Source organism: Pinus tabuliformis, chromosome 6 (genome assembly GCF_031772625.1).
Source record: "Pinus tabuliformis cultivar Carrire ecotype Pingquan chromosome 6, CPIR1, whole genome shotgun sequence".
NCBI classification, from domain to species: domain Eukaryota; kingdom Viridiplantae; phylum Streptophyta; class Pinopsida; order Pinales; family Pinaceae; genus Pinus; species Pinus tabuliformis.
Genome location: NC_142292.1, coordinates 1,908,239,717 through 1,908,311,805, shown reverse-complemented (window position 1 = coordinate 1,908,311,805; position 72,089 = coordinate 1,908,239,717).

Here is a 72,089-nt window from a genome sequence, read left to right as displayed (position 1 = left end):
TGTTAGTTGGCAAAAGAACACAGTTAGAATATAGGACTCTATACACCATTGCCTATTCTGAGTAGAGCGTGGGACTAAGACAGCTTGGACTTTCTCTTGGGTCTACCAAGAATGCAGCGAGGTTACGATTCTGTGATGGTGGTAGTAGACCAATTCTCAAAAATGTCACATTTAATCCCTTGTAAGAAGATGAGTGATGCCACTCATGTAGCACACTTGTTTTCCACAGAGGTAGTCATGCTGCATGGCCTACCTAAGTCTATTGCTTCCGACAGGGACGTGAAATTTAGAAGACAATTCTAGTGCACCTTGTGGAAGGAGTTGGACACAAAGTTGTGTTTCAGCTCTGCTTATCACCCAAAAACCAATGGGAAAATGGAGGTGGTAAACAGGACCTTGGGAAGCCTACTATGAAGCTTGATCAGAGAAAATTCATAGATGTTGGATCGTGTACTTTCCTAACCAGAGTTCACTTACAATGATTCACCAAATCGCAGCACCGATACAGTCCATTTGAGATCTTGTATGGCATGCATCCTCGTGGAGTGCGTAAGCTACGGGATCTAGGACAGTTGGAAAGATGGATTGTTGATGGGGAAGATTTTCCCACAGCATTGAATGACCTACACAAGTAGGTAAAGTCGAAATTGCAGGATGGCATTCAAAAGTATAAGTAGTGGGCAGATCTGAAATGGCGAGAGGTACAACTTAATGTGAGGGATGAAGTCCTCAGACATTTGTGCAGAGAACAGTTCCCTAAGGGTGAATACAACAAACTGAAGTATAAAAAGATTACATCTTGCAAAATTCTACGAAAATTCTCTGCCAATTCTTATGAATTACAACTGCCTCCAAGGATAGGTATATCACTGATTTTCAACGTGGCAGACTTGTTTCCATAAACTGCAAGTCCTGAAGACGATAGTTCGGCAAGGCAAAAAAGCGACACACAGGAGGGAAGTAACACATGGATGAGGAAAATGGCTTCAACTCAGCCCCTTAAGATCGAGAGTATCCTCAATACTTATGTGGTCTGGTGGACTTGAAGGAAAGAGTACCTACAATATCTTGTCAAGTGGAAGAACCAACCCATCGAGGACAGTTTCTGGCTTGACACAGGACAAATAGAGTGTGCAGGGTATTCACTCGAGGAGCTCATCGACTGGAGCCATGAATTTTTATTACCGCGGGAGCCTGATGCAGGAGCATCCAACAGAGGATATCATGGCTAGGGTATTTGGTCTCAGCTAAGAAGGACAGGTTCACATTAATCATTAAGTTTTCATTTCCATCCATTAGTTAAACAACATTTAGGGACTTGCATTTTTCACTTATTAGTCAAATGGAATCTAGGAACATTATGGTTACCTGAAGGCTGTTACAGCCACCTTTTGTTTCTTTTATTTTATTTAACAAGTTGTCTTTCGTAAAATTCCAATAGAGTAAGAAAAAAAAGAACAGTTATCATAACCATATAACTACATATGTAAGTGCGAGCAATTGTGAGAAACTGTCTCAAAATAGTGTTAGGCCCCTATACTACTAGTGTAACCCCTTATTGTTATTAGTACAACCCCCTTGTTATATTGTTGTACCCATGTAGTCCCCATATTGTTACTATTGTGCCCCATAGAAGCCCACTATTGTTATTATTGTGCCCTCACATTATTATTGTTATGTCGGCTCTCATTACATTATGACCCCTTAGACCTCTATATATAGAAAGAGGTATTTTCATTTGTATCATCCAAGAATTATTAATTTATGTAATGTAAAGGAGGTTTCCCCATCAAAGAGGCTGAATTCTAAGGTGTTGATCTATCTTTTCTATCTTTTTGTGAGTTGGTTTCATAACATTTGGTATCAGAGCTTTGGATTCTAGGGTTTCACTGCTCCAAATAGGTCTTTGTTGAATTTTCTCTATAGCTTTTCTTTGCGATGTTTCAAAAGCGAAAAGAAAAATCCATTTGAGCAAAAATCACACTGAACCTCGGGTCTGAATTTCAGAGCTTTTCACACTATATTTGCCGAGATACGATCTAAGGAAGTTGGTCTTTTCGCGGACTCCTGAATTACATTCCAAACAGGTGACCTGGGGAAATCATCATAACTTTCTCTCTGAGCATCAGATTGAAATTTCGTAAGAAGCTACAGGAAGAGGAATGACTGTAGTTTGTTGTATACATTTTTTAGAGCCAAAGGTCGAAACAATGGCATGTGGCACGTCGTAAAAGTACATTCTACTGAACTAGTCTATAATCAGGTCATTGTGGGAGATTTGGCACAACTCTTCCTTCGAGAATCCAATTTGGATCAAAATAGTGGAATTGGAAAGATGATTCAAAGGGTTACTGTAGATCATGATTTCAGAACTGAAAGATCCAAAATTACAAAGTTACAGCCATTTCAAGATCGAGCTCCTAAAATCAAGAAAAAGCGAGATGAGGAAGTTTGATGGCAAGGATCCGGTAAATTGGTTACTATAGATGGAGAAATATTTTGATCTACATGGCGTACCACTGTTACAAAAGATATGTATTGCATCTAATTATTTAGAACTAAATCAATTTTTATGGTATAAAGGGCTTTGTTCTCGTAAACCACTTGTCATGTGGTCAATCTTCATGGAGTAAATGATACCACATTATGAGGATAGAAAGAGAAACTCCTTCTTTAGCCAATTGATAAATCTCAAAGAAAAGGCTTCAATGGAAGAGCACAATGAAGACTTTCAATAATTTAATAGAAGGGTAATTTATATTCAAGAGAAGCAAAGGGTTGATGTATTCATAGAGACTTTAAAGGATAACGTTCAACATGAGGTTCGTTTTTGGGAACGTAATTCATTGGAGGAGGCATTCGAGTTGGCAAGAAAAATTGAAAGTGAAATTATGAAAACAAGGAATCCCGCCACTCATGACTATAGTTATGGATGTGTTTCTTCTCCTAGTCTTCCACGACCTACAAGGCTTACACCACAACAATTGGAAGAAAAAGAGAAAAAGGGCTTCGTTATAATTGTGATAGAAAATGCACTAAAGGTCATAAGTGTGTTGAGAAGAAATTATTTTACATAGTGTATGAAGAGGAGGAAGAAAAGGATCAAGAAACATCAAAAGAATAGGATATATGCCAGGACCCAACTCCAGAGAAAAAAGAAGTTAATCCAACCATATCTTGTAAAGCATTGGCAAAAATTACCACTCAAACACTCAAGATAGAAGGACATATGAAGAAGAAAAAGGTTCAAGAAGTGAAAGATCACATTGGGAAAGAAGAAATGAATCCAACCATATCTTGTAATGCATTGGCCAGAATTACCACTCCTCAAACTATCAAGATAGAAGGACATATCAAGAAGAAAAATGTTGAAGAAGTGAAAGATCACATCGAGCATCAACAAATGAATCTGACCATATCTTGTAAAGCATTGGAAGAAATTACCACTCCCCAAACTCTCAAGATAGAAGTACATGTCAAGAAGAAGAAGGTTCAAACAGTGAAATATCAGGAAGAAAAGTATCAAGAAACATCAAAAGAAAAGGATACTTCCCAAGAACCAACCCTAGAGAAACAAGAAATGAATCTGACCATATCATGTAATGCATTCGTCAAAATTTCCACTCCTCAAATGATAAAGACAGAAGGACATATCAAGAAGAAAAAGGTAATAGTGTTGATTGATCTGAGTAGCACCCATAATTTTATTAATTGTAAGATATCCAAGGACTTGAATTGCTTCCTAGATCCAAAATCGGAGTGTAAAGTGACGGTTGTAAGTGGCGGAACCATAAATTGCTCTCGAAAGTGCCATAATATCCAGTTATCCATGGGAGAATATGTATCGAATAGCACAATATTTTACGTTCCAATAGGCGGTGTTGATGTTGTACTAGGAGTCCAATGGCTACAATCCTTGGGTACAATAGCTTTTAATATTGTTAGCCTCTCTCATAAAACAATAATAAATCCAAAAATAAATTAATTAATTAAAAATTCCAAGTTGGGAATTTGTGCCTAACTCTTGGGTTGTTCCTCTAAGATAGGAGTTAGTTTAGTTAACTCCTATATTGGTGTGTGTCTGGTGAGAAATTATCTCAATCAAAGGAGAAATTATCTCAACCAAAAGTGTCTAAGATAGCACGCACTATCTTGAGAACAATATCTCTCATCTATTTATTTGTAACACTATATTCAATTATTTTAAATAATGAATGAATGATAAAATGAGAAGAATACAGTGAGAGTGAGGCCTTTTCCGCCATTTCTATGTTTCTGGTTTTTTATGTGTGATTTATATATTTTTCTGAGTTAATTTCTTTTTTCAATATGTGGTATCAAAGCATAGGAGTTGAGATTGGGTTGTGGTCTAATCTATTGAGTGTTTAAGTGTTGTTGGGAGTGGTGCATAGGCTTGGTTGATTGTTGTTCTGCAGTGTGTGGAGGTCTGATTTATCAACAGGAAAGTCGATCGCTGTGTGAAGATCGTGGTCTGTGTAGTGTCCAATGAAGTCGAGATCGTGTGGACTGTAACTAAGCATGTGAGACTGTCATCCTTCTTTGTGTTTACCGTGCCTGCTTAGCGGAACCGTGTTGCATCTGGAGAGTTGAGAACTGTTACAGTAGAGACAGGATCTACATTGTGCGGTATTGAGGCTCAAGATAAAAAGAAGTCATTGAGGAGTTGTCTGTGGAGAAGTGAACGCATCCACTGTGAAGGGTAGGAGCCGCTTCCAATCAGAGTTAAGGGTAACAGTGTGGCCTGACGCTGTGTTTGGTGCATGCTGTAGGGTGTCTACCTCTGTGTCCACATTGGAGATGGCATGTGCTGACTATGTCTGCGGTGTATGGACCTGTTTGACTGAGGAGTTCGATGTGATAGAGCTTTGGAAAGTTAGCATGTAATCCTCCTCATTCCAAGATAGGATCGAAGTGAAGCTCTTTGGAATGTGCGCGCTGCCAAGGGCCATTCGATAAGGGAGGGTCCGCCTTCTTTTCGGTAGCAGTGAAGCTTGTTGGTGCGGTAGACCTCTGAGGAGAATTGAATCAGGTATGGCAGAACTCTGAGGAGAATTGAACCAATACCTTTAGTCATCTGAAGTGAGATTATTTGTAACTAACTCCAAGCGACGAAGAAGTTACCAGCGTACATAACAGCTTGGTGAAATGCGAGACTGCCAGTTCAACTCTGTCATCAGGGCCAAGGCATTTATTGGGCTCGTTAAAAGTGTTGTGAATGTATGGAGCTACTTTTGTGATCATTGCCTGGATGGAACTTATGGTTTTTGAAGCTCGAAGATATCTTCATTATTTTTTAAAAAAATCTACAAGTCACGATTCTCTACAAGACCTTTATGCATACAAGCTATAGTCTGTGCTTTTCAATTCTGTTCTAGAATTTTCTACATGTTTCAATCATCATTTTTTCTGGGTGTCTGAACTTGTGGAGGTTTTGCCCTCTGTTTCATGGGCATGGGCATCTAAATTTGTGGAGTGTTGATAAATCCAAGTTGAAAATTCATTTTTAATGGAGTTTGGACGCTGGGTAGCTACAGGAGTCTTGGTATCAAATGGCATGGACCGGCGTGTGAAATAAAATTTTCATTACATTTGCGGTTAATAAGAATATATTGTGATATTTTTTTTTGGAAGCAGAAGTCGCTGGAAATCTGAAGTTTTCGCAGTCCGATTTCGCCTGTTGGTGCAAGGGTTCCAGGATTTTCAAAATCATTCATTATTGCAGAAGCCTCTTCAGGCTTCAGCTGAGGAAAGGAATCACTGTAAGCTCAAGGGGTGCCATCGTGGCCATAGATTGCAGCCGAAGAGAGGCGACTGCCATTGGACAGATCGCACAACAAATGCTCGTCAACGTAAGTTTGCCATGACATGATGATATTGTTCGATAAAACTGTGTTATTTCGTTTTTTCTCGCAATTCTCACACTCAGATCGATTCAAAGAAGCAAGCACACAGCTGCTGCTATAATTGCAGCTGAAATTTTTCTACATACATGAAATTTTTTTAAAAAATGCGATTTGACTTTCTTAAAGGAGATCTTTCATTTTTAAAGTGAATCCATAAAGTTCACTTTTTAATTCACTTCATTCAAAAAGGAACTTCATGAAATTCTTTTAAGGGATGTTTTCGTAATAGAGTGATAAGGTGTGACTTTAAATTTGTAAAACCTTTTTGGAGTGATAAGTTGTGGATAATTTTGGGAGATATAAGGAGTGAATAGCAAAGAGGATTATTGCATAAGGCTACTTTAATTTTTGAAATCTTTGAAGTGAAAGATTTTTCAAAGCAGAGCTCATTGATATAGGAGGTTGAGTCAGGTTTTTGAACGCATTTTCTTCGAAATTTGTGAGTGTCAAATTCTCATTTTTTGAGAAAGCTTTCATGGCAATGTTGTAAAAGATGAAAGGTTGATGATCTCAATACTCAATAAAGACATATTATTTGTGGTGATTGTGTCCTAGATCCGTCGGAAATTGAATAAGGGGATCTAAGGTACACTGTGTGTGTTTGATGGCACATGTGTTTTATGGCTTCATGTTTTTGCTTTTTGATTTGTGTCAAGTTTTTGACACATAAATGATCTCATTTAACACACAAAGTTCAATGCAAGCAAGCACAACACCTGTAATGAAATAGCTGCAAGGAAGGATAATTTGCGTCACTACAACAAATAATCAAAGTTTTCAACATCGGCATTCTACCTCAACGAACAATTTCACTCAATACAATCAAGTTAATGAATCTGTAAACTTCAACGTTTGAAAGCATAGTCTACATCAACATTGTTGAACTTGTAATCAAACTCAAATTACATTGAATTGTAAGGGTGCATTCTCGGTTGAAACCGACACCCAAGTCTTCCATCGAGTCAAATTGAATTCATTGTAGTGAGTCATTGAAATCATTGAAAGCTTTTTGGGTGCATTTTCGACAGTGTTCGACACTCAAGTGAGTCCATGAATTTTAACTCTAAAGCGAACAAGCAACAATTTCACATCTCCTGCAAGCGAGCGTGAGTATTCATTTAAGCAATTTGCGTCAAAACAATGCAAATTTCAAACCTTCAAGTGAGCCAAAGTGAAGTTCATTGCAACAACCATCAAAGCAACCAAGCAAGTTCCACTCTAACACCAATCAAGCAAGTTGAGATCGACATCAAGCGAGCGTGGCTATTCATTCAAGTGAGCGTGAAGTCATCAAGTAAGGCAAGTGAGCGTTCACACAAACGCGATCGTCATCAAGCGAGCATGAATTCCAGAGTTTAAGCAAGAAAGTTCTACAACTGTAGCAAGTGTTCTCAGCAAGTACAATAAGCAACAAATCAAGCGAGCGTGCCATTCAAGTCCCATAGCAAGTGAGCCTGTCATTTAAGTAACAAAATCAAGTGAAACAGTTCAAAGCACGACATCTACGACAAGCGAGCCTAATTTCAAGTGAGAAAGTTCAGATGGCGCAACATATTCAGTGGTTAAACATTCTTCATAGTTTGATCATCTCCAGTGATGAAGACATGGTGCACATCAGCAAAGAAACTCTTGCTGATCTTTCACGACATCTACAACAAACACATGAAACCATTGAGTTTATTCAACTAGGGTCGCAACTACAAAGAGATGAGCTGCAACAAAAGAATGCTTCTTCCAAGTCATTCAACCATACAGATGAAGATAAAGATGTTGATTCCAAATCACTCATCCAAACAACTTCAAGTGTCGAAGTTGTTCATGATCAAATTTAAATTTCTTCCAAACCGATCATCAAGCCCTGGGAAGAGATTCAAAATAACAAGAATCGACGAGGCTTAGGATATATCACTGATGACACCAACTTACATATCCCAGATCATTCCAAGCCAATTAAGTTTGTGAGTGTAGGATTTCTTGCACAACTCACCTCAGTAGGTTCTAAGAAAATTGCAGACAAACAGAATTGCATGCAACCTGAAGTTAATGTCCAACCGAAATGTTCTCATTGTAAAAGAACTGGTCATATGGAAGATCAGTGTTTTGATCTCCATCCGTGTTGCCATTGTGGCAAGCCCAATCATTCCTCAAAAAAATGTAGCAACCAACAAAAATCAGCCAGATTGAAGATACATTATGAATGGATCGATCCTTGGGAATGGTCATCCAAAGTCAAACGCTTGTCTCAGTTCTACAACCGACTACAATCACACATAGTGCAGCCAACAATGAACAGATGATGGTACTCTCATGCAGTTGAATGAGGGAGTACAACAGTGAAACTCTCCTACACCTGAAGGGGGGGAGTTCAAATATATTTTGGAGAAGATTGTCTCTCCTTTCAGCTGACAAAGGGGGAAATGTCAATGAAATTGACAAGTGGTTGTCATACTGAAAGTCTCGACAATATCAGCGAAGCAGCCAGAGGGCATCTTCATTAGCCAGTGGGCATCTTCATCAGCAAGTGGGCATTTGTCATCAGCAATGAGCATCAGCAAATTCGCCAGTGGGCGATTGATAGCCAAAGCAGCAGTGAGTAGCTTTCATCATAGCAAAAGCAACATTGAGTTGTTTTTTGACATCTTCAGCCAGTGGGCGATCATCATCAGCAAATACGCCAGTGGGCGTTCATCAAAATTGTGTCAGTGGACACCGGATGCTGTTTTCTAACAAAGGACAGTTGGATCCTTTTGCGGCTTGGCATGTGATGGAGTTGTCAAGCGACATTCAGAGATGAATCAAGCATGCAACTGATTCATGTTCTCTTCATATTTGACTTTCTTCAGCATCCAGATGTCGCGGTTTTTTCAAGCAATGTTTTTGAGGATCAACATGAGAACTTGGAAGATGGTTCCTCGTTCTTATTTTGGATTTATCATTGAAGGGGGTAATGTTAGCCTCTCTCATAAAACAATAATAAATCCAAAAATAAATTAATTAATTAAAAATTCCAAGTTGGGAATTTGTGCCTAACTCTTGGGTTGTTCCTCTAAGATAGGAGTTAGTTTAGGTAACTCCTATATTGGTGTGTGTCTGGTGAGAAATTATCTCAATCAAAGGAGAAATTATCTCAACCAAAAGTGTCTAAGATAGCACGCACTATCTTGAGAACACTATCTCTCATCTATTTATTTGTAACACTATATTCAATTATTTTAAATAATGAATGAATGAAAATGAGAGAAAATACTTGAGGAAGCATGAAGCTTCAGCCTTTTTCTGCCAATATTTTGTGTCTGGTTTTTATGTGTGCTTTCCTATAATCTGTTTGAGTTAATTTCATTTTCAATAAATTTTCAAGAACCTTTTATGAAATTTTCTTCGGAAGGAAAAGGAAGTTGAATTAAAGGGTATCAAAGGGAAACCATGAAAGATAATCAACTCTGACGAAATGACAAAGCTTATAAAAAAAGAACAATGACGCGTAATTGCACAATTATATTCGCTAACTGTTCGCACATCGAAATCATGTATTTCTCCAGATCTCCAAAAATACTTGGACAATCATTCCAAGGCATTTGAGACTCCCAAAGGTCTGCCATGTATTCGTGATCATGATCATGTTATTCATTTTATTCTAGGATGTGTTCATCCAAAAACCAAGCCTTATAGCTATCCATATGCCCAAAGGAGTGAATTTGAACATATGGTTGCAGAAATGGTAGAGGTTGGTACAATTATCTAACCAAATTTTATAAAATAAGGAAGGTATGAATGGAAGAATGGAGAAGTAGGGAGAGAACTCATTCATGAGTTGTTGAATATCCCAGTTCCAACAATATTGCCAAAACTTGACGAGGAAGGGAAATGCATATTAGAACATGGAGCAGTCACAAAAACAAGAACCTGATAGCTACGGAATCTGTCAATTTCAGAGCATCTCATCAAGTGGAATAACTTACCCACTGGAGATTCCACATCAAAGGACAAGAATTTTATACAGAAGCATCAAGAACTACTCAAGCGTTGAGGACAAAACTTTTTGAAGGAGAGGGGCATTTTGGGCCCCTATACTATTAGTGTAACCCCTTATTGTTATTATTACAACCCCCTTATTATATTGTTGTAACCATGTAGTCCCCATATTACTACAATTGTGACCCATAGAATCCCACCATTGTTATTATTGCACCCTTACATTATTATTGTTATGTCGGCTCTGATTACATTATGACCCATTAAACTCCTATATATAGAAAGGAGGTATTTTTATTTGTATCATCCAAGAATTGTTCATATACGTAATGTAAAGGAGGTTTCCCCCACAAAGAGGGTGAATTCTAAGGCGTTGATCTATCTTTTCTATCTTTTTGTGAGTTGGTTTCATAACAAATAGTTTAGAAGAAAATATACCACAATTGTAACAGGTTGATTTACATGAGATAGAATAGAAGGAAGAAAGAGAATTTCTATTCAAAACATCTGAATCCATTTGTAGCTAGCTATTATTCGCTTTCCATTAAATTACTGTGTGCATTGACAAACGAGAATAGTGCATTTTTCTTTCCAAAACATTTATTTCTTAGCAGTCATCTAGCAACAGACTGTCTCAAGGATAGTTCTAGGAGCAGTGGAAGACATCATAATAAAATAAAGAGAATTCAAAGTTCTAGTTAGAGACAAGTATCAAGCATACGAAGAGCAGACAGACATTATCGAGAAACCCTCGAAAGATTAACAGCCTCAGCATTAAATAATAACATTTCATACACACGTAACTCACAAGAATATAAAGCTTCTTTTCCTTTTCTAGGTAACAATCTTTGCATAAAATAAGTTACAGAATATTAGACCGGCAACTATTAAGGTGGGACGAGCCCTTACATAGACAACCGACAGTAGACCCAGGATTTGTAAACCATAGCTATTGCAAATAATAAATATTACGGAAGGGTTGAATCCAGAAGGTGACCCAATAGAAAACGAGGAATAAAGGAGCCAAGGATTTCTAGCAAAGTACCAAACAACTAAAACGCTGGAGCCATAACAGAAAAAAAAAAGAACGAAACATATATTAGTATCGAGGAGCAACCCTACCGGGTTCACCAAGCAGCAACCAGACATGGAAGCAAGCGTCCAGAGCCACAACCCATGTGCATACATAACCAATAGATGAGGTGTTAGAGGTCTCATTACTGAGACTAAATCAAAGGAGCATGCAGCAGAAAAGGTGAGGGTTTGAAGACTTACCAAAGGAATGGACAGCACCGGAGAGAAGAACCCATAACCAGGTCGCAGCCACAAGAGGGAGTCCATGCTCACGAGGAGTGACTACCGTTAGTAAAGAAGAAAAATACGATAAGGAACTATAACATGGATGAGAGGACTTTCTTTTTCCCTGTGATGAGGAAAGTTGAAGACCCAGTCCCTTGTGACTGTAACCTACAAAACATACAAACATAGCAACGAGTTAACAAGAGAAACGACTAAGCGAGCCACCAAATATTTAAACAACAAATGCACACAGAGAAAGCAGAGACAATAGTAATAAGAACAAGACCCATGAGAGGGTAAGCAACACAAACTAAAGGATGAAGGAAACCATCCACAATAATCAACGGAACAACCAGCATAGTTCCTAGGTGTGACCAAACAGTCAGCAGCTAAGGAGTTGTTGACAGAGACACCAGAGTTCCACGCAGAAGGACTAGTGGCCAAGTGCAGGTCGAGCAAAATTACAATGATGATAACAAGCCCAGAATAACAATGATAAACCCTCACAGCAAACAAGTAGAAGACAAAATTTCAAAATACCAAAGAGAACGAGGGTTTAGGTTGCAAGCGAAGTGCAGAAGAGTAGAGTTCGAGGCAGGGATAGGTGTCCCGTCACACCAACAACCGTACTCACCAATTTAATGTGCAATCAAAACCAAAATATCTATGTAAACTTTATTCTTAAGTTAATCATATCTTTAATTATTCATTAACTGCGAGGTTAAGAAGGTTGGTACCATCAGGGTTGATACCCCCTTCTAGATGAATTAGCTTAACTAGATTTTAGCCTTAGAATGATACATGGGAGCCATATTCTATCTAAGTTCAAATGAATGTTAACTTCATAACTATCATGCAATAGTTTTGGGTGTGATGGCATAAGGTTCGGTTGATATGAGTGGCATCCAAATTGGCTTATTTTCAACACTTTGTAGTAAAATGTTTGATATCGTTCTTGCACTTTTCATCACTTCTTTATTCTCTTTTCATATACTATCATGTCATTCTTGATTTAGGTATGAATAATCTATTTTTTGATATTTTTTATACTTACCCTTATGCACTATGTTGTGAAATTTTCATTGTTCATACTAATGTTTTTAGAAATAATCAAAAGGGATGTTGTTGCAACTCCTCCATTTCCTACAACTCCTCCATGTTGCTACAACTCTAGCTGTAACTCGACAATATTTATTGAAACTTTGCAAGACACAATAGGTATAGTGTTTCAACACTCTTCAATTGTAACACTGTAAATTATCTACAAAATTATTCGTGGAGATGGATATTTGTAGCTACTTGCCTATTTCACTAGCTCATGACATGATTTTCTTGTTTTGGCAGTTTTTCGACGGTTTTTAGGTCTTGAAAGTTAAGAGCTATATAAAGTTCATAAACAACATTTCTTGGGGAAATGGGTTGACCATAGTAGTATTTTTGTTGGCATTTGGAAATTGTACTCCTTGGATATAAGTTAAGACCTGGTAAAGTTGACATTCCAACTCCCAAGTCTTTGGAGCTTCATCTTGGAGGCTTAGTTTTCTAGATTTTTATGGTTTCCCATTTATTTTTTATCTTAATAAGGCCTTCAAGCCTCATTGCAACATAGTTCTACAATATGCATAGCCCTTATATCTCTTCTCAAAGATACGTTATAGTCATTCTAGATAGATTGCTTTCCTTATGCATGTGTATAGTTTCAATTTTTTCCATTCATTAATTAAAGTAAAATTTCATTATGTTTATGCGTTTTGGGTAAAAATATGTATTTCATTTCTTTCCATAAATAAATTTATAAATTTAGATCTAGTACAACTTTGATATTATCGCTAAAAGGAACATTGCAACTTTCCTTGGGATCAATAAAACTGTTGCCACTCATAAGTGCCTTATATTTCCATTTTTGCAACTACTATTATTTAAACTAATTGCTGCAACTTCTGTTGCTATAACTCTAACTTATTATGACAAATTGAACCCAAATTCTTTATTTGTATTACCAACATGTGTTTCCCATGATGGAAGGGAACTAAGGCAAGTGGGTGACCAATTGAAAAGTAAAACTCAATTGCTAACAACCAACTAATCTAAGTCAACCTTTCTTCACATAGTACAAAATTATAAATGTACGAGTGTAACATGATGAGCCACCTAATTAGATCAAGCTAGTCATGAAACTTATCACTCACTCTAGACATTTAAACTTTTGTATGCATTCCCAACTTCTTTCGATACCTAGAGGAAGGAGAAGAAAGAAGAAATTATTGTTGACTATTGAATGAATTGTTGCTTATTGTATTATAAATCTTCCTCTGTTCTGTTCCATTCTCTGGATGCCTATATTTTTATAATGTAATTGAAGGTTTTATAGTACCTCCTCTAACTAGGTAGGACCCTGCCATTAGCTTATTATTATGAGGTAGTGTTAGAACTTATCTTAGTCCTTACCAGTGGTTTACATTGATATTATTCCTTTGATTTATGTTATTCCTTTCATTTATGTTATGTGCAAATTCCATGAATTTCATTTTTTTACAACTAGTAGTTTCAGTTTGTTGCAAAAAAAAAAATTCCTTCAGGTGCAATTTTGATATTTTTTAATGTTGTAATCACAAAGCTTACTTGCTACTGCAACTCTAGATTATTTATTTCTAGGAAGTAATCCCAGGGTTAAAAATTAGTTGATGAATTTGTGTGTTTCTTTGGACAATATGGCTATTGATGCAAATTATTTTATTGAAACTAAGTTGTAACTGACTTTTACTATGTTTTTAGCAATAACATAGGATATAAAATTGTGTCTTGATTGAATGTTATTTATTGGTTGTTTTCTTACTCTACATTGAATCCTTGGAACTTTCCATGCATCTTTGCCAAAAAAAAGAATATCACTATATTAGAACAAGTAACTCTTAGTAATTAGTTGATTTACATTTCATGCCAGGGTGGTGTGTTTGGCTAGACCAATGACTTGTGAAAGCATTTATATCCTGAATTTTGATAAGCATTATATTTATATTACTACAACTTCTTGGAATTTTATAGGTACTGACATAGATTGTTCACTTCAGTTTGTAGGTTGTAAACAAATCTCATACTCTATAAATAGTAATAAAAGTAGGATTGCATCATTCTTATTAATTTGTAAATTCAATATTCTTTTTTATTTTGTTATTGAGGTAGGTCCCCTTTTCCTATAAAATGACTTTTTGATGATGTATTAAATATCTCTTCAAAATCACATATAAGAATGTTGTTATGTTTATTGTATCTGAGGCCTTTCTAGACCTTTTGCATACTCTTTGTTCCCTTCATATTCACCAGATCATGTGTATCATTCTAAGCAAAAATTATGATCTTTTACAGAATATGCATGAAACCAACATTTTCTCCACCTTCCAAACCATACTGATTTTACTTTGGCATCTTAGCATTTTTACTTCATTGTGTTTTCTACTATAATATTCTACTAGACTTTACTACATTTACCTTTGTTTTACTCTTCTAGAGCCCTACTACTTGTGGCCATCCTCCAGCATCCATTGTGTAACCTAAGCAAGCAGTCATTGATCTTATAGAGCATAACCAAATCATCATTAATTATTTATAGGTAGTATACTAGATATTTTATTTTCGATGAATCCACTGTTTGTTACTACTTATGAATTAGAATTCACCTAATTATTTCATTTATTAAATTATTGGCCTATAGAGTTCACATAAATGTGATAGTTGAAATTATTACATGTGTTATTTGGATAACACAAACTAGTAAATATGCCATTTCATAGAAGACCATGACCAACTAGGTGCACTTTTAATTTCCAAAAGAAACTATTTAATGCATGGTAGAGGATGTGTGGCACACTTAAATTCTTAAGCCATTCAACCTTAATTTTTTCAAAGGTATATTACTTATGAAGACATGTTCCATATGTTAGAGCCTAGATTTGTCTCAGCCTGAAAATACAAGGTTCTAGGTCCACATCAAACCATGCTCAGCCTCCTAGCTAGCCCTACGAGGAAGGGAGAGGGCTCTCTGTGGGTCAATCTTGGCAAAAGGTAATCAATGAGGCTCAATATGACTAAGTTTGCAACTGATATTAGGCTAGGTATTAAGTGCAAGGATTTGATTTGGTTTTTTGACGGTTTTGTTGTAAAAATGGGAAAGGCGAATTTGGGCTCGGGGATGAAGCACAGTTTATGCAGAGGTCTGATTGGGGCAAGGAAGGCAATCATTTTGATGCTTTAAAGCAAGTGATATGGGTAGATCAGACAGGTGAGGAGCTAATGTGAGAAAGAGGGTCTCAAGGATTCTCCTTAAACTGAAGAAAACATGAAAATTTAAACAAATTCAAAGGCAAAGCATAACAATTATCGATTCCACCTTAATCACTCATTTGTTTCAAATTCAGAAGCAGAAGCAAGAAAATAATGCACATAACACTAGATAAACTTACAATTACTCATAGAAGCACTCCATCAAAACATAAAACCACATGGATCCCAAACAGTGCTACAAAACCCTGGTCTTTCCTTTGCCAAAAATGCAGAGATACAATGTACAATAGAGTGCCAAGCTTTTCCCAAGAGTCCAACCCTGAAAATAACTTAGAAATTACATAATATAGACAAGCCAACCTCTTCCCTTACCTCTAGGGGTCGAGCTCATCCTTCTAGGAGCTGTTTCAACCAATTCTAAATAAAGCACTAAAATCTAGGCAGTCAAAACCAATTGCCTCTATAAGGTAGGAAACTGATTCATTCATTAAATTTTCACTCTTTCGTGAATGAATCTTCTAGAACAAGTAAATAAGTGTCAAAATTACATCATGTTCACTGAATTACATCAAGATAAGTCAAAAATTACATCACAAAGCAAAACTAGTCAAACTGGCCGAATTTCTGAGCTAGAAGATGAAAAATTGGGCAATAAACCTATGTGCGCCACGCCAATTTCTATATGCGCCGCGCTAATTTGGTGCTGATTTTGAGGCACTTGCTGAAGTCCAAATTGAGCCCAAGTGTACTTGTTGGAAATCCCTACCTGTCTACTTTCCAACCCAAGTGCAATTTCTGAATTTGGTGCCCATTTTCCCCTCCAAAACCTCACTCTCCCAAGACTGCTTCCTGTGTGTGAAATTAGGGGCAGAGAGGTCATTTTTAGGGTGTTTTTGACCTCCTAGGGACTCAAAAATTACCAAAACTTCTTGTCCATGCACTAGCAGGCATGATTTTTCATGTTGAATCCAAAAATGCAAACCATTTGAGATTTGGAGCTCCCAATCCTAAGCGCCACGCCGCACAGGGAGAAAAACCTATGTTGTGCCCAAAAACTTGTCATCCTTCGATGATGGTAGTGAAACTCAGTGCTGTTATGATATCTGCCACCAAGGGGAACAATGTAAAAAGGCAGTGTTAGGAAGGGGAATAATATGATGGGAATAGGGGTTATGGGAGAAATTTTGTTCAAGGATATGTAGGAGGGTTTGGGGATTTTATAACGTAGGTTTTTGGGGTTTTATAGTTGACAAATATGTGGAGGGATAGGGAATAGGGGTTTATTAATGTTTTAGGTTAGGGAAAATAGGGAAAAATGGGATAGGGGGAAGGGAACAATGGAAAGGAGTGAAAAAATGAGAGGTGAAAGAGGTGCCTTACCATCTACACCACAATTTTGCAACCCTAGAGCAATGGATTTAATGTTTTCAAGTGGTAGGGTTTAGGTGATTTCTTTTTCTTGAAATTATAAATGGCCATACACCATCATCACATTCATAAAAGCACATGAGCCATCAAGATATAGACCCTACCTGTCGATTTGAAGGGTTTCAAAGTGATTTGATGTAAATTTGGCACAATTTCAGGCCTTGGTGGGTGTGCACCACACAGCAAACCCTGTGCGTCGCGCTTGGTATATGCACCACGCCTGTGTTAATTTAACACTCTAGGATAGCACTGTGTGCACCGCGCTCTGTATGTGCACCGCACCCCTCTGTGTGTGCGCCGCGCTTTGGAAAACGCCTCCAATCTCACTCCAAACACGCACTAGCTTCTCACAATGACTTTTCAATGCTTCTCTATAACCTTGAGTTGCACAATGACTTTGTTTGCTTGTGAAAATATTTTATAAAGACATTGGGAGTCATGGGTTAAATTTTTGCTTCTTCAAAAACCCACTTCATAATGTTTTTGACTATGGCACTTTGTCTTTTAATGAAACTCTGTCTTTTGGCTGTCTTAATGATTTTCTAAGTTTTGAGCTGATGAACTTGGTTTTTTTTTTACAGGGATGTTGGCGTTGACGTTTGGCAAAAGAAAACCAGAGCCTGCTTTGAAAACTCCATGGCGAAAAAATACATGATTATTACAAAAAATGAATTCGACAATTTCTTATTCAAAACAGAGTTTTGAACAAGAAATGTCCTCAAATGTGTTTGATGATGAGCTTCTGAACTAGGAAGCTCTTCGAAAACCATCCTCATGGCCTGCGGGCATTATTCGACATGTTTGAAGACCAACCACTAGACCTAGACTCTTAAAATAACTCTTTTGACCAAAATAGCATAATTACTATGAATGACTGAAATGAACTTTGATGAACATAGAGAAATTTTGACTAGCCCAGGCAGGTGCAAGCATGAGGGAAGCAAGAACACCAAACCCTTCCTTCAGAAAATGGCATGCCCCTAGCGAAATGCAACTGATTGAAAGCGATGGGACACCTAAACATGAAATACAAAAAGAGTTTTGATCTCTGTCGGAGGGATGACTAGACCGACTCTAACTCCATAAATATTAAATAAATAATAATCATTATAAATATTGTTCTACCAATATTTTTTCTCACCCCATCTTCATCTTCAAAGTAAATATTATTTTCATTATATCCTCCCACCTCTACGATATTATTATTTCTTTATCACTTTAAAGCCATTAACTGCAACCCTGTAAAGATTCCTTTATTTCTATTTCATATAACCCAAACATATTCCACATAACTTAATGAAAAATTAGAAATTCTACTTATAATTTCTTCTCATGATTTCATAAAACTTGTTATTTTTAATTTCTAAAAAAAAAAAATCTTAAAGTGTACATATTTCCTTGCATTGTCCTCCAGTTAATGAAGAAGAATGGGAAAAACATATTGTTAAGTGTGAAGCCAAATTCATGAAGGATTCTAGATCAGATCTTTCTAGATCTATAGGATTCTAGATCCTCCTACACCGCCAGTGGTTTCTAGGTCATCCCAGATCTCCATCTGAATCACATACAGGATTCTAGATCCTTCTTCTACCTCTATAATTTGTCATTTCTCTGGCCAAGGAAAGCGAGCCAAGGCCCAACCCTATTATGTAATGCAAAGTGATTTCTATTCTCCAGTGATTGTTTTATCTATTCCACTGTTTCTGACCGAGTAATATTGTCGTTTCTCCATTTGTCTATCTCTGTGAATTATTCTTTGCTATTGTCATCTATGTCTCTGAGTATAAATCCACTGTGTGTTATGTATGCTCTGGTCTAACAAGTGGTATAAGAGCCAAGTTCGAATAGCGACTGTGCAAGCCGCTTGGTGCCATCTCCTTGCTTTGGCAGCGTTCGTTAAAATGTTGGCTGTTACTCCAGAAGCTATTGAAGGATCTATCTAGGAAATAGCTGAGGAACACTGGAACCAAAAGACAGTTGCTGCAAGAAAAACAAGGTCATGGATCTATGTTGAAACGTGTTGCTGGAGGTTGAAACGTGGAGATCTGTGAAATTTGGAGTTCAAATGTGGTGTTCGTAAGTTTTTTTTTACATCAAGCTTGCACATATACGTCAAGTTTTTTTTCTCAAACCAACATATATATGTGTGAATTGTGAAAAGGTTAAAACATTATATATGTTTTTATATTTATTATGAAACATATATAATTATATGTTGGAATTTTGAAAAGTATATTTTAAAAAGGAGCATGAATTTTGAAAAGGGTATTTTAAGAAGAGGAAGGTCATTATTACTAAATTTTAAAGAGTAATAATAAAAGTTTTATTTTTGAGTGGAGTTTTTTTTATGTTTTGGGGCATGAATTTGATTGAAAAATGGAGACAACAATTACAGATATGGAGAAGTTGAGCGGGGCTAATTTTGCCCTATGGAAATCACAGATGGAGGATATACTGATTTTTAAGGATTAGTATTTGTCGTTTGAGGGCATAACAAAGAAACCCTCATCGATGACGAATGAAGTTTGGAATAAGCTAGATAGAAAGGTGAATGCAACAATCTGCCAACATTCAGAAAAGAATGTTTATTTCAATGTGTCCAGAGAAAAGATGACTAAAGGATTATGGAAGAAGCTCCATGATCTATATGAGAAGAACAAAGCATCAAACAAAGTTTTCTTGATGAAGAAGCTTTATAATCTCAAAATGAAGGAGGGTGGTTCAGTTGCTGACCACTTGAATGCGTTTGATATGATTACTAATCATCTTGCCTCTGTTAAAATCATTTTAGGTGATGAAATTAGAGCTATTTTGCTAATTTGTTTTATGCCAGATAGCTAGGAAAATTTAATTGTAGATATGAGAACTTCAACAACTACAGGGACCCTAAAGTTTGATGATGTCAGCAGTAGTTTAACGAATGAGGAGCTGCGATGCATGTCAATTGCAGAAAACCAGGGAGGAGAGGCTCTAGCTATAGTTGATCATGGTAAGAGAATGGGTCGAGGTCAGTAGGGGAGATCAAGATCGAGAGGCCAATCAAAATTAAGGAGAGGAAGGATTGTTATGAAACCAGCTCAAGAAAAGATAGAAAAGATAGATCAACACCTTAGAATTCAGCCTCTTCGAGGGGGCAACCTCCCTTACATTACATAAATTAACAATTCTTGGATGATACAAATGAAAAGCCCTACTTTCTATATATAAGAGTCTAAGGGGTCATAACATAATCAGAGCCGACATAACAATAATAATTTAAGGACACAATAATAACAATAGTGGGCTTCTATGGGGCACAATAGTAACAATATGGGCACTACATGGGTACATCAATATAATAAGTGGGTTGTACTAATAACTATAAGGGGTTACACTAGCAGTATAGGGGCCTAACATGACCCTCTCCTTCAAAAAGCGTTGTCCTCAACGCTTGAGTATTTCTTGATGATTTTGTATAAAATTCTTGTCCTCCCATGTGGAATCTTCAACGGGTAAGTTCTTCCACTTGATGAGATACTCTGAAATTGATCGATTTTGTAGTTGTCAGGTTCTTGTTTCTGTGACTGCTCCAGGTTCCAATATGGTTTTTCCTTCCTCTTCAATTTCTAACAATATTGTTTGAATTAGGATCCTTTGCAACTTTTCAATAAGTGGCCATACTTCTTTGTCCTTCTTCCATTCATCCCTTGCTTTGTTTATCTAATCTAGCTGGATAATAGAAATAGCACAAAACAATGCTTCCACATCCTCATCCTTGAAGAGCCTTCCCATTCGGTAAGGTCGCCATTTTTAAGTGCATGTAGTATTGCCAATATTTCCTTCTCATAAATAGCTTGCTTGAGATGTAGCAGTAAAAATACCCAATCACCTACATCAAAAGATTTTTCACTACGATGTTGATCTACCTGTCGTTTCGTTTGATTTTGCACCAAAGTGGCGTTATCCTTTAAAAGTTGCAGAACTTGTTGTTGATGCTCAATGTGATGTTTCACTGCTTGAACCTTTTTCTTCTTAATATGTCCTTCTATCTCTAGAGTTTTAGTAGTGGTAATTTCTTCCAATCGTTTACAAGATATGGTCGGATTCATTTCTTGATGCTTGATGTGATCTTTCACTTCTTGAACATTTTTCTTCTTGATATGTCCTTCTATCTTGATAGTTTGAGGAGTGGTAATTTCAACCAATGAATTACAAGATATGGTTGGATTCATTTCTTCTTTCTCGATGTGATCTTTCACTTTTTTCACCTTTTTCTTCTTGATATGTCCTTCTATCTTGAGAGTTTGAGGAGTGGTAATTCTTGCCAATGCTTTACAAGATATGGTCTGATTCATTTCTTCTTTCTCTGGGGCGGGGTCCTGGTGTATATCCTCTTCTTTTGATGTTTCTTGATCCTTTTCTTCCTCCTCTTCATATTCTATGTAACATAATTTCTTCTCAGCACACTTATGACCTTTAGTGCATTTGCTATCACAATTGTAACAAAGCCATTTTTCTCTTTTTTCTTCCAATTGTTGTGGTGTAACCCCTGTAGGTTGTGGAACGCTAGGAGAAGCAACACTTCCATATTTATAGTTGTGAGGGGTATGCTTCTTGGTTTCCATAATTTTTCTTTCCACTATGTCACAAATCCCTTTTACTCTTTCCTCCGTGAAAATTGACCATGTAACAAGTTGTTTACGAGAACAAAGCCCTTCATAACATAAAAATTGATCCGGTTCTAAATATGAAGATGCAATACATACCTTTTTTAACAGTGGTACACTATGTAGATCAAAATATTGCTCCATCTGAAGTATCCAATTTACGAGATCCTTGCCATCAAACTTCCTCATCTTGCTTTTCCTTGATTTTAGTAGCTCGATCTTGAACGGACTGTAACTCTGTAATTTTGGATCTTTAAGTTCTGAAATTGTGACCTATAGTAGCCCTCTATTTCCTCTGTCTAATTCCATCAGCCTTATCCAAATTGGATTCTCCAAGGAGGAGTTATGTGAAATCTACCATAGTGACCTGATTATAGACTAGTTCAGTAGAGCGAACTTGTACGATGTGCCACGATTCACTGTTTTAACCTCTGGCTGTAAAAAATATATGTAGGAAACTACAGTTTGTCCTATTTCTGTAACTTCTGACGAAATTTCAATCCGATCCTCAGAGAGAAAGTTATTATGATTTTCCCCAAGTCACCTGTTTGGAATGTAATTCAAGAGTCTGCAAAAAGACCAACTTCCTCAAATCATATCTCCGAAATATAGCGTGAAAATCATTGAAATTCGGACCTGAGATTTAGCGCGATGTCTTCTCAAATGGTTTTTTTTTAGCTTCTGAAATGTCACAGAAAAAAAGTTATAGCGAAAATGCCACGATGACCTGTTTGGAGCAACGAAACCCTAGAATCCAAAGCTCTCATACCAAATGTTATGAAACTAGCTCAAGAAAAGATAGAAAAGATAGATCAACACCTTAGAATTCAGCTTCTTTGAGGGGGAAACCTACCTTACATTACATAAATTAATAATTCTTTGATGATACAAATGAAAATACCTCCTTTCTATATATAAGAGTCTAAGGGGTCATAACATAATCAGAGCCGACATAACAATAATAATGTAAGGGAACAATAATAACAATAGTGGGCTTCTATGGGGCACAATAGTAACAATATGGGAAGTACATGTGTACATCAATATAATAAGTGGGTTGTACTAATAAAAATAAGGGGTTACACTAGTAGTATAGGGGCCTAACAAGGATCATTTTCTTTCATTGTGGCAAACATGGGCACATGAAGAAAGAATGTCGATTCTGGAAGAAAGGACAAAAGGATCAGAGACCGTCTAATACAAATAACGAGTCATCCAGCACAAATGAAGGTGAGACTACTGTTGTAGCCACAGATGGTGAGGTGTTGTTTACTATTTCAGTAGAGGATGCATGTGTATATACATCTAGTAGTAGCTTTGATTGGATCCTTGATTCTGGGGCATCTCACCATGTAACCCCATGCAAAGATAATTTTTTTTCATATAATCCTTGTGATTATGGTAGAGTGCATTTGGGGAATAATCATTTTTGCAGCATTGTTGGAGTGGGAGATATCCAGAACAAGATGAAAGATGGACAAGATATATTGTTGAAATAGGTTAGGCATGTACCAGAAATGCGCATGAGTTTAATCTCTATGGGACGGCTGGATGATGAAGGCTATTCGACAAGCTTTGGAAAAGGAGGCTGGAAAATTAGCAAAGGTGCATTGGTCGTGGCCAAAGGAATGAAGACAGGAACATTATACACATTGAAGGCACTGATAGAAAAATCAGATTTGGCTGTTGTCACAAAAGAAGGAAATTCAGCAGATCTGTGGCATAAGGATTTGGGTCGCATGAGAGAGAAGATCTTAAAAATCCTTGTTGATAAAAATTTATTGCCAGGTTTGAAATCCTACAATCTTGATCTTTGTGAGCATTGTATATATGGTAGACAAAGAAGGGTTTCTTTCCTAAGAAGTGGCCATGATAGAAAGAAAAATGTGTTAGAATTGGTACACTCGGATGTGTGTGGGCCTCTTAACATCAAATCATTAGGAGGAGCATCATATTTTGTAACATTTATAGATGATGCATCTAGGAATGTCTGGGCATATCGTATGAAAAATAAAAGTGAAGTGTTTGGAATATTTCAAAAATTCCAAGTTGTTGTTAAAACAGAGACTAAGAAATTGCTGAATGATTTAAGAACATATAATGGTGGAGAATATTGCTCAAATTTGTTTAAGGAATATTGTAACAAGTTTGACATAAAGCATGAGAAGACTGTGCCTGGTATTCCTCAACAGAATGGTGTCGCAGAAAGGATGAATCACACCATTATGGAAAAGGTGTGAAGTATGTTGTCCAATTCCGGACTGGTAAGAATTTGAATTATTCTCACTTAAAAATCTTTGGATGTGAAGCATTCATACATATTCCCAAAGAAAATAGAACTAAGCTAGATGATAAATCTATGAAATGCATTTTTTTGGGATATGCGGATGAAGATCTTGGTTATTGTCTATGGGATCAGTCAAACATAAAATTATTAGAAGTAGGGATGTTATATTTAATGCGTCGGAAATGTTCAAGAGGGTTGTAGGTGAGTTGGAGGTCAAGAAGGTAATTGACATGTTTGAAGACCAGCAAGAAAAAATACCACCAATACAAGAAAATGCACAACAAATTCAGGAGCATGAAGAACAACAAGTGGAAAATAATGAACAACGAGAAGAAGGAATCTTGTAGGAAGCTTTAAAGGGGATTCAACCTGACAATGCACCACCACAGTTGGTTCGCAGATCTTCTAGGCCTCATAAGCCTTCACAAAGGTATCCTCCTTCAAACTATATTTTGTTGACTGATGAAGGTGAGCCTAATTGTTTTCAAGAAGCTTGTAATGTCGAGCAGAGTAAAGAATGGAAGAAAGCAATGGAAGAAGAAATGAACTTTTTGCCGGAAAGTAAAACTTGGGAGTTGGTAAACCCCCCAAAAGGAAGAAAGGCTCTACAAAAAAAATGGGTGTACAACATTAAGAATGACGGTGACAAAAATAAGGAGAGGTATAAAGCAAGACCGGTGGTGAAAGGTTTTGCCCAAAAAGAAGGTATTGACTTCACCGAAATTTTCTCACCTATTGTTAAAATGTCATCCATTAGAGTCATCCTTGGTCTAGTTGCTACTTTAGACCTAGAATGTGGACAATTAGATGTACAAACTGCATTCCTTCATGGTGAATTGGAGGATAAAATTTATATGGAGCAGCCAGAAGGCTTCATAGAAAAAGGCAAAGAAGGCCTTGTTTGTAGGTTGAAGAAGAGTCTCAATGGGTTGAAACAGGCAGCTCAACAATGGTACCAAAAATTTGATTCATTCATGTTGGAACATGGTTTTCGAAGGTTGGAAGCTGACCATTGTGTCTATATCAAGAGGTACGATCAAGGAAAGTATATCATATTATTGTTATATTTGGATGACATGTTGATTGTTGGGCATGATAAGAATAAGATCAATAGGTTGAAGAAATATTTGGGTAGCAAATTTGCAATGGAGGATTTGGGACCATCACAACAAATATTGGGCATGTGGATTATGTGTGACAGAAAAAAAAAAAGGTTGTAGTTGTCACAAGAAAAATATATCAAGAAGGTGCTTGACAGGTTTAATATGAAGGATGCCAAGCCAGTTGGTACACCCCTTGCAGCCCACTTCAAGTTGAGTACTGAATTATGTCCTAGTAATGACAAATATAAAGAAGAGATGAGTAGAATTCCTTATGCTTCAGCAGTTGGTGGTTTGATGTATGCCATGGTATGCACACGACCAGACATTACATATTCAGTGGGAGTACTGAGTAGGTTTCTTGCCAATCCAGGCAAACAACATTGGCAAGCAGTAAAATGGATTTTAAGGTATCTCTAGGGTACTAGTCATTATTGTTTATGTTTTGGTCATGATGAGACTGGGCTTGAAGGATTTACAGATGCAGATATGGCTGGAGATATGGATACCAGAAAGTCCACTACATGTTATTTGTATACTTTTGCAGGTGCAACAGTATCTTGGGTGTCAAGGCTAGAAATAATAGTAGCCCTCTCTACAATAGAAGCAGAGTACATAGCTACAACAGAAGCTTGTAAAGAGATGTTGTGGATGAAGTGATTCCTAGGATAGATAGGAATAAAGCAGGACAAGTATGTGTTATATTGTTATAGTCAGAGTGCCATTAACTTGGCGAAAAACCCAACGTTTCATTCAAAAACCAAGCACATTGATTTAATGTACCATTGGATCCGGCATGTGTTGGAGGAAGAACAATTATCCTTGGAAAAGATCCATACAGATAGGAACCTTGCTGATATGCTCACTAAGATTCTACCATGAAATAAACATGAGTTATGTAGAGGCATGGTAGGACTCGCTGTGACTTGATGACTCTTATTTGGCTTCAAGTGGGAGAATGTTAAGTGTGAAGCCAAATTCACGAAGGATTCTAGATCAGATCTTTCTAGATCTCCAGGAATCTAGATCTTTCTACACCGCCATTAGCTTCTAGAATCACATGTAGGATTCTAAATCCTCCTACACCACTAGTGGTTTCTAGGTCATTCCAGATCTCCATCTGAATCACATAAAGGATTCTAGATCCTTCTTCTACCTCTATAAATTTGTAATTTCTCTGGCCAAGGAAAGCAAGCCAAGGCCCAAGCTTGTTATGTAATGCAAAGTGATTTCTATTCTCCAGTGATTGTTTTATCTATTCCACTGTTTCTGAATGAGTAATCTTGCTGTTTCTTGATTTGTCTGTCTCTATGAATTATTGTTTGTTGTTGTCATCTATGTCTCTGAGTATAAATCCACTGTGTGTTATGTATGCTCTGGTCTAACACATATCATTATGAATGGGAAGAACATGGCATTAAGACGGTGGCAAGGGAAGGTCAAAACCCAGCAACGCACGTCCTAAAATGGCCGTAGTAACCTAGATATTCAATATTACGATGAATTCTTAGTTATTCTTCTAATTTAAATATAACAATAAACAAGAAAAATACCCATGATTACTAAATATTTTGAATCTACTGCTACATGTGTTAAGCAAGAGCTACATATGTTAATCAAATCATGTTACCCGTCTCCACGGTAACAAATCCCTGCAATATAGCATAGGCAAAAACCATAGTGTTTCGAACATGTTTATCCCAATCTATGCTATACCATCGTCAAAATGTGAATTATGTGTTACTTGCATATTAAATTTGAAGACAAATTTGTGAATATACTGCATCAGTAATCACATGGTAGCCCAAAACAATCCAAGCATGGAAATTGATATGATGTAATATTCGTGTAAGTATTGTGTCATAAATAGAAAGTTTATTAAATATTTATAAAATATTTTATATTTGAATAAACTAATTTTTTTAAGTGATCATATCTACATAGTTAATTTAAAAAACTTGTATATATATATAAAATTGTTAAAAATCTAAGTTTAATGCCAATATCAAAGGAAAATCCCTTTAAAATAAGACATCGTGAAATTTTCATATTTTATTTAAATTTATATTATAAAACAAAGTTATTATATAATTACATTTATTTACATTGTAGGTTTAAAATAATGTAGTTTATTGATATTTTTTTTAATATAAGTTAGTTATTCTTATATTAAAATGGTACAAAGAAAAATTATCTAAATTAACTTATTTAGTAAATAGTCTTTTAGACATAATCATAATTAATTTTCTTATAATTTTCTATGATACAAAACAACTAGTATTAAATATTGAAACTAACTACAACACAAAAAGAAATTATAACTTAAAGTAATATATAAGATGGTTGTAAAGGGAAGAAAACAAATGACATTCCAATCTACGTCTAAAAGACTTTTATGTAGGATTCCTAAAAATCTAAGTTGCCTTAAAATTCTAAGTTGCCTTGTTGATATCCCTCTCTCCATCATCTCAAATAATAATTGTATGATAAGATGGTCCCTTGAGAATTTATAGTTTCTTCTCATTCTTTAGAACAATTTTAATTTTGTCTCCTACCTCAATTTTTCTTATCAAAAACAATTATGTAGATTACCTAAACATACTTGTAAAGAATGAAGTTTTTCATCATATTTTCGTATTAAACTTCTTATTTTTCAACTCTTTATTGTTCAAATACTTTTATAATAATGATAATAATAAATTAATATTGTTGGGTGAATTTGAAAAAGTTTATGCATCCGATAGTTAGGAAATCATAATGTGAGAATCAACATTAAAACTCACATTCTATTTCTTTTTTTTATCATCATTTTTTGTTTAAAGATTATATTGTTGACATTTCACATAATTGGCAATAATTTTTTTGTTATATATATATATATATAGAGAGAGAGAGAGAGAGAGAGAGAGAGAGATTCCACTAGTCTTAGATAGATGGTTATAGGGTTTGTTGTTAAGGCACTCCTTAATGCTATGTAATGGGCTCAATTCCTTGCCCTATTTGGGTATTATTCTTAGACATTCCAATCTAAGCCTAGAGGATTTTTAAGTAGGATTCCTTGATGTCCCTTTGTCCATCATATCCAATAATAATTGTATGATAAGATGTTCCATTAAGAATTTATAGTTTTTTCTCATTCCTTTGAACAATTTTAATTTTGTCTCCTACTTCAATTTTTCACATGGAAAGTAACTATGTAGTTTACCTCAAACATGTTTTTAAAGAATGGAGTTTTTCACCATATTCTACTATTAGACCTCTTATTTATAGTCATGAACATAATAAATTAATATTGTTAGGTGAATTTATAAACCTTTATTCATCTTATATTTAGGAAACCATATTGAGAGAATCAACAATAAAAATCACATTGGATTTCTTTTTCTATCATCTATTTTTTGTTTAAAGATTATATTGGTAACATTTCACATAATTCAAAATAATGTTATATATATATATATATATATATATATATATATATATATATATATATATATATATATATATATATATATATATATATATATATATATATATTCCATTAGTCTTAGATATATGTTTATGGGATGTGTTGTTAAGGCACTCCTTAATGTTATCTCATGGGTTCAATTCGCTATTTGGGTGTTATTTTTTGAAATAACCATGTTGTACCCTCACCAACTAATCTTATATCTATATCTATATCTATACAATATCTATATCATAGATAGATAGATAGATAGATAGATAATTTTTATTAAAAGTAATCTTTTACAATAATAATAAGATATAGTTAATCTCATTTCAATGTGACTCTCAAATCAAATAACAAATTGATTATGAAATTTCATTAATTTATTTATTTTTATCATGGAGAATTCCTAGTTAGTTGGATCAATTTGGGTGAGGCTCAATATCAAATCTAAGGGCTTCCACTATAACACGAAGGGTAAATCCAACTGCCCACTGACTAGACTCCATTGGGGTGGGGTAGGTCAAGGTCAAACTAGGTAGAGGAGACAAAATTCCAGTATGATCAACCAAATATGTGCCCCTAGCATTTGGAACAAGGTAGAAGAGATAGCATGCCACCATAAGGCAATTTGTTATTTTTTTTAAATTTTGTTTTTTTGAATAAGTACGTTTTATAATACAATTATTTAATTATTTTTTTATATTTTTATGTCTATCTTTTGGAATTATAATTAACAAGTAATTAAACTTATCAAATCCTAGAATTAAGATTCTATTGTTTGAATTATCTTATTTTTAGGATTAATACTTTTTACATTTATATGCCATAATTAAAACTGAATTTATTTTATACTTAAAATAGCTAAATTTAAATTAAGTTGGTTTTTTTGGTGTTTATGGAAGGGGAAAATAACCCACCAAAAGATTGATAAATGGTCATAACTATGATTAATATCATTACACAAATCCACAACTTTGTATAACTAAAATCAACTAATAGATAAGACAAAAATATCATAACATAAATTAAAAATATAAGATGGCTGTAAAGAAATGGCAGCAAAATGATTTCTAATATTTGCTTAGAGATCTTTGAGGTTTCCATTTCCAAAAAACTAATGATGACTCACGCAACTGCTTAGGTGGACAATGCGTGATAGCTGAACCATGTGATCATCCCAAGCGGTAGCTACAAGGTTTATGCGATGTTTTAATGGGGCTTTTAATACCACCACAGTTCTGGAGGTTTCGAGCACGAGGCTCGCTCTAAGGCAACGTTGGTGACCTTCTCTCATTCATTCGACTATCCCATCTGTTGATTCCACTGCTCCGTCTGCTATGGGGTTCTCGTCCTGGTAATGACAATGGCACTTGGACCTCATTTGTCTGCTTGCTCCATCTGCAACTTTCTACTATGGCTAGACCATGAGGATGGTCTAAGTCTGTCAAGTCTTGCTTTCCGCTGTCTGTTGATTTGGTTTTTGTTTTGAGAGCTCAGTTATTTACATGTTTTAGTGGTTCCACTGTTAGGTCCTCAGCCTGACCTCTCCAGCGACAAACCAGCTACTTTCATAGGTAATTTCTCTCCTCTGGTTTCACTTTTCCTTTCTGCATTTTATCCACTGACAACCCCACTCGTTGTGAGAAGTTGGGGTTTTGTGGCCCTGTGGCTGTGGCTCGAACTCCTCTGGTTTTGTTCAAGATAAAAATCCCGTTTATCTCTCAACTCTGATGCTGGTTTGGGGTTTGATCAAACCCTCTCGTCTACTCAGGTAACCTATGGTAATTTCTTTGCTCTCCTCCTGTTATTTTCCATTTACTGTTTACAAAAGGTAATGATGCCTCTAACTGTCATTCACTGTTGTGCTGTGTAAGTGGCTTGTGTGCTGGTGGTGAGGGCTTGGGTTTGGTGGCTTGCCGTATCTCCCATCCTCTATCTCGGCCTTCACTTAAAACAGGTAGGACCATTCCTTTTAGATTATATAGGTGCCTGTATGAGGCTCTGTCTATTGTAACAATACGTGGCTATCTCTCCTGTGAGCTCTGTAGGGGCATAGTAATTTCAAATTGTCATGACCGTGACTCTGTAGTTGATTTTTCCTTAGTTTGTCGTGGCCGCAGTTGCTTTACGTTTTGGCTCTGTGGTCCAGTTTTATTTTTGCTCCTACTTTGATTAAGTTTGCCAAGACCCTTTGGTCCCTTCCATTGTATGCGATATGGGACTCGTGGAACACTTGAACTATAATTTTGAATATGAAGTGTATGTATGGGAACAATATGATTTTTTTGGAATGCTAATTTTGAGATTTATTTGTGTAATAATTTAATACATGTATACATATTTATGGAAGAAGGACTCTACTTATGAATTGTGAAATGGTTAGTGAATGTTTGGCAAGTACCTTGCCTATATTATGAGAATGTTGAGTTCTTGGTGTATGCACAATCCTTATGTTTGTCCTTCGTTGTTATATTTTTATGCTTGCACAGTCTTCACGCTTTTTCTCCTTTCATAATTTTCACTCATGCAAAATACAAAAAATAAATTATGAAATAGAATCCCTCGCTACCTAAAAATATTTGTTATTTGTTCTTTTTGATTATTTTGTTAGCAAGCTTACAATCTTTGTTGTATTTCTATTTTCCTTTATCTAGGCAACAACCCCCATGCCTTCTATGAGATGTATTTTAAATAATTTTGGTAGCCTCATTCAGTTGAGGAACTACTTGCGGTTACATTGTACAATAACATTTGTTGTTGAGGTTGTTTAAACTAATATAAAATCACATTCACAATCTAAAAATAAAAATAGGAGAAAATTTTCATTCGTTGTGACAAACCTCTTGGAAGAAGATATCAGTAAAAATAAACCAAAGTAAAAATTTTTGAAATGTGCCATAGAAAACATGTCCTAATATCACCTCACCATTGGATGCTCCTATATGAGGCTCCCGGGGTGAATGAAGCTCATTTCTCTTGTCCATGAGCTCTTAAATCAGATATCCGGCGTGCTGAATATGTCCGACATCCATCTAGGTACTCTCCTCTATTGGACGGTCCTTCCACTTAACCAAGTATTGAAAGTACTCCTTCCGACGTGTCAGCCTAGCTACCTCAGTGTCCAATATTTGTTCAATCTCTAAGGGCTTGCTTGTGGGCATATGCTTGATCCATGTCCTTGTCTCTTCATCTCCCTAGGTGTCCCTTGTGTGTCCTTCTGAATCATCCTCTGTGTCTACAGAAATATAGGGGTATAGGTCTGCGACATTGAAAATGGGCAAGATCCTAATACCCGGGGGCATTTGTAGAGATTTTTTGTAAAATTCTGCAAGGCCCCATCGTTTTGAATTTTGGCTTGTTGTACTCTCGTTTGGGGAACCTTTCCTTTCATAGATGCACTAGTACAAAATCTCCTATATCAAACTGCACTTCCCGTTGCTTCAACTCTGCCTTTTCTTTATACCTTTGACCACTGTTCTCCAGCTTAGCTTTCAGCCGTTCATGAAGTTCATTAATCATATTGGTGAATTCTTCTCCGTCACCACTCCTCCATTCCAGCAGACCCAAATCCCATAATTCGCGCTCTCCTTGGGGGTGCATGCCATACATGATTTGGAAAGGCCTTCTGCCTATGCTCCTGTTTGGAGAGTTTTTATATGCCAAATCTACCTGGGCGAGTATGTGGTCACACTATCATTAATTCTCTCCAACGAGGCTACGTCGCAGATTTCCCAGACTTCGGTTTACTACTTCAGTTTTCCCATCAGTTTGTGGATAATAAGCTGAACTGAAACTCAGTTTGGTGTCCAATTTATTCCACAAAGTTCACTAGAAATGGCTCGTAAACTTCACGTCCCTATCCGAAAGAATAGACTTTTGTAAGCCATGCAACCTGACAGTTTCTGTAAAGAATAGATGGGCTACATGCATGGCATTGCTGGTCTTCTTGCAAGGGATAAAATGTGTTGTTTCTATAAGATGATCCACCATTACCATAATTGAATCATACCATTTCTGTGTCCTTGGAAAACCCAAAACAAAATCTAAACTAATTGAATCCCAAGGTCTTTCCGGAACAAGTAATGGTTTATATAGCCCCGTATTTTGGCTATCTCCCTTAGATAGTTGATACATCTTACATCTAGCCACATATTGTTGCATGTCTTGTCGCATCCTTGGCCAATAATAAAAATGACTTACCTGGTCCAATGTCTTGTCTAAGCCAAAATGTCTAGCTAGACCTCCATTGTGCTTCTCCTGGATTAGATTTTCCCTCATTGAACACTCTCGGATGCACAATTGTCCAACTTTGAACAGTAATCCTTCCCGCAGGTTAAAACCTAACCACAAGCTGTTGTCCCTCAACAACAGATTCTAGTAGGCTTCGTATGCTTCATTAAAATCTGCATCTCTTTTGTACAAATCCTTAAGATGCTCAAAACCCAACACCTGTATTTTGCTTTCATGCATGATCAAACTCCTGCAACTTAATGCATCTGCGACTTTATTGGCTTGTCCACTGATGTGCTTTAACACAAACATGAAACTTTCGAGATATTCCACCCATTTCAAATGTTTCTGGTTTAACTTGTGTTGCTGCATAATTTATTGTAGAGCAGAATTTTTTGAAAACAGGATGAATTTATTTCCGAACAAATAGTGCCTCCAATGTTTTAGAGCTTGTACTACTACATAGAATCCCTTACCATAGGACAAATATTTCTGTCTTCTCCCATTCAATTTTTCACTGAAATAGGCCACTGGTTTATCCTCTTGACTTAGCATGGCTCCAATGGCTCTCACACTAGCATCACAACGAACTTGAAAAAGTTTGTTAAAATCTGGCAACCGTAAAACAAGTCCTTTAGTAATCTTCTTTTTTAGCAACTGAAAACTCCTTTAACCTGAATTAGTCCAATGAAATGGCTGATTGGCTTTCTTGACAGTTTCCAGCATGGGAGCGGAGATACCGCTAAAATCCCTCATAAACTTCATCTAAAAGCTTGATAGCCCATGAAAACTTCGTACTTCAAATAATCTCTTTGGGGAAAACTAGCTAATTATGGCTGCAACCTTTTCCGGATCCATCTTCAACTCATTCTCTGAGATCACTAACCCCGAATAAATCAATTCCTTCTTGAAAAATGTGCATTTTCTCAAATTTAACAACAATTTATTTTGCTGTAATTTTTCCAAGACACACCTAACATGTCTGAAATGTTCCTCCCTGGTCTTACTGAAAATAAGAATATCATCCAAATACATGATAATGAACTTCCCAGTGTATTCTTTTAGCATCTCATTCATCAAGCGCATGAACGTGTTGGGTGCATTACTCAACCCGAATGGCATGACCAGCCACTCATACACGCCCTCATTAGACTTAAAAGCAGTCTCCCACTCATCGCCTTCCCGAATCCATATCTGACGATAACCACTCTTCAAATCAATCTTGGAAAAGTTTGTTGCTCCACTTAAGTAGTCCAACATATCATCCATGCATGGTAAAGGAAACCTGTATCTAATAGTAATCTTATTGATCGCTCGGGAGTCGGTACACATTCGCCACTTCCCTCCTTTCTTGGGAGCCAAAACTATTGGTACTGCACATCAACTTAGGCTTTCCCGAGTTAACCCCTCGTCCAACGATTCTTTTACCTGTTTTCTAATCTCCTCATTATCTTTGAAGCTCATTTGATGAGTGGCTTTTTTGGGTAAGTTGTCTCCTAGTATAAAGTCGATATGGTTGTGGTACTCCATTTTGGAGGTCAGCTGTCTGGCAAATTGTCCACCAATATATCGTTGAATTCATGCAACATATCTTAGATTTCTTCTAGTAAATCCTTATTTTCAGTATGAGCTAACAATGTTGTTGGTCTCCATATGATTGCAGATTTAATTTCATCATCTCCCATCTATTGTAGGAACTCTTTCACCCCTAGCAACAACGCTTTCTATCCACTGGTTTCTACTATAGCTTCTTCCTTCATGGTTACCAGTGTATGTTTGACCCCATCCTTCACAAACTTATAACAGTTTGTTTTTCCATCGTGTACCACCTTCCTATCATATTGTCAAGGTCTTCCTAGCAGTATATGACATATATCCATCGGCATAATGTGACACGTCACTTTATCCTTATATCTGCCAATATCAAATTCCACCTCACACTACTCATCAACAAGCAGTTCGTTCCCTTTCTATAGCCAAGACACCAGGTATGGAGTTAGGTGTTTCAATCACTTTAGGACCAGCTTCTCCACCATCTTCATGGCTACTAAATTATCCATTCTTCCACTATCAATAATCAATTTACAACGCTTCCCCTGCATCTTACACACAGTCTGGAGTAAGGCTTTCCACTGTGTCATATCAGTTGTTTCTTTAGCTTGTTTCAACAAAAAATTATTTAGTACCAAGGCTTCGCCTATTTCAAGCATGTTCTCCACTTCTTGAGGTGGGGCCTCGATCTCCTTGGGTTGAGAAATATATGCTCCTCTTTGTCATGCCTCATCACTTTCAGGACATTCAAATGATTTGTGCCCCGATTTGTGGAACTTGTAACACTCGTAGGTAGCTCCTTTTCCTTTGCCATTACCTCTACCTCACTCGTAAGGCCTTCCTCTCCTATTATTACCCTCTTTATTTTTTTACCATGTAACTTTTGAACTGCTACCCTCATCATTGATGTTGGCAGTTCCGCCTCTGCCATAGGATTCTTGTTTTCCTCATTAGGATCCATGTCGTCTCCTAGCATTCTACCTTCTGTTAATTTTCTCCTTCACTTTTAAAGCACTTTGATATGCTTATTCTATAGATCTAGGAGAGAGAATATTGATCTCATCCGATATCTCCATCTGCAACCCATTCGCAAACCATGCGGTCTTTTCTAGGTTATCCTCGACATAACCTGCTTGCATATTCACACTATAAAATTCCTCGATGTACTCTTTTACAGTCATTGACCTCTGCTTCAAGTTCTGCACCTATCTATGCAATGCAATCTGATAATCTTTAGGTAGAAATTTACCCTACAGTTTGGCCACCATCCTGTCCCACTTCTTAATCGGTGGTTTGTTGGATCTTTTTCATTCCTCTTGCACTCTGTCTCACCATAGTGCTGCATGCCCCTTCAACTTTATAGCTGCAAACCTGATCCTCTTTTCATCACTGATCTCCTCACATTCAAAGTACTTACCTAACTCGCTAATCCAATCCAAAAGTAATTCAGTAGATAAGCTGGCATCATAATTTGATAGTTCAGATTTCGGTTTGTTGTTTGCTAACAAGATAGATTTCAACAATCTTATCTCTCGTCCTTCCTCATCGGACTTATTTGTTGTAGCTATAGTATCTGCATCACTATTGTTGCCATCCTCTAGATCCCTATGCCTCCATGCTTCCATTATTGCTAGTGTGGCATTTAGGACCCAAATTTCTTCATGTAGTCTGTCTTTGGCTACTCTCCGAACACCTCTTCCACTTCCTCTTCTTCCCACCTTCATAATTAAACTTTCTTCCCTAAGGAAAGAATTTGGCTCTCATACCAAAAATTGATGACTCACCCAACTCATGAGGTTGACGTTGTGTGGCAGATGAACCATGTTAGCTTCCCATGTGGTAGCTATAAGGTTTATGTGAGGTTTTAATAGGGATTTTAATGCCACCACAGTTCTCGAGGTTTTGAGCCTCGTGCTAGCTCTAAGGCAATGTTGGTGACCTTCTCTCATTCATTCGACTATCCAGTTGGTTAACTCCGCTTATCTGTCCATTGTGGGGTTCTCTTCCTCGTAACGACAATGGCGCTTAGCCCTCCTTCATCTGCTGGCTCCATCTGCAGCTTTCTACTTTAGGTAGACCATGAATATGGTCTAAGTCTATGAAGTCTTGCTTTTCGCTATCTATTGATTTGGCTTTTGTTTTTAGAGCTCAGTTATTCACCGATTTTAGTGGTTCCAGCTACCTCTCTGGCGACAAACAAGCTTCTTTCATAGGTAATTTCTCTCCTCTCATTTCATTTTTCCTTTCTGCAATTTATCCGCTTACAACCCTGCTCCTTGCTAGCAGTTACGGTTTTGTGGCCCTATGGTCATGGCTCAGACGCCTCTGGTCTGGTTGGGGCTTACAATCACATTTTCATCTAGGTTACTAGTTTGGGGTTTGATCAAACCCTCTCGTGAGCTAAGGTAGACTATGGTAATTTCTTTTCTCTCCTCTTGTTAATTTCCCTTTATTGTTTATAAAAGGTTATGCTGCCTCTAATTATCATTCATTTATCACATTTTCGTCTAGGCTTCTAGTTTGCGGTTTGATCAAACCCTCTCGTGAGCTAAGGTAGACTATGGTAATTTCTTTTCTCTCCTCTTGTTAATTTCCCTTTATTGTTTATAAAAGGTTATGCTGCCTCTAATTATCATTCATTTTTGTGCTATGTTGGCACGTGTGCTAGTGGCGAGGGCTTGGGTTTGGTGGCTGGCTATATCTTCCATCCTCCATCTCAGCCTTCGCTTAAAACTGGTAGGAAAGTTCCTTTTAGATTATATAGGTGACTCTCTAAGGCTTTGTCGAATGCGTGGCTAACTCTCTCGTGAACTCTGTAGGAGCATAGTAGTTTCAGGTCTTGATGAGCGTGACTCTGTAGTTTATTTTTCCTTAGTTTGTCCTAGCCGCAGTTTGTTTACGTTTAGGCTCTGTGGTCTAGTTTTGTTTTTTCTCCTACTTTGATTATGTTTGTTGGGAGTCTTTAGTCCCTTTCTATATATGGGATATGGGACTCGTGGAATACTTGAAATATAAATTTGAATATGGAGTGTATGTATGGGAACAGTTTGATGTTTTTGGAATGCTAATTTTGATAGGACTCTAATTATAAATTGTGAAATGTGAAATGGTCAATGAATGTTCTGCAAGTACCTTGGCTATATTGTGAGAATGTCGAGTTCCTCATGTATGCACAATCCTTATGTTTCTCCTTGGTTCTTAAATTTTTATGCTTGCAGTCTTCAAGCTTTTTATCCTTTCATAATTTTCACTCATGCACAATACATAAAATAAATCATGAAATAGAATCTCTGGTTACCTGAAAATCTTCTTTATCTATTTTTCTTGATTATTTTGTCAGCAAGCTTACAATATTTACTGTATTTCTATTTTTCCTTTATGTGGGAAACAACTTGTGCCTTGTATGAGATGTATTTTAAATATTTCTGGTAGCCTCATTCAGTTGAGGAACTACCTGCCGTTACATTGTACAGTTACATTTGCTGTTGTGTGGTTGTTTAAACTAATCTAAAATCACATTCATAATCTAAAAATAAAAATAGAAAAACAAAAATCACATTCATAATCTAAAACTAAAAATAGAAAAAGAAAATTTGCATTCGCTGTGACAACCTTCTTGGAAAAAGATAACAGTAAAAGTAAACCAAAGTAAAACTTTTTGAAATGTGTGTTAGACAGCATGTCCAACTGTGGCCTTGCCATTGGATTCTCCTACATCAACTAAGCCTCCTTAAACCATACATTCCCTCTTTGCACCATTTCCTATGGTAACTGGATGCTAAGAGGTTCTCTGGGAAACTATGTCTTCTTTTCATTTAGTTGAGCAATTATAACCCAATCTCTTACCTCAATTTTAATATAAAAATAATAGTGTAAATGAATTGAAACATGGTTTTAAATAACATAATTTTTTCCATATCTTTTGTTATTGAGCTCTTTATTCCAAGAGTACTTGGCTACAAATAGTGTTAATGTTCTCTATGGAATTTGAAATCCTCAGATGCTTTTATCTTGAAAAAAAAAATCTAAAAAAAAAAGAGAAAATCTCATTTAATTTGTTATTTTATTATCTATTTTCTCCCTTTCTAAAGACAATATCCTCCTTAAAAAAGTTATTAAATATAAATTTCACATCTGAAATGAATTCTCCACCATAATAAAGCAAGAGAGTCTAAAGATAATAAGAAACTGTCCATTAAGTGCACCTATTTGGTTTAGAGTCTTCAATCAAGCAGCTAGTAATCTAATGATGATAAGAAACAATCATTAGATCGATTGGTTTTTCATTTACTTAGAACTTTGACAAACTATTACACAAGATATGCTTTAATGAAGATACCTTGAGAATATTTCTATTTCTATTATAACACTAATAACATTTCATCACAGAAAGACACTACATAGAACCTTGGGAAACTATTGTACATGGAACATGGACAAACTATTGCTCAAGATACGCTTTAATGAAAATACTGTGAAAACATTTATGAGAGAAGACTGAATAGGCAATCACTGGGAGGAGCCGAAGAAAATGCGCATCTAGGGTTTCTAAGAGTTTCAGTGTTTGCTCCTAATGGAGGGCCAGAGAGGAGGGAGCTCCACTCCCTCCTACAAGGAGGTGGTAGCCAGTAGAGGGAAATCCTCCCTGGGTAATGTCAAAGGTTACAGGGAAGATGAAAAAATAATAATGAAAAGGAGACAAATGGGGTCGGTCCCAAGAAAAATGTTAACACTAAAGAAAAGGAGGAAGAAGATAAAAGCCAGAGAAAAAAGGATAATAAACAAAAGGGTCCATGCAGATCGAAAATGGACACTACTCCTAGAGTAGTGCTAAATGATCCTACACTGCAGGCACATAGGGAACACATGGGGACTTACGCTATTATCTACAAATTCATGGGACTATGGCCCATGGAAAAGGCTCTACAGATGTGGATCAAGTACCACTGGAAACCCAAAGGCAACATCGATTTGCATCTTGGGTCAAAGGGATTCTTTACCATGGTATTCACAAGTATCGAAGACAAAGACAAAATATTCGAAGGAGGACGCTACTTTTATGTAGCAGCTGGCCTATATATGTGGCCCTGGATGATGAACTTTGTGCTAGAGCAAGAGACTTTCACTTTGGTATCTATATGGGTAAGGCTCTATTCCCTACCTTTTTATTACTGTCCAACTCAAACACTTGCTGCCATAGGCAACAAACTAGGTCATTTTGTCAAACCTTCGGAAGCCACTAGAAGGGGCAAGTACACTTCCTATGCAAGAATCTGTGTACAAATGGATTTATCAGGAGCCCTTCCGGATGAGGTCATCTTGGAAGTTTTTGATGAGGATTGGGTGCAAACAGTGGACTATGAGCATATCCTGTTCAGATGTCGTGAATGCCATGAATATGGGCACTTGTTCAGAGATTGCCCTCTTAGCAGAGTAGATAATAGAAGCAAACAAAATGCAATGAAGGACACAGAGAGCTTTCAGAAAGTTGTAACTAGAGGAAAAGGAGGCAAAAAAGGACCAAAGCATCTTCGTAATGAGGGGCAAAAGGATAGTCAAAATAGGTATCAAGCACTGGAAGAGAATGAAGAAGTGGCAAACGAAGATCAACCTATGGGGGATAGCCCTAATGAAAAGGAAAAGGAAGAAAACTGCAACCCAACACAAGAAATTGGTAATAAGAAAGAAATTATGAGGAGTGAAATAGACCTAGAGATGGATCAGGAAATGAGCCAGAGTGAAACAGTTCTGGAGGACCATGAACTTCAAGAAATTCTAGAAAAGGAACAACACGATCTAGAAGGGTTCTTGATGCAAGGAACCACGGGAGGGTTAGATTCACTTCCGCAAGAAGATTGCAACATAATTCAATAGTTGGTTTTATTGAAAACTCAGAAAAATGGGTTAGACAAAGGAAAAACCATTGAAAGCAGGAGTACAAAGGTGTGAAAACAATTAAATCAACTGCACGATTAGCTACCAAAAATGCAAGAAAGAAAAGGGGCAGAAAAAAGCAGAAGGAACTCTTGATGGAGTATGGAAAGTTAATGATAGACTCAGGTAGGATGAAAGACCTAATGAGTTACTCCTTTACAAATATTGAATTATGAAGTTCACATCCTAGAATATTAAAGGTCTAGGTAGTAAAAGAAAACAAATAATTCTAAGTTATAAAATGTATCAAGAAATGACAGATATAATCTTCATCGAGGAAACCAAATGTTCCTTTCAGAAAATTAAACAAATTGAGAGCAAATGGATCAACAGATTTGATTTTTTAGAAGTTAAAGGTGAAAGCACAGCGGGGGGTATTCTAAATTTTTGGAATCCCCAGAAAATCAGCATAATAGATGCAGAAGTATCTAGAAATTACTTATCAGTGGTCATGCAATGAGTGGGAGTTTCGAAAACCTTCGTGGTCACAAATGTTTATGGCCCTCAAAAAATAGATGAAAAACTCAAATTGATAGACTCCCCATTAGAGCTTAGGAATAGACAGGATGGGATTCCTTGGATCTTGGGAGGTGATTTCAATATGATCAAGTCTCTTTCAGAAAAATAAGGAGGAACCAGAGTGTTAGCTAAAGACTCTTTAGCATTTGAATCATTTACAGAGGATATGAAATTGGTTGATTCAGAATTGAGCAATGGATTTTTCACTTGGAACAACAAAATATGAGGGCAGGCACAGGTAGCCTCCAAATTAGTTAGGTTCATGATTTTGGAGGAGCTCATGATTACAAACAAAGAAATAATAGCAAAAATCCTTCCCTTTGGAGGGTCAGATCACTGGCAGATTCAACTGGAGATCAAGGATATGGTTTCTCCCAGAAATAGGCCCTTCATATTCGAGAATATCTCGCTCTCCCACCTAGATTTTATCAGTAATATTGAAAAATGGTGGTCTGAAGACTTGCAATTACAAGGATCACAAATGTACCTCCTTCGTGAAAGACTAAAATATGACAAGTTCAAGCTCAAAGAATGGAACAAGAATTATTTTGGAAACATCTTTGAGAACAAAAAATCTTTGGAAATCAAAAACCACGAGCTCAACTAAGCATCATCAAGAATGTGAAAATTTATCCAAACAAGGGGAAATATTTTGGAGGCAAAAGTCAAGAGTTCAATGGCTCAAGGAAGGAGAGAGGAATACAAGATTTTTCCATATATCCACCATAGCTAATAGATCACACAACATAATCTCTTCGATAAAGAATGAGAATGGGGAGCTACAAAACTCTCATAAGAATGTTGAAGCTGTGCTTGTTAGGCATTTCCAAAACATCACTCAGGAAAACAATCCAAACAGGGAACATTCCATCAAGGAAACAATAAGGCATATCCCTAAGTTCGTGTCTAGAGAGGACAATCTTAATCTCAATAAACTTGTTACTGAAGAGGAAGTAAGTGAGGTGCTCAAAGACATGCAAAATTGCAAAGCACCACGCTCGGATGGCTTCAATGTGGATTTTTTTAAAACTTGTTGGCATATTGTCAAACATGATATTCAGAATGTGGTGTAGGATTCCAAGGGTAGCAAAGCCATTCTTAAAGCCCTCAACACCTCCTTCATCTCCTTGATCCCCAATGAGGATTCAGCTCAAACTGTAGATAAGTACGGACCCATAGCTTTATGCAATGTAGTTTACAAGATAATATCCAAGGTTGTTGCTAACAAACTAAGACCTCTCCTTCCTCACTTAGTGTCAGAGGAACAGGCAGGTTATGTGGAGAGTTGACAAACTTTAAATAACATTATTCAAACCCATGAGGTGGTTCATTCGCTAACTAGTAAAAATCAGGTGGGGATGATCATGGAATTGGATATTGCCAAAGCATATGACAAGGTGAATTGGATTTACATCAAGAAGGTTCTCACTACTTTTGGTTTCAATCACAACTGGGTCAGATGGGTCTTAGCTCTCGTGACTTCTTCAAGCTTTTTTATTTTGGTGAATGGCTCTCCCTCAGAGATTCTCATTCCTTCTAGAATCCTCAGGCAAGGAGACATGCTCTCTCCCTTTATTTTTATTCTCATGATGGAAGGACTTGATAGATACGTTAAGCATGCCAAGGATTCGGGAAAAATCAAAGGTCTTTAATTAGCTGAGAATGGTCAAGCTCTCACTCACCAACAATTCGTAGATGACACCATGTTGCAAGGAATCCCCACTGTCAAAGAAGCTTTAGCCTACAATCAAATCCTGAAAGAATTTTCCATGGCTAGAGGTATGAAAGTCAATCTCTCTATTTCAAAAATATTGATGCTTAACACTAATATTGCTATTTGGAGAAATATCTCGAGAATTCTTGGCTTCCAAAGGGATTCCCTCCCCACAAAATACTTGGGAATCCCTCTCACAACCAAACCTATGCACAAGAGTACCTGGGAGCAGGTGCTTAATAAGATGCAGGACATAATCAAAAATTGGACCTTCAGAGTCTTGAACTTGGGAGGGAGGTTGGTTCTGAAAAAGGCGGTTTTGTAATCCATCCTGGTTTTTATGTTATTAGCCCTCCCACTTCCCAAAGGGGTTTTAGAGCTATTTAGGAATATACAAAGATATTTCCTTTGGGGCAAGGAAGAAACAAAGAAGAAGTGGGCCCTGGTTTCTTGGGAAAAAATATGTAAACCAAAGAGTCGTGGGGGTCTTGGCTTGGATGATCAGGAGATTCTTAGTAAAGTGCTTGGAGCCAAGCTGTGGTGGCGATGGGTTTAGGAGCCTACAACCCAGTGGGCAAGGATCTGGAAAGAGAAATATGCTAGCTCTTGGCACATTAATGACCTCATAAGGATCTCTTGAAACTTAAAAGGATCTCACATCTGGAACAGAGCCTGGGAAAATAGAAGCCTCGTTCAAAAAATTAGATTTTGGGAAATGAGAGCAGGAGATCTTGCAGTCTTTTGGGAGGACAAATAGAAACAAGTATCAATGCTGTTAACAAAGGATTTTTTAAGCCTCAAGTGGGAAATAGATTCCCATGGGTTAAACAAAGTTAAGGACTTCTGGGATCCAGGTCAGAACTTCGGAAAGTGGAGAAGCTCAAGAAAAAATGATTGCATAGAGGATAACCTCATTAACACTAAAGCAGAGGCTCTTGAGAGCATGCTTAAACAAAGAATGATTTTAGTAATAGACGGGAAGGATCAATTAAGACGGGGTAATAACAATAAAGGCACCTTTAACCTCAAGGAAGCTAAATGTATTCTTCTTGAGCTCAATTCTATGGTTCCAGAAAGTACCTCGAGGCACCTCTCGAAACATCAAGGCTGGATGAAGATCAAACTTTTCATGTGGTTGGTTCATCATAAGAAAATTTTAACTTGGGACAACATTAGGAAAAGGGGGGTTATGGGACCTTGAGATGCTAGCTCTGTGAAAAATAGAAGGAGACCATGGAGCACATTCTTAACAGTTGCTCCTACACCACCTAGTTGTGGGATACTTTCTCTACCATTTTTGATGAGATAAATAGGGACAAAAGTAGTATCTCAAATAATCTTATCAAGTGGAGAGGTAACTATTCAGAGAATAAGTTCCTTAATTTGGCCTAGGCCTTCATGCCAAGCTTCATTATCTGGAATGTTTGGAAAGAAAAAAATAAAATTATTTTTAAGAATGAAAAGGTTATTCCTCTAAGACTTTTAGATCTGATCCTAAAGCAGCTAAGGGAAATAGTGAGTATCACAGTTTGCAATCCCCCTAAAAATCCCCCCTCTGAGACTCAGCTCAAAATTCTCATTCAACTCGGAATGAAAGGTATAATTCCACAAGGAATGATCAAAACAAACATAACTATTGATACAAAGAAGGATTTCTAGCAACCAGCGCCAAAAGCCTATCTGAAATACAACATCTATGGGGCTTCAAAAGGCATCCCAGGAACAACTGATTTTGGAGGAGTTTTAAGAGATGATAAGGGAAGTACTATCTTAATCTTTCACTGCCATTTGGGGAAAGCCACAAATAATATGGCATAATTAATGGCTATGAAACAATGTCTTGAGTTACTGATCTAGTACCATGGCTCAAATGTGATTGTTGAAGCGGGCTCAGAGATTACCATTAACTCTGTGAAAAGAATAAATTGTGGTATTCGGCCAGAGAAAGTCTCCACTCACTGGAACACTCATTGGAATCTTATCCAGGTCTACCAAAGAATCCATGTTCACCTCCAGAAGCTTTGCACTGTGAGTTTCAACCATGTTCGTGGCTCTGCCAAAAAACTAGTGGACCTTCTAGCTAATCAAAGGTTGAATAATGCTCACGGTGGAATGGCGAAAAAGTGGCAGGAGATACCTCAAAATAGTTTAAAGGTTCTCTCTGAAGAACAAGCCGTAGAAGACAAAGAAGTGTTTAGACATTGGGCTAGGTTGACAAGCATGAATTCATTTCTCCGGTCAGCTTTCTTTTTCCTTTCAGTATGTACTTGGTAGAAAGGCAAGCAAGTGTTGGTCTCGTTTTTTCCTGGAGTCAGTTGAACGAGGTTCCGAGTTATTTGACAGACAAGTTGCATGGTTGTTTCCCAAATAAGCACAAGTTTGGAGTCTGGTTTTGTAGCAGGAATAAACATAATGCGTGGTCTGTTTTTCAAGCAGTCGAAATTCCCCCCATTCCCGCTTTCGGGCTTGGTAACCACGGTATGTCTAGTTTTACCATGATCCCACAACTGTTTATGGTTTTGCAACTTCTGGAGCAATTCCAAAAAGATTATAACAAGTGGCACGTGGGTTGACTTTAAAACACCCTTCGATTTCTCGTAGTTGGATCCAACAACTAGGATCAACGGTTGGGACAAAGCGTGTTGTTTTCATGGGGCCAGGTGGGTTCTATCCTTTCATCTCATTTGATGCGTCTTCTCCCTCTTTCGTGGTTTGTGGAGTGGTGTGTGGAATTTGCGAGGTTGGAGGTGTCTATGGCAGTAGGATGGCTTTGGGAAGTATGCTTGATCAGGAAGTGTGAGTGGGGACTTTTGTAGACTTTCAGTGTTTATTTCTCATTTGTTTGGTGATTACTATAGTAGCTTGGGGGGTCTTGATCTTTGCTAGGATTTCCTTTTTCTTGACTTTTTGTAAAGGTTCTGGATTTTTTGTATAATATGTAATTTTTCTTTTGACTTAATGAAATAGAAGGATCCGGGCTTGGTTCAGCAAAAAAAAGAAAATACTTTGAAAACATTTCATTTTCAATTATAACAATAATAACATGTCGGTAAGAGAAAGACACCACAAATAAATTTTTAAAGTAAAACTGTTGCTGAAAGATCAACAGTCAAAAGTAACATTTCAGCTTCAATTATAACAATAATAACATGTTGTCAGAGAAAGACACCACAAATAAATTTGCAGAGAAAAACTGATACTGAAATATCAACTGTCAAAAGTAACATTTCAGCTTCAATTATAACAATAATAACATGTCGTCACACAAAGACACCACAAATAAATTTGCAGAGCAAAACTACTGCTGAAAGATCAACAGTCAAAAGTAATATTTCAGTTTTAATTATAACAATAGTATCATGCTGTCACAGAAAGACACCACAAATACATTTGCAGAGCAAAATTGCTGCTGAAAGATCAACAGTCAAAATTGTATTCTTATGACTTCCAGCGCGCTAAAATTACTAAACTATTATTATTATTACTAGCGTTTCCAATAACGACGAAGAAAAACCTACTAGTCTTTATTCTTTGAATCTTCCTTCTCCATCTTAGTTTCATATCCTTCTACATCCATTGTATTCTCAGTTATGATCATACCGTCGATTGATTCCACGGTTACTTGGACCTTAGCGTCCACAGTTACTTTGACCTTTTGAGGAGCTACAACAACTTTGCTGGACTCGCTCTCATCTCGCGCATCTACAGTTACTTTGAACTTTTCAGGAGTTACAACAGCTTCGCTGGAATCAGTCTCAGCTAGCTTTGGTTCCTGTAGTTGAGAAATATTTTATATGAGAATAACTCAACCCAATTATTTTCCATACTCCGCTCATGAAATGACTCAATAAATTCTAGGGTTTCGATTAATATGAAAAATGTCTACGGAGCACTATGGAAATAAAATAGGCTTCGCCTACTAATGCATAGAGTCTGAAATTTGAATTCCAAAGTTAAATATATCAAGAAACAAAAAGAAACTAGAATATTTTGAAGCTTAGAGGAATTTTGGAGAGGGATCAAGAATATTGACTGAAACTGCATCGCCTCAAGCCGCAGAAATGGATGTTGGAAATTTCTGATAATTTTGAACAAAACAGAGGAAACAAAGTTCCTCAACTCAACACAAAGAAATGAGAGAAATATGGACAAAGAATATATGGAGAAAAGCTCTGTTTTTATTAACCATAAAAATGACAATAAAAATTACAAACTTCTTCAGAACTATGGTTCTGGAATAACTAAAAACTCCATACTCTGTTTTTACAAACTCAGTTTTTTTAACACAGATTCGTGTTTCAGAATCTAACAAACATTTGCTGAAACACCAGTTTCAGCCACACAGTCTATTGTTGAAACACACAGACAGTTGCTGAAATAGCCTGTAGAATGCATTGCTGCTCCAAAACACAGCGACTCTGTTTTCTTGCTGTTTTCTCTGCTCTACCTTCTTCTCTGTCTTTTTTTATTTTTCAAACTCTCTCACATTCTTCTAACATAAAAAAGAACTGTTGTTCATTACATTTATATGTTAAAAACATATTTTACTTTAAACAATAATATAATAAAAATACCTTTTAAAGCTTATCTGCGTATTGAATGCAGTAAGCGGTGATGCCTTTTGAAGAAATGAAGTCGGCTATTGCAGGGGAATTTAATTCTGAAAATTTAATGTGCGGTAATGTGCAAAATATCAAGCATGACTTTGAGGCATCCAACAGTCTGGAATATCTACATCATATCATATTTCTGTCCAACTATTTATGTTGCAGTTGGAATTAAATTCCAACGCTCCCCCTTAATTTCAGCGGCTGGGTTTTTCTGCATACCCAAGCATTTCCTCAAATGATCAAAACTTTTCTTTCCCAATGGTTTTGTCAAGATGTCAGCTAACTGATCCTCTGTTCTGCAGTGCTGCAAAACAATCTCACCATTGTTAACCAATTCACATATGAAGTGAAATTTGGTGTCTATGTTCTTTGTTCTTTTATGAAAAATAGAGTTTTTAGACAATGCTATTGTCGAGCTATTGTCACAGTAAATGGTTGTTCCCTTTTCTTGTTCATGACACAAATCTCTGAGAACTCTTCTCAGCCACACTGCTTGGCATGATGCTGATATTGCTGCCACATACTTTGCCTCTACTATTGACAAAGACACAATTGTTTGCTTCTTGGAAGCCCATGAGATGGCTCCCGATCCCATATGAAACACATATCCCGATGTGCTTTTCCTATCATCAACGCCTCCAGCCCAATCACTGTTAGTGTAACCTATCAACATGAAACTTTCAGAAGAGGAGTATAAAATACCAAACCCCTTCATTCCATTCACATACCTTATAATCCTCTTGGCTTCCTCCCAATGAGTCTCTTTCGGTCTTTCCATAAATCTGGAGATTAAACTCACAGTGTGCATAATGTCTGGTCTAGTTGCATTCAAGTACATAAGGCTGCCAACTATTCTTTTGTACAATTTTGGATCAAAATCCTTGCTACTGTCTTCTTTGGTCAATTTCAACCCCATTACAGTTGGAGTCACAGCTGCCTTGCTGTTCTGCATGTTAAATCTCTTAAACACTGCTTCTACACATTTAACTTGAGAAATAAAAACACCATTTTCACTTTGGTCTACTTCAATTCCAAGAAAATATCTTAAGAAGCCTAAGTCAGTCATTTCAAATTCACTTTTCATGACTGCTTTAAAATCAGCAATGAGAGAAGCATCATTACTAGTAAAAGTCAAATTATCTACATATAAAACAACAATAAGAATCTTACTGTCATTCTCCTTTATGTAGAGTGTGGGTTCACCATCACACTTATCAAACCCATTATCAATTAGATAAGCATCTATTCTGTTGTACCATGCTCTTGGAGCTTGCTTCAGTCCATAAAGAGCCTTCTTCAGTTTGCAGACTTTATGCTCTTGGCCTTCAACTTCATAGCCTGGAGGTTGTTCAACATAAACCTCTTCTTTTAACACTCCATTCAAGAATGCAGATTTAACATCCATCTGATAAATCTTCCATTTGTGTTGTGCCACAATAGACAACATTGTTCTGACTGTTTCCTTCCTTGCTACTGGTGCAAAAGTTTCATCATAGTCTTTGCCTTGTTGCTGCTTGTAGCCTTTCACAACAAGTCTTGCTTTGTGCCTGTCAATCTTGCCTCCAGCATTGCTTTTGGTCTTATAGACCCACTTAACTCCAATGGCATATTTGCCTTGAGGGAGGTCCACTAACTCCCATGTTTTACTCTTCTCAATTGCACCAATTTCTTCATTCATTGCTTCAATCCATTTATCTTCATTTACAACATCTTCAAAATGAACTAGGTCACCAACATGACAATACAAACCGAATAATGAATTCAGACCGGTATTGTTACCTACCTCTCCTTGTTCATAAATCTCATTCAGATTTCTGAATCTTGGTCTTCTTGGTGTGCTTGGATTTCCATCCGAACTTGAGGGTATTTCTGATCCCTGTGGTGTGCTTGCAGAAGCACTTCATTGACTTCTCAAGGTTGTTCGAATTCCAGCTTGTGGTGTGGTTTGATGTACTTGTTGTGGTGGAGGAGGATCCACCAAGGAAGGATTATTTGCTGCTGTCCCTTCCTCTTCTTCATCGTGAGACATAATTGTCTTCACATTCACTATCTTCTATAAGCTTCCATCCCAAGCATCATCTTCAATGAACTACACATCTCTGCTTACTATCAATTTCTTGGTGGATGGATTATAGAGTTTGTATGCTTTTGACTCATCACAATAGCCAATAAGGACACACTTCTCCCCCTTACTGTCAAGCTTCTTCCTTAGCTGATCCAATACATGTGCATATGCTACACAACCGAATACTCTCATGTGAGTGACAGTTTGCTTTTGACAACTCCATGCTTCTACTGGTATTTTGTTCATGACGGCTTTAGTTGGGCATATATTCAAGATGTAAACTGCGCAAGTGACAGCTTCTGCCCAATACTCATGCCGCAAGTGTTTTGCCTTCAACATACTTCTGACCATGTCAAGAATGGTCCTATTCTTCCTTTCGACAACAGCATTTTGCTGAGGTGTATACTTCGCGGTGAACTGCTTTTGTATGCCATTCTCTCTGCAAAAACGCAAAAAGTCTTTGGAGATGTACTCTCCTCCTCTATCTGTTCTGAGAACTTTGATATAATGCCCACACTGCTTCTCAACAAGAGTTTTGAAGTGGCAGAATTTCTCAAACACTTGACTCTTCTCTTTCAGCATATACACCCATGTCTTTCTCGTGTAATCAACAATGAAAGTTAAAACATATTTATTTATGGAAAATGATGGTATTTTCATCGGTCCACACACATCAGAGTAAACAATTTCCAAGGGTGCTTTTGCCCTTATACTCTTTCCTGCTGGAAAGCTTTCTTTGTGTTGCTTGCCTAAGATGCAGCCTTCACAAAGGCTGTCCGGTTTCTCGATCAATGACAATCCCTTTACCATTGCCTTTCTGTGCAACAGATTCAAGCCTCTGAAATTGAGATGTCCAAATCTCATGTGCCACAACCAATTTTCATCTTTCACTTGTTCCTGAAAGACTTCTTGTGTTACGGCTTAAATAGTTCTTCCTTCCTTCAAATCTACCTTGAGTTTGAGAGGAAACATTCTATTGCTGGTCATCCGCACCTGTGCAATGATCTTCTTACTTGGAGGTATGCCTCTGATTGTACACATATCATCTTTGAAGAGCACATTGTAACCTTTGCCAATGGGCTGTCCAATGCTCAAAATATTACATTTCAGACCAGGTACATAGTATACCTCTGGCACAATCATCTGTTCTCCATTTCTTACTCGGATAATGACTCTGCCCTTACCCTTGACAGATATCTTACTATCAGTTCCTCTTGTTACCTTGGATTTCACATTTTCATCCAGATTGGCAAACATTGCAATATTTCCAGTCATGTGATTACTACAACCTGAGTCTAAGAACCAAAAATCTTCTTGTTTGTCTTGTGCAATGTTACATGTTAACAGCACAATCTTTGGATTCTTATCTTCTTCATTTCCAAAATTAGCATTCTGCCTACTATTCATGTCATTTTGTTTTTTCCTACATTCATTAGCGTAGTGCCCATATTTCTTACAATAATGCCATTGGACTTGGGATTTGTCATACCTTTGTCCACGAGCTTGTTGTTTGCTTGAACCTTCATCTTGGTTCTGATTGCAGCTCCTTCCGCTTGTGCTTGCAGGATTATTTATGCCTTTGTTTTTGCTTCTTCCACAACCTCTGTTATTTGCTCTACCTCGACCTTTTCCTTGACCAAAAGACATCTGACTCTTGAATGCTTGCTCAAAAGAGGAATCTGTTCCTCTACTCAGTCTGTGTTCAGGAGACATAAGAGAAGCACTGAGTTCATTTAGTGTGAACTGTGAGAGATCCTTTGTTTCTTCTATTGCTACCACAATAGATTCAAACCTTGAGGGTAAAATTCTCAAGATATTCTCTACAATCCTTCTTTCTTCAAGAATCTCACCATGAGATCTTATCTGAGTTATCAACCCAATAACCTGAGTGAAGAATGAATCTATTGTATCGGATTCCTTCATGCCTAGTGTTTCAAAGTCTCTCCTCATTCCTTAATAGGAAGTTTTGAGAATATCTCATGCCTCCTTGGATTTTGTTGCTGTTGCAATCCGTGGAAAAACACTTTCATGTACTGATTGGAAGAGAAAAAAGAGGGCTTTGGCATCCTTCTTCCTATCGCTCTTCAACTGGTCGCTTTCTGCTACTGTTAAAGTAGCCAATGCTGTTGCATCTGCAGGTTAACCATAGCCAGTTTCAACCAGCTCCGATATTCCTTGAGAAGCAAACAATGCTTTCATTGTTATGGACAATAACTGTGATTTTTCCCATTAAACTGTGGCAGTTGGGAATTTGTCAAACCAGTTCGAGCATCTGACATCTTAACTTGTATGATTAAAGAAGAGATGCTGACTCTATAATTAAAAACAAGCAAAAAAATTTCTCTGCTAGAGAAAATCTGCTCAATAAGCTTCTTACAGCTCCTACAGTGAAAAAACAAACTCTGTTTTTGACTCACTGATTGCCTAGACCAGCTCTGGTACCATGATGGAAATTTCTGATAATTTCGAACAAAACAGGGGAAGCAAAGTTCCTCAACTCAACACAAAGAAATGAGAGAAATCTAGACAGAGAAGATATGGAGAAAATCTCTATTTTTATTAACCATAAAACTGACAATAAAAATTACAAACTTCTTCAGAACTACGGTTCTGGAATAACTAAAAACTCCATACTCTATTTTTACAAACTCTGTTTTTTTTAACACAGATTCGTGTTTCAACATCTAGTAGACACTTGCTCAAACACCAGTTTCAGCCACACAGGCTGTTGCTGAAACACACAGATAGTTGCTGAAACAGCCTCTAGAATGCATTGCTGCTCCAAAACACAGCGACTCTGTTTTCTTGCTGTTTTCTCTGCTCTACCTTCTTCTCTGTCTTTTTTTATTTTTCAAACTCTCTCATATTCTTCTAACATAAAAAAGAAATGTTGTTCATTACATTTATATGTTAAAAACATATTTGACTTTAAATAATAAGATAATAAAAATATCTTCTAAAGCTTATCTGCGTATTGAATGCACCAAGCGGTGATAACTTTTGAAGAAATGAAGTGAGCTAGAATTTAATTCTGAAAATTTAATGCGGAGTAATGTACAAAATATCAAGCACAACTTTGAGGCATCCAAAAGTCTCGAATATCTACAGCAAATTAGATTTCTATCCAGCTATTTATATTGCAGTTGGAATTAAATTCCAACAATGGAAGCGACCTTTCTTTTAGTGTTAGAGATAGAGAAAGATTCTTCCCCCTCTTGGAGAATTTTAGCTTGGACTCGATTGCCCTCGGACGCCATCAATTCGAACTCGAACTGTAACCCCATAAACTCAATTGTGAAGCATAGCCACGAGGTAAGCTGCACTTGGAAGTTATGAATGTCTTCAGAATGCGTTCGTGAGATTTCTTTAAACTACACGGAGATTCTAGGGTTTAAGAGCCAAGGCCGACATTTTAAAGTGCGACCTAGGGTTAGAGGAATAGTAATAAGAAATAAAATATTAAAATATTGTTAAATGTGACCTGTCTTAGATAAAGTCAACCCTTATTCCATTGTATAACCTAAACAAATAAAGGGAGCGTAATAAAACAAGGGGAGCTGCAAGGCAACAAGTCCACTTGGAGGAATAATAATAAGCAATAAAATATTATAATATTGTTAAATGGGACTCGTTTTAGATAAAGTCAACCATTATTCCGTTGTATAACCTAATAAAATAAACCAAACCCAATAAAACAAGGGGAGCTGCACGACAGCAAGTCATTGCATGGAGTGGATGATTTACTTGAGTTGAAGGGGCTTGCTTCTGTTTATGAAGAAGCCCACCTCCCTTATCAAGATAATAGTCTAGATCTATACCTAACTTATGAACTAAACCGAACAACCATAGAAAACAGAAAGAGAATCAAATATCTTGAATCTGTTCACACAAATCATAAAATGAACCCTCTTCGTGTCCACCCATGACACCCTCCACCTGGGACACCTTTGAAAAGTCTATTGGGACACTGCTTTAAGCTACTAAATAGTTTAGGGAGAAATTGAAATAGAAATTAATTTACATACTTGCTTGAAGATGAAGCTCGCTACCAGACTAAAAACCCGAGATTTATGTATGTAGGTTTTCAACTATTCTACCCACTGTTGCCACCGCTATTCTTGATACATTAATAAGAATATTTATTCAAACATGACATAAATTTAGTTATAACTAAATCAACCATAGTTAAACCCAAACAAAATTGTTTTTCAATTTATTACCTATTATTGAAAATATAATCATACTTTCCACTTATTGAAGGTAGGAAGAAAAGCAAGTGCAACACAGATGGTGGAAAATGTCATGGTTGTGAAATACTAAATCTTGAAAGTGAGTATCTCAAGAAAAGTGCAACAAATTATCATGCGATAAAAGATAAAAGACAATGAGTCTGTGACGATATTTGTGAAGGCCCTTCCATCCCTAGACTTAATTAGATACTTGTGGCAGTGGAAGCTAGCAATTAAATCCATTTTATTTCATGTCCAATTGAATTTATTGTGGATTAAGAGTAACAAAGGATGGCCAATGGAAAAATTCCATGATGATATTGGTGAAGGCCCCTCCATCCCTAGACTTAATTAGGTACTTGTGGCAGTGGAAACTAGCAATTAAATCCATTTTATTTCATGTTCTATTGAATTCATTGTGGATTAAGAGTAATAAAGGACGGCCAATGGAGAAATTCCATAGGAATATTGAACTTTTAGAGAAATTAAAAGACATAGCAGTAAAAGAACCAAACCATGTATAAGAGTCCATAAATTTAGAAATAGAAATACTTTGAGATGACTTATACACTCTTCCTAAATTAACGGAACACAAGATCGTTGCATAGAGGATGAGAAACATCAGATTTGAAATTTTTACTCTTCATAAATCCCTAGATGCAAATCTTCATTGCGATTTGAAAACATTTAATCTCCATGAAAGGATGATTATTCGAAAAAAGCTGCTACAGAATAGAATTTCTATCTTTGGGATGAATGGGAAAATAAGTTGTTTTGCTCACTGAACTCTATTTGAGACTTGAAAAATAATAGGAGGAGCAAGATATTCTCTACCTAGAGTATGCTATTGAAGACTTTGGTATTCGAAAAAGTAAAAATGATACATTTTGGGATAAACAAGGAAGTAGCCTTAGAGCTTAATAGAGCTTAATAGTGTTCAAACATAAATAAATTTCACATTTTTATTGGTAAATATAATCTATTTATTTATATTCATCGCAAATACTCAACCAACCAAGAAACCAAACTTAAAGATATTTTAGTAATCGTAAAGAAACAATCTCTGAGGCATCCATGTGGATGAAACCACGTGAAAGGCGTTATTAAAGAACACATGGCAAATGAATATGCCTTTAAATTGAATAATATTATAAATGGCACTCATAATAAGTTGAATAATATCATAAATAACAGTCATATAATAACGCCCGCACAAAGGTTCAGAAATCATAAATGGCAGTTGAATAATATCATAAATAACACTCATATAATAACGCCCCCACAAAGGTTCAGAAATCATAAATGGCACTTACATAAGGGTCTCCATAAAGGTTCTTTTTGAGAACATATAGTTGTTCAAAACCGAGGGAAGATTTGATATCGAGGGGGAATGGCCACTGTACAAACATGCCATATTAAAGGAGAATGCTATGTTTGCTCTGAAGTTGTTGAGCATTGGAGTAATTCAATAATAAGAACCTATTATATACAATAATAAAAGATTGTTATTAATTAGTTATTTAGGCAATAATAACTTGTCGTTCCATATGCTCCCCATAGTAAGGCTTCGAGGCTATTCTTCATAGAACCAATAATAAGAACCTATTACATACAATAATAAACGATTGTTATTTATTAGTCATTTAGGCAACAATAACTTGCCGTTCCATATGCTCCCCATAGTAAGGCTTCGAGGCTATTCTTCATAGACCCATGAATCATACTTCATAGACCCATGAATCATAAGATAACTTTACTAGCTAGTTTTGCTACTGGAAAAAATAATGGAGTAAGAATAACATGTCTATATTAACATGTCAACCATCAATCATAAGTTAAGCTTAGTAACTAGTTCTTCTTAAATTAGAATAGCATAACAGTTTTGTTTAAAAAATTAATGTGGTAAGAATAACATGTGTATATTAGCATGTCAATATACTTTAGGAATAATGTAGATTTGCCACACAGAGTGACTCCCAAACAATTAAATATTACACATCCATGACCTAACTAGTTCCTAACCATTAGAAATTAGCCATAAAACAAACCAACAAACAACTATTAAACATAAACTAATAAACCGAAAAAATGGACTTCATTTAATGGAGAATATAATGAAAAAACTCCATGATGAATGAATGCAACCTGTAAAAGAAAGTATTAAAGTGAAAAAAAGAATTTCTTATATAAATATGAATTGGCCCACTCATACAATTATTAATGTGACTTGTGTTTTTGGCCCACTCATACAATTAATAACGTGACTTGTGTTATTTGTAGGATCTCCTTTGTGTTTGCTGAAATAAAATGTTCTCTTTCAACTTGTCCTAAATTGACTCTTACAAATCAAACAACATTCAATAAAACCTGTAAAAGGTAAAGACTCAACCATTTAAGTTTCAAAAAAAAGCCTATTGGTACAAACACAAACATTACAATAAAAGTCTTCGTGAATAAAAGTTGGAAAAATGCCATCTAACTGAATTCTGTTCAGGAATACCCTCACTTACTGGAATTTTTTGCATTTGTAAGCGAAATTCATGATTCATCTAATTGGTTTTGATTCCTTTGGATGCTCTCCCTTTGTAGAAATTAAGCTATCTCTTGAGGCCAATGCATTTGGTGCCATCTCTGTTTGTGCCAGTGGCTTTTTTCCTTTGGATGCTCTCCCTTTGTAGAAAACAAGCTATCTCTTGAGGCCAATGCATTTGGTGCCATCATATGAATAAATTGATCTGTTTGTGCCAGTGGCTTTCAAGAAAATTGCAGATGTCACTATGTTGGGTCAAGCACTATTGGTACTTCTTGTCCCTTGGGAAGTAAAAATACCATTCCTTCTCTCCTATCGAAGCCATTTCTTGATTTATAAGTGCAGACACCATCATAGTATATTAGAGTCAGCCCTAAACTATTCCACAATGCTACTACTCCTAACAAAAATAGGAAAATGATACAGGATGTATTCGTTCATCGGAAACTAAACTCATTACATAAAGATTGACCTTCTAGAATCCATGCCTCTATTATTAGGATGCTTCTGAAGTGCCTTTGCTCTCAAGTTGTTTCTAAAGATGCCTTATTCTGTTTCTCTCGGTAACCGATAACCCTAAACCCAACAGCTTAAAACTTATTGCTATCCCTGGGATCTCCAATAAAATACAAAAAAACTGCTTTTAAACGTAAATGCAAAGAGACTGCTTTTAAATATAAATTAAAAAAAAATCATATTGTTTTTTAACATATTTTATGTGATGGATTTAATTTTACATGACACGACTTGGACGCATGGTAACATACCGTGACATATGAGCCATAACACGGCAGTATGGGACCATACTCTGACCACTTGTCCACTGTGATATGACATTCTCTCAATGTCGATGACATCCCAGAACTCCACGTGTTACTCATACATGTGTGGCTGCCATTATCTTTGGCTTCATTTGGCAAGAAGAGAAGGGAGCTACGGCACCCCCGCATAGGGCCATCCTCCGACGACCTGTCCATAAAGATATGAAATTGCCTCAATGTCGATGACATCCCAGAACTTCGTGTGTTACTCATACCTGTGTGGCTACCATTATCTTTGGTTTCATTTCGCAAGAAGAACAGGGCTATCAGGTCATATGGGATTCAACTTAGGTTTTCTCTATTAGAGGATTCTGGCTCAGCAAATCCTGTAAAACATCCAAGGGCATCTATAGTTGCAATGTTGTGAAGGAGAATAATCTTTGCCTATGCCATGAATACAATGACAACAGTGGCTAGTGGAAATACAACTACAATAGCTAGCCACCTACTGTCTTATTTCCTTTTGGCTTTGTTGGTATGATGCCCCAACAGAGGTTCCCATAGTTTGAGTGAAGGTGGCTCACAAAATGCAAAGGTGTAGACAACAAAGAGAGCATATTTTCCAGTTTATTATGTAAGTGCCTGAAAAAAACCATGATGCTACTGATTTCATCTCAGAAGAGGCTGACAACTTTTTTGAACTAAGCGCGTTCAGTGAGATGGATTGGGTTCACTGCGATGAATCTGAGGTCGGGTGCGGAGATGGTATGATCCAAATTCATTGAGCAGATGGAGGGTCCTGAATGCATAAAGTGAGCCCATAAAGAACAACTTGACTTGGGGACATCAATTTATGAAAAAAATAGCCATGAATGGTTGAGGGTTTCAACTATAGTTAATATAATTGATTCTCTAGGCCTATCACAACGCTCTCTTCGCCATCCTGCCCCCCATGTTCATCCTCTTGTAGATATGATCCCTGATAAGAAGGGAGCGTAGCTCATTAATAGGCATTGTTTTAAATTTTGTTGAAGGGAATAGAACTCAGAAATAGGTGTTGTTTTAAATTTTGTTTATTGTTGTTTTAAATTTTGTTTATGATATTGAAGTTCATGAAATCAATATAAAATATCATATGAGAATGAGATCACATAGAATAGGAGAAGAGATGAAAATCGTACTGGCTACCATTCCAATTATTCACCGGTTCTGATGCAAGGCTACACAAACATAGAATCAGATATGAAAAAATAAAATCATACCAGTTACCATGGTTGTTATTCACGGGTTTTAAATATCATATGAGAATGAGATCATACAGGATAAGAGCCGAGATGATGAAAATCCTACTTGCTACCATTCCAATTATTCATCGGTTATGATGCAAGGCTTCCAATTATTCACCCGTTCTGATGCAAGGCTACACAAACATAGAAGCAGATACGAAAAACTAAAAGCATACCAATTACCATTGTTGTTATTCACTTGTTTTGGTGCAGTCGACTTGCACGGATTTGAAGAAAGAAGTGTCCATTTCAACGACATAAAACCAACCTCACCTAAGAAGGGTCCATTTCAACTACCTAGAACCAAGCTCCAACATGCAAGATTCTTCCCTCTTTAGTGCTTTTAGTAAACTTTGACTGGTTCCTTTAGTGTTCAGCTTTTGGTGAACTTTGATTGATATAGGTACATCAGTTCTTTGTTGCCTAGTAGTCCTGGAAACTTAACTTTTACTATTGTCCAGTCTTTTCAGTAAACTTAACTTTTACCTTTACGGATATAGCTACCTATCTCGTCTTTTTTGGTAAGATTCATGTTCAGTCTTTCTGGTAAGATTCTCTCATGTTCAGTCTTTCTGGTAAGATTCAATATGCTTGCCATGTATCAATTGCTGTTTAAGTCTGCTACCATGTATCAATTGCTCTCTTGTAACACTACACTACAGAAATAATTTTTTTTTTTTACCACAGTATAAATATGTATACATGTTTTTTAGTCCTTCTAATGCAATAACGATTATATATCTCATTAGTAACCAATCAATGTAATAAGGAATACTTAAATATCTTTATACCCATACCCACTCATACAAGAATTGATAATGAGATTCGATGTGCTAACCATGATACATGACCATGATACGATGGTGAATAAACATTAGTTGACTCTTGCTCTCTCTTGGGTTAATCATGCGGTTGACATTACATTTATTTGTACAAAATGTTATATGAGCGGTACTACACGGTATGAATGATTTTATGGCAATTTCCATTTGAGTGCTGGTTTATACTGCCAGGGTTAAATGATGCCTCCCGCACTGACACTTGGCCAGTAGGCACCATGTGCTTTCCCCGTGCTCAATGCTCCATAACTCATGCGGACTGACTACCTCGAGCTTATCACTTGGCAGCTATTTTCCCGGTTAATCTATGTCGATCCTACGGCGGAGACGAACCCCCCCACATCAAGGGCTGTCATCCAGCCATGAGGCGGTGATAAGATTTAATGGTCTTTATGCGTGGTTAATCCTTTAGCTCGTTTCATTGTTAGAGTGACCTCCTCTCACTCACAGTTCTATGGCGCTTCGCGTTGCACAGCACACTTCCCTCCAGGCGGTCTGCTACGCAGCAGGAAATCTCTGTCTCCCAATGCCACATAAGGTAACTGATTCCCTATATTTCATGGTTACAACTCTTTTCGTTTTGTGCAGACTTTTAAATCTCACAGTTCAAGTTATGGTTACGATTCTTTTCGTTTTATGTTCATATTCTTCTGCGGGTTTTTAAGTCTCACAATTCAGGTTATGATGGTGTTTTCAGGTGAAGGGTTTGTTTGCCAAAGCCGATGGCGTCGAAGAGCCGGCTCCGCTTCTCCACCATCCCATGCCCGGGTAAGAGTTTATGCATCTTTGTAAGGCTCATAGGACGTTTCCATGGTAACGGACTGAGCCGTTGTCCATCTTGACACGATGTCACAGTTTGCATATGCAACGGAAACCCTTCGCCATGTACACGGGTTTCTTTCCAAGAAGAAGTTTACGTTTTTCTTTCCATTTTGCTGTTTGTAATTGACTTCGTCCCTTAGCCAGCATTTAGGCGGAAACCTTAGTTGAAAGGCGCTGAATGCCCGACTTGTACTATATGATTTATTTCATTATTATGGACTGTTAGTCGTTGCAGATGGTCGAATTCTACCGGTTTATTTACTGGGTTTTTCCTCTATGATACTGTTTTCAAATTTAGTTTTTTTTTTTAAAAGAAACATTACTCGTTCATATGAAAACCCTTACCTAGGTTCCAGTACTTTTACTCAGTGTATACTCGGTGTCCTTTCGCTCTCTGTGACTTTTATTATGAATATAAATTTTTAAACATGTATCCTTGTTCATTTTCAATGTATGATTGTTTCTACTGTTAACTTGTCATGAAACGCCGGCGTGGCAATGAAAGCCCTTGCTGGCTTCGGTGGTTCTTTTTAGGCTCAGGGATACATGTTATTGTTTAATACGTATGCAAGGTGGGCACGACCCCTCCTCTGTTCCTCGAGAACAGGAGTATTTTTGTTATCGTTTCTCTGTGCATACTTAAATATTCTGTTAAATGTTGGTGTTGTGTACTTGGTAATTGATTGTTGCTCTAAAATGTATGTATTGTGCCATAATTGATTCGAACAACTTGTATTTTTCTCAGAGGTAAGCCTGGGTGTCTCCGGGTACTATATTATTGTTCTAGGTTCGAAATATAAACTCAATGATTATGCACAATATTGAATTCTTTGGTTGATTACTACATAGGCTACAGGAGATGGATTTGCACAATGACCAGTTTCCTATTCTCTTTACCGCTTATGCTACAAGGGTTTTATTTCGGCATGGACACGCTGTTTTTTTTTAATTGAAAAATCTAATTCCATATCTGCCAGTTGCGCATAGACTAGATCTTAAAATTATCAAATCATTTTTTCCACTACCATCACTTGCGTGTCATAGACCTTAAATGATCCCACAGTTTATAAACAAATTCTTAAATGCTTTAGCAAGCCATACCTGAGGAGAAGAAAACCTCTTAGTAGCGCTTGTCAACCACCCCACCTTAGGAATATCCTCCTCGACCTTCAACCCCCAAGCACTTCTGCAGATCTTCACTGTCTACAACTCTCTGGCTATACCAGAGTCACGCTATCTGGTCCTAACCAGACGTAGTGATTCAGGAAGCTTCTGGCTTCCAAGCCCATGCCATCTGATCTCTACCAGACATAGCATTTTTCTCTGTTTTACTGCCATCTCATCCTTACCAGACTTGGCATTCCTCTTTTTCCCCCTTTTCCTCTGGGGTCTCAACCGTCACATGAAGGTAGTTAGGTTTTTCTTTTGTTTCAACTACCTCAATAGCTACTAACAACAATTAATCACATACTTAATTAAACAGTAGTAGCACAATTAATTATCATAATAATTAACAGCAGTAACAACATAGTTATTATAATTTTACCGAACAGAACTTTAGTTCACAGTTAAATTTACTGTCTTACTTAACATTATCGCTTTACTAGGAGCATTGCATATCGCCCTCCTGAAGTTCAACATCGTCTCGATGTTGTTGTTCACCCAGAAACAATCCGGGATAAGCTTCTTTCATACTCTGCTCATCCTCCCAGGTGGCCTCATCTGGCCCAAAGTGCTGCCATTGCACTTTAACCTGGTTGATGACTTTTTTCCGCAGCTCGACCCTTCTCCGATCTAGTATGTTCACTGGCTCAACCAGGAATTCTCCTTCTGGTTCCACCTGAAACACATAATATTCAGATTAGCAGTTTTCCTAACAATCCATGTTGGTTTATGTTTATCTTACAACATCTTCTTGCCTGAATGTCCTGCCAACTGATTATGTGTCTAGGGTCATAAACATATTTCTTTAAAACGGACACATGGAAAACATTATGGACCCGGATATGGCTAGGTATGGCTAGCTGATAAGCTACCGGCCCCACTCGTGCTAAAATCTGGAAGGGCCCACAAAAGCGAGGTGCCAATTTGGCACAAGCATTCCATTGTAAAGTACTTCTCCTTGCCCGGATTCTGACATATACATGTTCACCCACCTCGTACTCTTTAAAGGCTCTTTTCCGATCTCCAAATTTTTTTTGTCTATCCTGAGCTAGTTTTAAATTATCCCAGACTCTCTTGACCATAGCTTCCATCTCTTCCAACATTTCAAGACCCAACATGAGTCTGTCTTCCGGTCCACCCCAACTGGATGGCGTACGGCTTTTTTGGCCGTAAAGTACTTCGAATGGACTCATCTGCAAAGATCCATGATATCCATTGTTATAAGCAAACTCTACAAGGTGTAAGTACTCCTCCCATCGAGTGGGTTGTTGCATCACATATGACCTCAGCATGTCCTCCACCACCTGATTCACCCTCTCAGTCTGCCCGTCAGTTTGCAAATGATAAGCGGTGCTAAAATTCAATTGAGTCCCTAAACCTTCAAAAAAGGTCTTCCAAAAGGCTGACGTGAATTTAACATCGCGATCAGATATTATAGTTTTTGGCAGCCCATGGAGTTTAAATATGTTCTGCATGAAAACATTTGCAATTTGAGCTGCATGATATGTAGATTGAACTGGTATGAAGTGAGCTGACTTACTAAGTTTGTCTACTACAACCATAATAGAGTCATTATTCCTCTTGGACTTTGGTAAGCCCGTAATGAAGTCCATGGTGATAATCTCCCACTTCCATTCTGGTATAGGTAATGGCTGTAGTAAACCCGCAGGGTGTTGATGTTCAGTCTTAAACTGATGACATTCTAAGCATCGTGCGAGATATTCTACCATGTCCCTTTTCATGCCTGGCCAATGATATTCCTTCTGAAGCGAGGTGATTAATTTTTGATAGCCCGGATGTCCTGCATAAGGGCTTTTATGATATTCATCCAGAATATTTTCCTTAATATCGCTCTGATTGGGTACATAAATTCTTTTCTGGTAACATAGAATTCCGGCTGCATTCAATTCATAACCTTGTTGTATTATGTGGGTATTTAAATTCTGCACCAGTTGCTTCTTTTGTAGGTAGATTCGATCTTGTTTAGCAGCCTATTCAATTTCTTTTCCAAGGGTGGACTGTCCTTCACTAATACCAATTTCATAAATTCAATGCACTTTTCGACTCAATGCAACGGCCACCCTGTTTTCTTTTCCTTTCAGGTGCTTAATTTCAAAATCGAAACTCCCCAAAAAGTCTACCCACCTAGCTTGCCTAGCGTTTAAGGTTGGTTGACTAAAGTAGCTAGTTAAGCTATGGTGATCGGTCATGAGTAAGAATTTTCTTCCCACCAAATAATGGCGCCACATTTTCAGCACATGAACTACAACAGTTAGTTCCAGATCATAGGCAGAATACTTCTGCTCATGCTCTTTCAATTTTTTGTATTCATACGCGATCACCTTCCCTTCCTGCATTAGCACCCCTCCTACACCTCCTTTGCTTGCATCTGTGTAGACTACATACTCCTTTTCTGTATCTGCAACACTCAGCACAGGTGCAGTGGTGAGAAGGTGTTTGAGATGTTTGAAGCACCGTTGACAATCTGCTGTCCACTTGAATATTTTTCCTTTCTTTTGCAAAGAGGTGATAGGATATGCAACCCTGGAGAAACGTTCCACAAACCGCTGGTAATATCCAGCCAGCCCCATGAAAGACCTGATATCTACCACGTCCTTTGGTATTGGCCATTCCATTATGGTTTTGATCTTTTCAGGGTCCACAACGATGCCTTCTTTAGTGATGATATGCCCCAAATACTGGATCTGCTCTTTATAAAAATCACATTTGCTAAATTTACCATATAGCTGATGTTCCCGTAGTGTCTGTAACACTAATCTGAGATGCTCCTCATGCTCTTTAATATTCCGGGAGTATATAAGTATATCATCAATAAAGATTAACACGAATTTGTCTAGGTACTAATGAAATACACTATTCATCAAGCACATAAATGTCGCAGGTGCATTGGTAAACCCGAAAGGCAGTACCACAAACTCGTAGTGCCTGTAACGGGTTAGAAAAGTTGTTTTGGCTATGTCCTCATCCTTAATTCTGATTTGATGATAGCCTGACCTCAAATCGATCCTTGAGAAGATTGTCGCCCCCTTCACCTGATTAAACAGTTCATCAATGCGGGGTAGTGGATATTTGTTTTTAACTGTCAATTTATTCAACTGTCTGTAATCTATGCACATACGGAGAGTTCCGTCCTTTTTCCTAACAAACAATACAGGGGCTCCCCAAGGAGATATGCTGGGACGGATATACTTCTTGTCTAGCAACTCTTGCAGCTGCATCTTTAACTCAGTTAATTCCGGCACACTCATCCGGTATGGTGCTCGGGATACTGGGGCTGCACCGAGCACCAATTCTATGGTGAAATCCAAATCTCTTTTGGGCGGCAGCCCTGGTATTTCTTCAGGAAATACATCTGTAAAATCTCGCACTACTGGTATACTTTCCACAGTCGCAATTTTATCTTCAGATCTAGCATATCCTACTTGTACTGCATATATTTGACATTTCTTCCGGATACTTTTAGCTAGCTGTGAGGCCGTAATTGGCCGGATCTGCACCGGTTTCTGGATACCTTGAATTTCCTTTTCTTTTCCCAGTTCATCTCGGTAAGAAATTGTTTTTGTCTTGCAGTATATTACAGACCACTGCCTTTCCAGCCAATCCATCCCTATCAACACATCATACGAACCGAGAGGTAGTACATTCAATTCTGTCATTACTGTCTGACTGGCTAACCTTAGTGGACACTTGATGACCTTAGCCAGCACTCGTCTTTTGGCCTCGGTGGCAAGCTGTACTAACCATGGATTCTTAAACTTGATAGCTTGCAAACTACAATTTTCCACAACTTTGGGACTTATGTAGCTTAAAGTAGCTCTTGGGTCTATTAAAATGAAAACAGTTCGATCGAGGATCTTACCTTCAGATTCTATCATTGTTGGTTGGTAATCAGCTTGTCGATCCTCGAGTGCGACATTTATTCTGGGTATGGACCGAGCCACGTCTCCCACTGTGGAGGCTTTATAAATCTGGGACACCTGATCGCTTTCCTTCCGGTGAGGGAAATTTTTAATATAATGTGGTCCGCCACAACTCGAGCACTGAACCGATGGCCTAGCTGAGCCCTCATTATCAGCTCTACCTGACTGTTCACTGTATTTAGATTCAGTAGGTGGCTTAAATCTGATCTGATTCCTTGATGGGTTCCTATTGCTCGCCCCTTTTGAGAATCCCTTGTGGAAATTTCTACGAGTTCCCTTAGCTCCTACAGTCATTCTGCTGCCCTTTTTATCTGCCCAGCGCTTCCCAGAATTTTCTCCTTTTTGTTTATTCTGCTGATAACATATTCTAGCTTTCCGTATTGCTTCGTCCATCGTCTTCGGATTATCAAATTCGATTCTTTCCCGCATTGCCTGGGGTAGGCTGCTAACAAACCGCTGCACCTTAGCCTTTTCCTCCCGAATGTACGGTACATAGCGAAGCAGAGATGTAAATTTAGTTATGAATTCATCTATGGTCTGCTGCCCAAGCCGCAGATCATGAAATTCTCGTGCTTTTTCATCATAGAAGCGTTCTGTCAGGTACTTTTCCTTGAAATATCTTTGAAAAGTCTCCCAAGTCACATCTTGCTCACTCACCCCCCACACCATCTTGACTTCTTCCCACCATAAGGTAGCCTTGGCTTGCAGCTGGAAGATGGCCAACCGTGCCTTAAGATGGTGATCATACTCGTAAACTTGGAAATACTTGTTCATGTTGATTAGCCAAGCCTCTGCAGCTTCCTCCGATTCCCCATCAAAATGTGGTGGTTTAATCTTCCGAAACTCCCCTTGCAGTTCTATCCGCTGTCTCTTTGGAGTTTGATATTCAAAAGTGTTAACAGACTTCTCTCCTCGAACCTCCGCCCTTTCCCCTGTTTCCTCCTGTTCGGTGTGATAGCCTTGTTCATCTGATACTCGTGTCTACTCAGGCCTATGATGAGACTGCTGTTGATTTTGTTTATCGGATAAACTTTCCAGGATCCTCTCTTGTTCCATATTTAGTCTTGCGTTTTCCTCACGCAAACGGGCCATTTCGTTCTTCAGTTCCTGGACTGTCTCCAATATAGTCAAATCAGTGTTGCGGCCTTCCTCTCCCAGTTGTACCCATATCTTAGGATTCCCATGAGGGTGAGTAACGTTGTCTGGTCGATTCATATTTCCATGAGGAGCACTACTTGTTCTCCTCGTTATGCTGTCACCTGAACAAAATTAGCTCATTTCAACAGATGTAATTTTTATATTTCAATATACCCCTTGCTTGCTTGTTAGGGAGTTAGTTATGCATTGTTGTCTGTTGAGGGCCCTGAAATCAGGTGAACAACAAGGGGGATACCCACCCAGTTGGGAACCTGGTTGGCGGCTCCGTGCCCGTTTGGTGTAGTGGGTCCGACTAGGGATAATGGGACCAGCTTCCCAATCTAAGGGGTGTGTGTGTGTAGAGTTTGGTGATGTGTGTGTGTGTAGAGTATGATGATGCTAAATCTGGAGATATTTCTAAGCTAATTTAATTCTAAACTCTAAACTCATTCTATGCTACTTTAATCTAACAAAAACAACACATCTAATCTACGCTAACCCGGGGTAGAACTTTTCCATTATGCGATCTAGAAAGATTTCATACAATAACTGGTAAGAAAGATCATTCAGCTATCATAAGAATATAAATCAATTAAGATGAACCATTCTGCGTAAAAAGTTAAGCAAAATAGTTGTGAACAACATATCACATAATCAGTTATTCATATGTCAAGCACAAATAAATGACTCCACCGTACAAAAGTGCCAAATGGTAACCCACACATTCATACATTAACATATAAACAACATCAGCTGTATATTACTCTAAGAATGCAAGCAAAAATTCGTCAAGAGATAAAAGTACCATTTATGACTCATTTTTTACTCACAAACTTCAAGCAATAACGATCTATTTCTACTTACTTCTAATGCCTACTAAGAGTACAGAAGTGCAACATCAGTAGCAGACATTAAGATGCAAACATAAATAAATCTCGATCCGTCCATTCATCAAAAACCCCCTCCGAGGGTGCAGAAGTGCATGTTATGAGGACAAGTTTTTTGACAAATTTCCGGACCCTTCCCCAAATTCCATGAGAGGGGTTAAATACTACTAACTGACTAATATTAATTACACAAATTTAGGAAACGATTTCAAATGACCGCCCTTTTACTAAAACAAATTTATTTCTAAAAAATGAATCTAATTTCTAACCTTTTTTCTATCTGCTCCTTAGTGCTGTAAGCAATGCGCTGTTTGCCTGGAAAGAGTCGGCTAATTGTCCTTTCCTTTTGTTCGAGCTTGAAAATTAGAAATAACAAGAGCTGGCACCTCTTTCTGACAAACTAGAAGATATTTTTGAAAGTCTTCTTCTAGAGGAGTGTCTTCACGGCGTGTATACTTAGTACAACTCAGATTTCTTTCAAACTGATTGTGCTGTTGCTATTTCGGTTTCCGGCCGTGTGAATGACTCAATGAGTTAGGGACTTCATTGCCTGAACAATTTTCTGAATTGAAGCTTGCTTCCGTTCTTTGTTCCAGGCTTTTCTGGGACGTCCTCCCTCTTAAGCGTCTTTCTATTTGCTTTACCCAATTCGGGCTTCAGGATCTTTTGTAAACGCTTAGCTTTTGCGTGCCTTTGACTCTGAGTCCTGGATATTCTATTTTCATCAGCATCTGAGTGATACTCTGGAGTCCGCGGTTCTGCTGCATGTAGTATCCATTTGCGAAGTCATCTCCTCTCTGTTCTCCTAGCATTGGCACTTTCACTTTTTCTTTAGATGTTTCCTGCATATAGATTTATATTAGTTGCTGCCTTATAGTTCATGCAAAGGAAAAGAGACACGACGAAAATATTGACATGAAACCATTAAGTTTTAATGAATGCATAATTATGACACTCATTATGACTTGACTCTTCGTAAAATGCAACACAATCATCTTTGGATACACAGGCCTACAATCATTAATTTCCCGTAAGGTGCGCGCTCAATTTTGGGCTTACAGATCATGCCGAGGGATCTCTGCGATGAATGGTTTCTGCGATTCACATCGCAGCGTCGAAGATTGCGATGTAAAGAAGTGTCATCACAGCAATTGATAGTCTCATTTGTCGCAAATTGCAGATCGCAGACCACAATTTTTGTAGGATCGCAGATCGCAGATTTTCGTTTTATCACCTTGTGCTGCTTATGTGATGCTGCGATGTGCGCCGTCGCATATCGGCCGTCGGCGATTCCTTAGGTTTTCCCCTTTTGAGCGCTTTTGATGCATGTGATGCGATGGGTTTCGCGTCGCTCCTTCGCAGCGTATTTATGCGCTTTGGGAAAATGCTTCTCTCTACCTTTGTGACGCGATATAGCTCTTAGGGAGTTAAATACAAAAGATTTTTTTAACAGAATATTTTTGGGATTTTTTGGTTAAGGGTCCCCCTTTGCTTGATGTTATTGCTAATATCAAACAAAGAGGGGGGTTGTTGGTGACCACAACAATGGCGATTCACTGTGAAGAACCAGTTATCTCTGCTTTTCTATTGACCATTCACTTCCGAAACAACAAACTTTTCATATGTCTAAATTTTGTTATAGACAGATAGAGTAGATTACCCCTCACCTTCTCAACGATAATTTGTCTCAACCCTTTTTTATGTTCCAATTTTCTGCTTCCTCAGGCTTTTTCTTGCATTCACACCAGAAATTACTCGTTCTTTATTAAAGATAAAATAAGGTCTTCTCTGCGTACTGGCTTTAAAGTATGCTCACTTGTCATAAGTAGAGCCTCTGCTGCCCGCAAGAATCCATAGCCTCGACAGGGTTACCATGTTATCCAACAATGATCCTTTTTCCTGCTTGAGGTTACTCGCAACATTCTAGAGAAAAATCCTTTTGAAACCTTTTTTTTCTTTTTCTTTTTTTTTTTATTCTCTAAAGAACAATGTCTTGGTTTGGTGGCCAAATTATGACACAGTCATTCACTTCATTTACACTTTTGCTGAACAAGCCGGCTCGTGATGAGACCTCTTGTCTTTTGATTACAACAATCTTAAGTCGTTGCCCTGTTTTGATAGACAGTATTGGCAAAGTCAGCAAGTTATAATATCTGTGATCATGATAAGCCGGCTCGTGATGAGACCTCTTATTCTTTGAGATATAGTGTTTTCTTGGATTGTTTCTCTGAACGCTGCAATTTCCTTTTAGCAGGGAGGAATTCATTGTTTTTCCTTAAGAAAGTTCTTGACAACAATGATAGAGTTTTTTGAAAACAGCAGTTTTGCAGAGAATATTTATTTTATTATTGATGATACCTTTCATTGTGCTGATACAAAACAATTCTTTACCAAAGGTTGCTTTTGTCAAAGTTTTTAGGGGTTGAAACTAGCATCGTAATCAAGGTAAAGTTAACTCTATTTGTCAATAATAAAAATCAAAATTTTCAAAAATTTTGCTATTTGTACAAGCGAAATCAAAATCTGATAGAGAATTGGTGTGCCCTTTCATGAATCCTTTTAAATGATCATTTACAACCGGTTTTATTCATAAAAAGAGAAAATCAAAACAAAATAAAAACTAAAAACTAAATCTATCCTACAAAAAATAGAAGAATGCTCTTCTATGGAGAATATACTTTAAGAATCTGTCCATTGAAAGGTAAAGAATCTCTTCTCCCTGCCAAATCCTGCAACATAAATGTAGATGGGCCTATGACTTCTACAATCTGAAAAGGGTCAAGCCACAACTTCTGAAATTTCGTATGTTTGCCCTTTTCTTCATGAGCCTTATCCCATTTCAAAACTAAATCTCCCATCTGAAAGTTTTTTCTGGTTATGATGTTTGAGTCAAAAGAGGACTTTATTAGCACTTGGTGATGAGCATGGGTTTTCCTAGCTTGTTCTCTTTTCTCTTCTAATTTGATTATTTCCATTTGTCTTAATTGTAAAGAGGAAGTAGATACTTCATCAGTATATTGCACTAAAGACAAAGAGGGAATGACTAGGTGAGTCGGAAGAACCACTTCTTTCCCATAAACTAAATTAAAGGGAGAAGTGTCGATTGAAGCTTTCTTTGTGATTCTATTAGCCCATAAAGCATTTACCAGTGCTTTGTGCCAATTCTTTTGGTTTTGGTCAACTGTTCTTTTGATAATTCTGATTAGGTTCTTGTTTGTTGATTCAGCCAATCCATTACCTTGCGGATAGTATTTGGCAAAATATTTCAGTTTGAACCCTCTTTTAAGCGCAAACTGAGTCATAGCATTTCCAGAAAAATATGAAGCATTATCAAACATTAAGGCTGTTTGCAATCCAAACCTAGTAATGATAAATTGATATATGAATTCAATAATGTTTTCAGAATGAACTGTCTTGAGAGGAACTGCTTCTACCCATTTAGTAAAATAATCGGTTGCCGTAAGGATATACTTATGCTGTTTAGAAGAGTGAGGAACGATCTCACCTATTATGTCCAAGCCCCATTGGTTGAATGGTTGCTCGATGTTGACCGGCTGTAGTGGCATGGATGATTTCCTTTGTTTTCCTGCAGCAGTCTGGAAGACTTGGAATTTCCTTACGTGATTGTATGAGTCTTTGAACAACGTGGGCAAATAATATCGTGCACGCAAGATTTTATGTGCAGTCGCATCTCCAGCGTAGTGTCCACCTGCTGGTCCATCGTGGAGTTCCTGCAAAACCTTTTCGGCTTCAGTTTTCTCTAGACACCTAAGAAGTACAGAATCATAATTCGTTTTAAACAGAACATCATTTATGAGCTGGTATTGTTTAGCTTTCAATCTCATAGCTCTTTTCTTGGTGTGATCCAAACGTGATGGAGCATACCCGTTCTTAAGAAAATAAATGGTGTCAGCATATAATGATTCTGCGTCGTTTAGGCTTACCTCATACGTTTGTACCTCTTTAGACGAGTTCTCAGGAATTTGCGATGCTCCAGCCAACATTTTGCAGAATCCTTGACCTCTTACGATGTTTGCTGGTTTGATCTCAAGATCGTATTCTTGTAAAGCGGTAATCCAATTTGCTCTCTTTTCGCCCACGTCCTTCTGTACCAGAAGGTTTCTTACCGCTGGAAACGGTACTATGACTTTGGTGTGGGCTTTAAGCAAGAAAGGTCTGAAATATTTGATCGCTTTGAAAACGGCATACGCCTATTTCTCTACATCTGAATAATTAAGTTCAACACCTTGTAAGTTCGAGCTAAAGAATGCGATTGGAGCTTCCGCTTTTTCTTGATTTGCTTGGGTCAAAATTGCGGCATAAGATTTCTCTGAGGCAAAAGTGTATAAGATAAAAGACTCTGAAAATTTCGGGGTGGCCAAAGATGGAGCATTAATGATAGCTTGTTTGATCAAGTTGAATGCTTCATGCTCATTTAGACCCCATTTGAAATTTGAATTCTTTTTTATCATATTTTGTAAGGGAGAAATTATACGTGAAAAATCCGGGACAAACCTTTTGACAAAATTGATCTGTCCAAGGAAAGATTGCATGGATTTCTTGTTATGGGGTATGGATATTTTGGAAATTTCCTTGATTTTGTCGGGTTTTATGTGAATACCAGATTTCGACACTATGAATCCTAGCAATTTCCCTTCACTTAATGCAAAGAAAGATTTCTTTGGGTTAAGCGAAATCCCATACCTTAAACATCTTTGAAAGATTTGCTTCAAGTCTTTGAGATGGTCGCTTCGTTTTTTGGAGTACACTGTTATATCATCCAGGTAAATCACTACTGATTTATTGACTAACCCTTTAAACACGATGTCCATGGCTCTCTGAAAGGTAGCTCCAGCATTGATCAGACCAAATGGCATCTTCCGATATGCATAAGTGCCCCATTTGGTTCGGAATGTAGTCTTCAACTGATCATCAGGGTGCACCAGTACTTGATTGTATCCTGAAAATCCATCCAGGAAAGACATTAATTCTGAGCCTGCTACTGCCTGCAATATTTGCTCCATACGTGGGAGGGGAAAATTGTCTTTCTGACAGGCTTTGTTGAGATTCCGGAAATCGATACAGATTCTAATGTCTCTGTTTTTCTTTCTAACGGGCACCATATTGGATACCCGTTTGGAATGTCTGAAGGGGAAAATTATTCTGGCTCTCAACAACTTATTTAGCTCAGTTTTTATCTGATTTTCTAGGTTAGGGTGTATTTTTCTGAGCTTCTGCTAGACATGTTTTTCATTGTCAATCATAGGGATAACGTGTTGAATAATAGAAGTGTTGTATGTCTTTAGTTCATTGTAATTCTAGGCAAAAACGTTTTTGTATTGTCTCAGAAGACGGATATATGTTGATTTCTCTTCAGGGGCTAGGCCGTGGCCTAGGTTAACGTTTTGTGGCTTCTGATCGGTCCCTAGGTTTACTAATTCATAGTTCAAAGTAGAACTGTAGAGTTTAGCATTGGCGG